Source organism: Caloenas nicobarica, chromosome 28 (genome assembly GCF_036013445.1).
Source record: "Caloenas nicobarica isolate bCalNic1 chromosome 28, bCalNic1.hap1, whole genome shotgun sequence".
Taxonomy (NCBI): domain Eukaryota; kingdom Metazoa; phylum Chordata; class Aves; order Columbiformes; family Columbidae; genus Caloenas; species Caloenas nicobarica.
In genome coordinates this window covers 1,417,165-1,487,304 of record NC_088272.1, presented here as the reverse complement: position 1 = coordinate 1,487,304, position 70,140 = coordinate 1,417,165, and the positions used below count along the sequence as shown (strand labels likewise).

General features: G+C 52.9%; 3 protein-coding genes across 3 annotated transcripts; 2 read left to right on the top strand and 1 right to left on the bottom strand.

Moving 5' to 3' along the window:
• Positions 1-7,873: 7,873 nt before the first annotated feature.
• On the top strand, positions 7,874-9,062 carry LOC135999341 (olfactory receptor 14C36-like; the record flags this gene model as incomplete). Its single annotated transcript, XM_065652900.1, has 2 exons — positions 7,874-8,335; positions 9,021-9,062. Coding segments are annotated over 2 exons (504 nt in total), but the record flags the coding sequence as incomplete, so codon positions are not given.
• Positions 9,063-19,393: 10,331 nt separating this feature from the next.
• On the bottom strand, positions 19,394-20,353 carry LOC135999507 (olfactory receptor 14J1-like). Its single transcript, XM_065653077.1, has one exon. It carries the CDS (start codon positions 20,351-20,353, stop codon positions 19,394-19,396), a length of 960 nt encoding a protein of 319 aa, XP_065509149.1.
• An 11,689-nt stretch (positions 20,354-32,042) lies between these two features.
• LOC135999340 (olfactory receptor 14A16-like) lies at positions 32,043-50,506 on the top strand. The gene is made up of 4 exons (XM_065652899.1): positions 32,043-32,963; positions 45,434-45,487; positions 45,545-45,721; positions 50,435-50,506. The coding sequence occupies exons 1-4, from the start codon at positions 32,043-32,045 to the stop codon at positions 50,504-50,506; spliced, it is 1,224 nt and encodes a 407-aa protein (XP_065508971.1).
• Positions 50,507-70,140: the final 19,634 nt, after the last annotated feature.

The window sequence follows — 70,140 nt, the reverse complement described above, 5'->3', positions numbered from 1 at the left end:
CGACATGCTGGCATCTGAGGGTAGTGCTAATGATGCCCTTCAGTCTGCCGAGCCAGTGCAATCAACGGCCCAGCTGAAGTGCATCTGTACGAATGCACGCAGCACAGGCAACAAACAGGAGGAGCTGGAAGCCCTTGTAAGGCAGAAAGACTATGATTTAATTGTCATCACAGAAACATGGTGGGATGACTCTCACAACTGGAGCGCTGCAATGCATGGCTATAAACACTTCAGAAGGGACAGGCGAGGAAGGAGAGGAGGTGGGGAAGTCATGTGTGTTAGGAACAGTTTTGATTGTTTGGAACTTGATGAGGGTGATGATAGGATTGAGTGTCTCTGGGTAAGAAACAAGGGGAAGGGCAACAAGGCGGACAACCTAGGGGATGGTCTGTTACAGACCACCCAACCAGGATGAACAGGCAGAAGAAATATTTTTCAGGCAGCTGGGAGAAGTCTCCCAGTCACCAGCGCTAGTTCTTATGGGGGACTTCAAGCTACCAGATGTCTGCTGGAAGTACAACCCAGCAGAGAGGAAGCAGTCTAGGAGGCTCCTGGAGCGTATGGAAGACAATTCCCGACACAGCTGGTCAGTGAGCCTGCCAGGGAAGGAGCCCCACTGCACCTGTTGTTTGTAAATAGAGAAGGACTCATTGGAGGTCGCCCTGGGTGTAGTGATCATGAAATGATTGAGTTTACTATCCTTGGAGAAGTTAGAAGGGTGGTCAGCAGAACTGCTACTTTGGCCTTCTAGGGCAGACTTGGATCTGTTTAGGAGGCTGGTTGGCAACTTGGATCTGTTTAGGAGGCTGGTTGGCAGAGTCCCTTGGGAGACAATCCTGAAGGACAAAGCAGTCCAGGAAGGCTGGTCTGTCTTGAAGAAGGTGATCTCAGAAGCACAGGAGCAGCTGTCCCCGTGTGCCAGAAGGTGAACTGTCGGGAAAGAAGGCCAGCCTGGCTGGAGAGAGAGAGACAACCAAGAGGTCAGGCCCAGTCAACATGGGTTTGTGAAAGGCAGGTCCTGATTGACCAACTTGATCTCCTCCTATGACAAGGTGACCCAACTAGTAGAGAAGGGAAAGGCTGTGGATGTTGTGCACTTAGACGTCAGTAAAGCCTTTGACACTGTATCCCACAGCATCTCCTGGTGAAGCTGCAGCTCAAGACCTGGATGGTGTATCTGCGATGGATAAAGAACTGGCTGGAGGGCCGGGCCCAAAGAGTTGTGGTGAACGGAACCAAACCCAGTTGGCGGCCGGTCACAAGTGGTGTCCCCAGGGCTCAGTACTGGGGCTAGTTCTGTTTAATCTCTTTTTCAATGATCTAGATGAGGGGATCGAGTGCACCCTCAGTAAGTTTGCAGGTGACACCAAGTTGGGTGGGAGTTTTGATCTGCAAGAGGGTAGGAAGGCTTTACAGAGGGTTCTGGAGCTGCTTGTTCATTTGGCTGAGGGCAATTGTCTGAGGTTTAACAAGGCCAAGTGCCAGGTCCTGCACTTCGGTCATAACAATCCCCTGCAACACTACAGGTCTGGGAAAGAGTGGCTGGAAAGGTGCTTGGTGGAAAAAGACCTGGGGGTGTTGATTGACAGCAGCTGAACATGAGCCAGCGTGTGTCCAGGTGGCCAAAAAGGCCCCCAGCATCCTGGCTTGTATCAGGAATAGTGTGGCCAGCAGGCCCAGGGCAGTGACCGTCCCCTGTACTGGGCACTGGTGAAGCCAAACCTCGAATCCTGGGGTCAGTTCTGGCCCCCTCACAACAAGAAAGACCTTGAGGTGCTGGAGTGAGTTCAGAGAAAGGCAACAAAGCTGGTGAGGGTCTGGATCACAAGTCTTATGAGGAGCGGCTGAGGGACATGAGGCTGTTTAGCCTGGAAAAAAAGAGACTGAGGGGAGACCTTATCGGTCTCTACAACTACCTGACAGGAGGTTGTAGCGTGGTGGGTGTTGGTCTCTTCTCCCAAGCAGCAAGTGATAGGACAGGAGGAAATGTTCTCTAGTTGTGCCAGGGAAGGTTCAGACTGGATATTAGGAGACATTTCTTCATGGAAAAAGTTGTGAAGCAGTGGAACAGGCTGCCCAGGGAAGTGGTGGAGTCACCATTCCTGGAGGTGTTTAGAAGACATTTAATTGGGTTTCTTAGGGACATAGTTTAGTACTAGAGTTGGGATATGGTTGGACTCGATGATCCTGAGGGTCTCTTCCAGCTGAAATTTTTCTATAATTCTATTGACAAATCAAATTCAGGGCGGTTATTCCTTTTAGTGCCAGTTACAGGCCTGCAGTGTTACGTGAGGTGCCAAGGCTCTCACACACCCCCACATGCATTGGGCAGGGACAGCGATGGTCCTGTCCAGGGCAGCCATCCCCATCCACAGCGAGTGTGGGACAGACACCCCAGACAGCACTGCAGACAGATTCGGTGCCTTTGTGCAAGAAACTCATTCCCACCTCTGAAGCATCGCAAGATCTGTCCCTTCTCTATCCAGTAGATGTAGGGCAGCCCATGAATAGGAAGCGCTTCACACCGCGGTGTCCATGCGTATAGCAACACTTCCAAATCTCCTTTTTTTCTTTTCACCAAACCTGTTCTCAGCTCCTTGATAACACAATCAAAAAACAGACAAACCATTGTCACATTGGGCCTGTCAGCAGCACCTTGTCATTCCTAGAGATCAGTGACACGTCTGCCCAAGTACCTCAGGGGCAGCAGAGACGCCACTGACAAAACACACGTTTCCTTCCAGGTCTGTCATTCCCAGCCCTGTTTCTCTCTGGCCTTGGGGACAGCAGGGCTTGCTCACTCTCCTGTTGCCCAATTTCAGCCCTAACTTTCCATCTGCCAACCACTGTGACATTGCTCTGCTCTGAAGTCAAACCTTTGCACACATGGGGACCTGGATTCTTGAGACCCACCAGATTTCCCTAAGCCTCTCAGAGCTTGGCCGGGTGCTACAGCTGAGCTGCCACAGCCCAACTGTGCACTGATGCCCTGAGCCAAGGGCACAGCCAGGACAAGCTGCAGCCTGTGCTGTTTGACACCCATGGAGTCACCGCCAGGCGTGGTGGGACAAGTCACACAGCTTGGGGTGCTGCAATGGCTGGGTACGGGCTTTTCAGGAGAGACGGGCTGGAAGGGTCAGCAGTGGGATTCCCTCAGAGTGAAGAAGTTGCGTGGATGTATGGAGCTCCTTTATGTGGAGAGTGACAAGATGGGTTTTCCCTTGTGAGTGAGGGCACCAATGACAAAGCCCTGGGGCTGTGGGGGCACATGGCCATGCCCCCCAACAATCTGGTGTCACTGAAAGTGGGGCACAGCAGTCAGGGAGAGGCACCAGCATAAGGAGGAGAAAGCAGCACTGAAAGACTGTGCTAGGGAAATTGGAAATTATTTCTTTTTGCTTGAATAAACTCTTGATGGAACCCTGCTACTGCTGCCATTTTAGTGGCCACTTTCTGGGCTCAGGAGAGTCTTGGAGGCTGAGGCCCCTTTTCTTTAGGGGGCACCGGGGGCTCCCCGGGCAAGCGGTCCCTGCCCTGGCTGGAATTGGAGGGACCGTGGCTGCAGCAGTCCAGGGAGTATCCAGACCTAGAGAAATTTGGGGTTCCACCACCAGGAATCTCATCAGTTTTAAAAGGAAAAATAACCAGTTCTTTATCAGGGCAGGAGAACAACCCCATCCATCAGGACAGAGCAGGACCTGACACGCTGAGCAGGGACCCTGAGGAGAAGGGCCTGGGCACTACAAGGGCCGCCACACAAGCCCGTGCTGCACGCTCACCATGAACAAGGCAGCTGCACACGGGGCTGCATGAGGAGGAGCGTGGGGACCCAGACACCTGGAGTTCTCATCCCATTCGGTTCAGCACTGGTGTGACCCCACACACACGGGTGTGTGCCAGTGTGCGGCTCCCAGTTTGGAGAAGCAGGGAGGAACTGGAGAGTGCAGGGCTCTGCCAAGGCAGGGGTCAGGACCTTGTGCACATGGTGTGGGATGCTGAGGGACCTGGGCTGCTCTGGCCCAGCAGCGCTGGGGAGGCTGCAGCAGTGTAGGAGTAGCCTGAGAGTGCTGGAAGGGTGGTTTCAGAGATGGTGGAGGTTTTCATCATAGTGGGAAAGAGCATGAGAAAGAAATAATGGCACACAGTGCAGGTGGGGAGGTCCAGGCTGGACATGAGCAGCAAGGAATGTGAGTGGAAGGGCAGTGCTGTGGTGGAGCAGGTCACCCAGAGGGAGTCTGCATCAGCCCAAGGCTTTGTGCTTCAAGGAACAGCTGGGGAGGATGGACAGAGATCAGCAAAGGAAGGAAGATGCTCAGACAAGAGCAAGGTGGGCAGCAGGGGGGATGTCTCCAGCCTGCAGGGAAAGAGGTGCAGGGGATGCCACAGCATAGGACAGGCTGTCGTGGAGAGGATCAAGGGATGTAAAGAGGTTTAAAGCCCCCAGCAGACATGAGCTCCTTCTCCCCTTGGCTGTGGCTGTTGTCTCCACCTCTGATGCCTGTGAGGAGACACCTTGTCCTTACAGCACAGGGGCCTCATGGCCTCCTTGTCCCCAGCCAGGAACCTGGGAGGTGTGGGACCATAGTCCTACCCTTGGCCTTGCACAGCCCCACATCACACTGTCCCAGGAAGGGCCCTGGGCAACGTGGGAGGGACAGGATCTGCCTTCCCAGGGCTGGGGGTCAGGGCTTGGCCCTTTGGTTAATGAAACACATCCAGGTTTACTCAGCATCAGAGAGACCTTCACCTTGCTTGTCCTGACCTGTCATCTCTGCCTCCAGTTTTCTTCTCTAACCAGACCCTGGGGTCAGTTCCTCAGTAGTGTTCCTCAGTGGGACCCATTAACATTACAAGAAACTTTGGAGTTTGAATATGATTTGGACTTCTTGACAGGTTTCTTCAATTGCCTCTCAGGGTCTGAAGTTCATGGACTCAGCACCAAACCCACCAGAGGGGTCATTAAAGCGCCTTGGGCTGCTCCTGTGCTGCTGAGCTGGGCTGGGCTCCTGGGACAGAGTGAGCTCCTGGCAAGCGGCAGCGCTGCAGAGAGACAGCTCTGCCCAGGAGCAGCTCCTCTGCAAAGCGCAGCAGGGCTGAGGGCTCTGCCTGGGGATCTCAGGGAGGCGAGCAAGGCAGAGAGAGATAAAAGGTGGTCAGGATGGGGAGGATGGCTGAGAGCTCACTGGAGGAGAAATCTTTGCAGCCCTTGCCATGGTAAGTCTGTGGGTGCAGGGCAATGCAGCTGCAGCTCCTGGAGGCATCTCCTCAAGTTAGCACAGGCACAGCTTGAGGGATCTGTAAGGAGGGGGCTCTTGTCAGGCAATTTTGAACAGCTGTGAAGCTGGGTGAGCAGCCAGGGGTGCCCAGGGCTGTCCTGCAGAGCAGGGTCCCTGCACCCCAGGGCTGTGCCGGGGCAGGGACTCTGCCGCCTGCCAGGGTCAGCGCTCAGCCTGCCCGGGGAGATCCCCACGGTGCTGTGGGGAGAAGCTGTGGGAGGAAGGAGCAACCCGTATCAAAGCAGGAAAGGTGCTTCTGCTGTTAAGTGGGTGCTGTGTGGGTCAGGGCTCTTTCACAGCTCCAGATCACCCTCAGGATTTTTCCAAGTGGATGCCTCAAGCAGAAGATCAATGCAAGGATTAGCAGACAGATAGGGAGCTTTCCTGAGCCTGTCTTTTCAATTTCCTATCCCAACGGTTGGGGGGTGAAGGAAAGAATAAAATGAAAATGAGCCCTCCTGCTTAAACAAGTCACTGATACTTCTGAACTGCAACTTTGAGTGATCAGTACATCTGCCAGAAGCCCCTTCACTACCTCTCTGCCTGTGGACAGCACCTGCACCACCTTTGCTGGACCATCATCCTTAGTCTGACCTGTCCTGTCCCTTCCTGCAAACAGGAAGATGCCCCCAGGCAGTGCCCTGTGAACAGGCAGGATCTGTAGGGCCAGGGTGAGGGCACAGAGGGTGGGATGGTCTGTGAGTGCTGACAGGGAAGAGACATGGGCAGGGAAACACCTCCCAGGGGGAGAATGTCCAGGCAGCAGGGAAATGATCAGAAAGGAGAGGAAACTAACCACGGAATTGTTAAGGGAGGGGGAACACAGAAAACTCCGTATGATCCCCGCAGTGCAGATCCCTCCTGTGAGCAGCCCCCTCGCCTCCTCTCCCACCCAGCAAAGCCTCTGCCCTCAGGGCCGGGGGCTCCAAGGCATGAAGCAGCTCCTGTGCAGCCAGAGCTCCAGTTCCCTCTGCAGAGCACAGGGGCTGAGAGCAGCTGCCCGGCAATGCTGGTGTGTGGGAGGTGGCTGCACAGCTGGGGAAGGGTGACGCTGTCTGAGTGCCCGGCTGCCTCTGCCCTGGCCTCTCTCACACCCACCCTCACCGCAGTTTCCTTCTTGCTCCACTGCTCTGGGTCACTGCTGGTGTGATCTGGTTCTTGCTGTCAGGCTCTCTGGGGATGGGAGTTTCAGCTGCAGAGTCACAGCCTGATCTTGTGGGTCCTTTCCTGCAGCTGTGTCCATGGGAACACGTGTCCCAGCTTTGCTCTGACCTGTGGGGCTGTGGGCAATGCAGTGTGTGGGGCTGGGGAATGAGCTGAGTCTCCCTGAATCAAATGCCATCATTAAGAACCTTGGCTGTCTCCTTGAGTTTTTCTTCCAAGCTGTGAGCTTCCCTCCAGGATGCAAACCTGTCCTATAGCACGTTAGCATTATCTGAATTACTCATGCAGAAGTGCAGAGATGCTATGATGGAAGAAATGCTGTTTGGTTTGTGAAATGAGCCGTGTGTGTCCTGGGATAGAAGTGAGGTGCTGAGACCTGAGGAAAGGGTGAGACATGTCATGGTCTGAGGTGGGTCCCTCTGCTCTCAGCAATGCCTGGTGGCTTTTCAGGGTAACATGGCAGTGTGATCACCATCTCAGAAAGGTGCCAGCCCAGGGCAGATGGAGGAAGACAGAGGGACAGACCAGCTGCCCTCACTCTGCACTGACCCACAGGCATCCTCTGGTCTCGCGGGACTCGCTCTGTTCTCCCTGAGTGCAGCAGAAATGCTGAGGATTTCTGATGTCCAAGAACACTGTCCAGGGGAGATGGTGGTGAAGCTGTAAGAAAACCTGTGACTTTTAAAATGCCTTTACAATTCCTTTTCTTTATCACTGGGAGTGCAGACAGGACAGACTGTATCAGCAGTGATTTCATCTGAAAAATTTGAACCTCAGGACTGACCCCTGCCCAAGCCAACTTCTGCAGAGTTGGGCTGACTTATTAAGAGTCCATGGGTAGAGACCCTTTTGTCTTGGTTGCACACTCGGCCAGCACCAAGCAGGGCTGCAGCCACAGTGCTGAAGGAAGGTCTTGTAGAAAAAGAAAAGTGTATCTATGTGTCACAGGGGAGGGAGTGTGGGACATGGCTTTGGTTTATGTCAGAGAAGTCTCCACTAAATTGTTACTGACTTTTTCCCCTACGAGAGCACCCTGTACCCAGAGACAGCAGATGTCCAACAGCAGCTCCATCACCCAGTTCCTCCTCCTGGCGTTCTCAGACACACGGGAGCTGCAGCTCTTGCACTTCTGGCTCTTCCTGGGCATCTACCTGGCTGCCCTCCTGGGCAACGGCCTCATCATCACCACCATAGCCTGTGACCAGCACCTCCACACCCCCATGTACTTCTTCCTGCTCAACCTCGCCCTCCTCGACCTGGGCTCCATCTCCACCATTGTCCCCAAGTCCATGGCCAATTCCCTCTGGGACACCAGGGCTATCTCATATATAGGATGTGCTGCACAGATGCTTTTGTTTCTCTTTTTCATTTCAGCAGAATATTTTCTTCTCACCGTCATGTCCTACGACCGCTACGTTGCCATCTGCAAACCCCTGCACTACGGGACCCTCCTGGGCAGCAGAGCTTGTGTCCACATGGCAGCAGCTGCCTGGGCCACTGGGTTTCTCCATGCTCTGCTGCACACGGCCAATACATTTTCACTGCCACTGTGCAAGGGCAATGCCCTGGACCAGTTCTTCTGTGAAATCCCCCAGATCCTCAAGCTCTCCTGCTCACAGTCCTACTCCAGGGAAGGTGGGCTCCTTGTGGTTAGTGTCTGTTTAGGATTTGGGTGTTTTGTGTTCATCGTGCTGTCCTATGTGCAGATCTTGAGGGCCGTGCTGAGGATCCCCTCTGAGCAGGGACGGCACAAAGCCTTTGCCACGTGCCTCCCTCACCTGGCCGTGGTCTCTCTGTTTGTCAGCACCATCATGTTTGCCCACCTGAAGCCCCCCTCCATCTCCTCCCCATCCCTGGACCTGGTGGTGTCTGTTCTGTACTCAGTGGTGCCTCCAGCAGTGAACCCCCTCATCTACAGCATGAGGAACCAGGAGCTCAAGGATGCCCTGTGGAAACTCATATCTCTGTGTTTTCTGAAGCAATAAACTGCTTCTCTCCTTCTACATAGCAGTTTTAATGTAACTAGTTACAGGTCCAGCCTCTCATTTGTATTTTCTGTTTTTATTGAAGTTGTTTTTTATTGTGATAACATTGTCATTCCCTTTCTAAATCACTGTCTGCTTTTCTTTTATAACCACTGGCTGTGTAAATGAGGAGCCATGATCTGTGCGTATTTAAACAAAATAAAGGGTCCCGTAGTGGTGTGTTTTTCACTATATCCTCCCTGCAAGGCCTGTTTGGAGCTGCAGGGACAGTTCCTGTGTGCATGGGAGGAGGGGAAAAGAGTCCAGCCTGGCAGCACTGCCAGGGAGCAGCAGCGCTTGGCCTTCCAGAGCTGTTCTCGTTCCACTCCCACACTCTCCTTCTCATCCCTTGTGTTGGTGCAAGGCCTGAGTGCTCTGGCAGCCTGGTCACCGTCCTGCTGTGTGTCAGTCCTGTGAGCGCAGGCAGGGACAGGCCATGGGCACTGCTGTGACAGAGGGGACAGTGAGGTCAGTTCTTTCTCTGGAGGTGACAGCCCAGCAGCAGGGACATGGCTGGGAAAGAACCTCTGCATAAGTACCCACAGGCCCTACCCAGAAAGAGGCCTTGGAGTCGGCTCGTTCTGGCTATTCTGCCTGAGAACATGACGGGACAGCAGCAGGGACATGCTCATGTCTATCAGAGCTGAAGGGCCAGCAGCAGTCATGGTGAGGTTACTTCTCTCTGGTCAAGTGAAAGACCACAAGAAGACTAACAGGTAGGTTTCCCTGCTTGATGGGCAGTGTCTGAGATAGTATAGCTTTCTCAAGTAGTGGGAACAACCAGGAGAGGAAAAAAAAGCTACCAAGTGCAGACTGGGAAGTGGAGACTGGATATCAGGAGGAGGAAAGGTCACTGGAAGTGCAGGGCTGTGGTGCAAGAGGTCACCCAGAGGGAGCTGGATCATCCTATGGCTTTGTGTTCCAAAGAACAGCCAGTGAGGGTGCAGACACATCAGTGAAGGGACAGAAATGCTGGGGTGAGAGCGGGTGGGGAAGCAGATGGGTGTGTGCAGCCTGCAGGGAAAGAGGCACAGGTGTAGGACCGTGTAGAACAGCCTGTGATGGAGATGGCAAAGGGCGCTGGTGAGGCTGGAAGGGACCAACAGAACCCAGGTCTCTGTCCCCTTGGCCATGGCAGTTGTCTCTGCCACTGAGGCCCAGGAGAAGACATGTCGTCCTCATGGCACTGGGGCCTCGTTGCCTCCTTGCAGCCCCATGGGGAAGCTGGAAGGTGCTGTACCAGTGTTGTCCTTCCCTCGGCCTTGCACACCCACATCCCACGGTCCCAGGAAGAGCCCTGAGCCGTGTGTGAGGGGCAGGATCCCCCTTCCCGTTGCCTGGAGGTCATGGCTTCTCCTTTCTGCTTCAGAAAGCAAGCCAAGGGGTTTCTCAGCATCAGAGCTGAAGAAAACACTAAAAGGAGACCTCATGGTGGCTACAGCTTCCTCACAAGGGGAGAAGGAAGGGTAGGTACTGAGCTCTTCTCTGTGGTGACCAGTGACAGAACCCAAGGGAATGGCAGGAAGATGTGCCAGGGGAGGGTCAGTTGGACATGAGGAAAAGGTTCTTCACCCAGAGGTGCTGGACACTGAACAGGCTCCCCAGGGAGGTGTCATGACCCCAACCTGACAGTGTTCAAGAAGACACTGGACACCATCCTCAGACACGTCGTGTGAACTGTGGGGTTTTCCTGTGCAAAGACAGGAGTTGGACTTGATGATCCTTGTGGGTCTCTTCCAATTCAGGACATTCTATGATTCTATGAAATACTAGGTCAATAGCCCATGTTTTCGTTGTACAGATGAGTTGTAAACATACACATCATGTGCATGTCCACTGCGTGCATGTGGTGAGATGAACCCAAGGGAGCGCAAATGCTATCAGCTCTTCCTTGGGGTGCCATAAATGTCAGTGGGACAGAGATGGTGTTCAGGGGTCTCTTCCAACCTGCGTTATTCTAGGATTCCATGAATCTTTTCCTTGGAGAGCTCTTTCAAGACAGAATAGACACAGGAAGAAGAAAAAAAAGAGACAGAAGCAGAGATATAAAATGCCCCAGTGTAAATACAGCAGCTCCTCTGAGGAACGTTTCTCCACTCAAACCCTTGATAGGAAATCTATTAGATACATTTGATGAAACCAGCTTAGTTTTACCTGCTCACACACTGGAGCACAAGGAGGGCGATGGCTGGGTCCGATGTCATGTGCTCAGCTGTGTCTCAGGAACTCATAGTCCAGTAGGAAGCCAATGGCTGTGGAGGGGACTGTGAGTCACTTGTGCCCCTGCAGGGGACAGGCCAACAGCAGGAACAGGGCTGGGAAAGGGACTGGGAGGTCACACATACGAGACGAGCAATCGGGCCCAATCAGCATGGCTTTATGAAAAGCAGGTCCTGCCTGACCAACCTGATCTCCTCCTGTGACAAGGTGACCGGCTTAGCAGATGAGGGAAAGTCTGTCGTGGGGGAGTGAATCCACCACACAGCCTGTGGATGTTGTGCACTTAAACTTCAGTAAAGCCTTTGACCCCGTATCCCACAGCATCTCCTGGAGAAGCTGCAGCTCATGGCCTGGATGGTGTATCTGCGATGGATAAAGAACTGGCTGGAGGGCCGGGCCCAAAGAGTTGTGGTGAATGGAAACAAACCCAGTTGGCGGCCGGTCACAAGTGGTGTCCCCAGGGCTCAGTATTGGGGCCAGTTCTGTTTAATCTCTTTACCAATGATCGGTATGAAGGGATCAAGTGCACCCTCAGTAAGTCTGCAGATGACACCAAACTGGGTGGGAGTGTTGATCTGCTGGAGGGTGGGAAGGCCACACAGAGGGACGTTGGCTGACTGAGGCCAATTATCTGAGATTCAACAAGGCCGAGTGCCGGGTCCTGCACTTGGTTTATAACAATCCCCTGCAACAATACGGGCTTGGGGAAGAGTGGCTGGAAAGCTGCCTGGTGGAAAAAGACCTGGGGGTGTTGATTGGCAGGTGCTGAACATGAGCCAGCGTGTGCCCAGGTGGCCAAAAAGGCCAATGGCCTCCTGGTGTGCATCAAGAATAGTGTAGTGGGCAGAACCGGGGCAGCGATCATCCCCTTGTACTTGGTGCTGTTGAGGCCACAACTTGAATCCTCTGTTCAGTTTTGGGCTTCTCACTATAGGAAAGACCTTGAGGTGCTGGAATGAGTGCAGAGGAGGGCGACGAGGCTGTTGAGAGTCTGGAGCAAAAGTCTTCTGAGGAGCAGCTTAGGGACCCATGGCTGTTTAGCCTGGAGAAAAATGAGACTGAGGGGAGACCATTTCACTCTCTACAACTGTCTAAGAAGAGGTTGTAGCATGGAGGGTGTTGGTCATCTCCTGAGTAGCAAGTGATAGGATGAGAGGAAATGGCCTCAGCTTGTACCAGAGAAGGTTCAGAATTGAAATTAGGAAACATTCCTCATGGAAAAGTTTGTGAAGCAGTGAGCAGGCTGCCCAGGAAAGTGGTTGAGTCACCATTCCTGGAGGTGTTTATGTATAGAGGAGGTTCTTAGGGACATGGTTTAGTGCTGGAGTTGGACTCAATGGTCTTAATGGTCTGCTCCATCTCAAATGATTCCATGATTCTATGATTCTATGCTTGAAGGGTTATCTCCCAGACTGTGGAAATTTCCTTTGTGGCAGGAATCATAGAATCATGAAGAGTGTTGGAAGGGAGCTTCAAAGGCCATCTAGTCCAACCCCCCTGCCATGAGCAGGGACATCTTCAACCAGATCAGGTTGCTCAGAGTCCCATCCAGCCTGGCCTGGGATGTCTCCAGGGATGGGGCACCCATCACCTCTCTTGGCAACCAGTGGTCATGTTTCATCACCCGCATTGTAAAAACTGTCTTCCACATGTCTGGCCTGAATTTCCCCTCTTCTAGTTCACAACCATCACCCCTTGTCCTGTCACGACAGGCCCTGTTAAAAAGTCTGTCCCCATCATTCTTATCAGTCTCTTTTAAGTACAGAAAGGTTGCAATAAGGTCTCCCTGGAGTCTTGTCTTCTCTAGGCTTAACAACCCCAACTCTCCCAGCCTGTCCTCCCAGCAGAGCTGTTCCAGCCCTCTGATCATCTTGGTGGCCCCGCTCTGGACCCTCTCCAACAGGTCCATGTCTGTCCTGTACTGAGGGCTCCAGAGCTGGATGCAGGACTCCAGCTGGGGTCTCAGCAGAGCGAGGCAGAGGGGCAGAATCTCCTCCCTTGACCTGCTGGTTATGCTCCTCTGGATGCAGCCCGAAATAAGATTGGCTTTCTGGGCTGCAAGCGCACATTGCCAACTTCTGTCCAGTCTTCAACCAGCAGTCCCCCCAAGTCCTCCTCGTCAGGGCTGCTCTCCATCCCCTCACGCCCCAGCCCATACTGACAGCGGGGGTTGCCCCAACCCAGGTGCAGGACCTTGCGTTTGGCCCCGTTGAACCTCTGGAGATTCACATGAATCCACTTCTTGAGCTTATCCAGGTCCCTCTGGATGGCCTTCTGTCCCTCAGGTGTGTCAGCAACACCATTCAGTTTGGTGACATCTGCAAACTTGCTGAGGGTGCACTTGATCCCACTATGCCATTGATGAAGATGTTAAACCGTACTGATCCCAGTATGGACCCCTGAGGGACACCACTTGTCACCAGTGGCCATCCAGACATTGTGCCATTGACCACCGCTATCTGGGTGCAGCCATTGAAACAGTTCCTCACCCACCAAACAGTCCAGCCATCCAATATATACCTTTCCAATGCAGAGAGAAGGATGTTGTGAGCGACCACGTCAAAGGCTTTACAGAAGTCCAGATAGATCTGACATCCATTGCCCTTCCTTTGTCCACTGACGTAGTTACTCCATCGTAGAAGGCCACTGGGTTAGTCAGGCAGGACTTGCCCTTGGTGAAGCCGTGCTGGCTCTCTCAAATCACCTCCCTGTCCTCCTTGTGCCTTAGCACAGCTTCTAGGAGGATCTGTTCCATGGTCTTCCCAGGCACAGGTCAGAGGCTGACAGGTCAGTAGTTTTCAGGATCCTCCTTTCTACAGCAGAGAGAAACAAACACTGCCACACAGCACAGCTTGGAATGGACATGAGGAGGAAGAAATGTCACTCAAAGGGTAGTGCTGTGGTACAAGAAATCATCCAGGAGCACGGGATCATTCCACCTCCTTGTGTTTCAAGGAACAGAGCAAGACAGTGGAGCCACATCAGTCAATGTATGGAAACACCAGGGTGAGAGCAAGGGGAGGGAGCGAGATGGGTGTCTACAGCGTGCAGGGAAACAGAAGCAGCTGTGGGACAGTGGAGGACAACCCGTGGTGGAGATGGCAAAGGGCACTGGCAAGGCTGGATGTCGCCAAGAGAACCCAAGACTTTGTCCCCTTGGCTATGGCAATCGTCTCTGCCACCAAGGCCTATGAGGAGCCATGTTGTCCTCAGGCACTGGGGCACCCCATGGCCTCCTTGCACACCCCAGTAAGGCTGGGAACTGTCACACCATTGTCCTTCACTCAGCATCACACAGCCCACATCCCCCTGCCCCAGGAGGAGCCCTGAGCAACGGGTGAGGGACAGGATCTGCCTTCCCAGGGGCTGGGGGTCAGGCCTTCGCCTCTCTGCTTCATCCAACAAAACCAGGGTTTTCTCAGCACCTCAGCTGCCTGCACATGACCCTTTGTTTATCTGCCAGCATGGCCTCCAATTCTCTGCTCTAACGAGTCCCTGGGGAGGCTTTGCTGGTACTTGCCCTCAGTGGAACTCATTAATACTTCAAGGGACTTAGTACTTTTTTCTTCTGACTTTGACTTCTGGAAAGGTTTGTGTGATCTCCTCTCATCACCTGAGGTTCAAGGATTTAGCACCAAATGCACCATGGGGCTCATCACACTGAAGAAAGCTCTAAGAAACCATGTCTCCTTGTAATTTCCTTCTAGTCTTGTACAGTTAATTAGAGACATTTCCTACTGTAGTTACGGAGAGTGATTTCAAAAACCTTCTAATAAAAAATGACTTTTTTTTTTTTTTTGGTAAAGTATATAGTTTATTTTTTTTCCGTGTGCAGAAGAGGTGATTGCAGCATTATCTGATATTGATCCAGGGTCTCTCCTAAGGAGGTCTGGACTGGTTGGAGAAGCTGTCCCTTGAGCTCTGACACCGTGTGGACAACCTTGCTCCTCACCTCCCCAACCCCATAATTTCTCTCATTGGCCACCTGGCACTTGCATCCCTTTTCCTTACCCCAGACTTCTCCACTGCAGCCTGCAGCTGGATGTTCCAGCTCCTTTGCACCAGCTCCCACCTGCTCTCCTTGGAGACCTGGCTGCACACAGGCAAAGAGGGACTTCTCCTTACTTTTGAACAAACAAAATAAACTGATAAGAATCATGGTTAAAAGAAAACACACTCCTCAACTGTATGCCAAGGACAAACTGCCACCAATGAGGTTCACTGTCTCCAAGGCATAACCATGCAAGAGATGATTTAGACAGAAAGAAAATTATAAAAGAAACACAATACAAGAGTTGTCTAAAGACAGAATAAAAAGACTACTGAAAGACATGGAAGCTTTTGACTCCGTGAAGCTGAAAGCAGCAACTGGATTGTTGACAAGTGTCTGAGTGATCAAAGAGTAAGAGGAAGGGAAATCCAGAGAGCAATTGCAAGTGCTTGTGTGCAGATCAGCTGCTGGAAATGGGACTTCAGACATGGTCAGTTTAGTTAGGGCAGGAGGAAATACCTGAAGGATGAGGGAGATCAGATGCACAGACTAACAGAGTGCTGACAAGGCCAATCTAGTGGAACATCAGTAGTTCTCCTCTTGCCCTTAATGCACATCTTGAAAAGCCTCATTTTGATGTCATGGGAAAACATTGGTATTTAAAGTATTCAAAACAAAGAAGGGAGAGTTACAACACCAACAACGATTGATGCTTAAAGTTGCAAGAAGACATTTCCTTCACTCTACATCTTTCACTTGGTTTCTTTTTCCCTCCATTTTTAGAAAATGTTCTCTAGATTTCTATCCTACCAAAGCCTACAGCATTAAGAAAGATAATCCTTGTGTCTTGCACAGAGTCAAAGGCACCAAAAAATCCACTGCCCTGGACTGTCAATGCCACTTTTTACTCTTGGCACAGAGTGAGTCATGCTCGAAGCCATTGGCCACTCTTACCTGATGGAGGAAAGAAGAATATAAAGGTTAATTGAACTGTTCTCTTTGTAGATGGTCATGTTGACAGTGATCTCAACAGACCTGTGTTATCTGTCTTTCTATGTGATCATAAGGAAAAAAATATATTTATGTGTAGGTAAATAAATAGTAAAATGTATAAGTGTGTCCAGTTACATTTCCTACCAGCAGTCTCAAAGGAAGAATCTTTCTTCTGAAAAATTGCTGTTTCGATACTGTCTTTGTCACTCCGTCCCCAGCCCCACTGGCCACTGGGACCAGGGTTCCCTCAGCTGCCTTCCTTGTGCTGACAATATCTTTGGAGAAGCCCTCCTGGGTGCGCTCCCCTTGCATGGCCATTTCAGCCACTGCTCAGCGCTGGCTTTGCTGGCTCCATCCCTGCACCCCCAGGCCAGGTGTCTGTCTGTCTGTCTGCTGGGCAGCCTGTTCCCCTCCAGCCTCCCTGCACGTCCTTCTGCTGTTTGATCTCCTAAGGCAGGGGGTCGCTGTGCACCCATGCTGACCTCTTGCCAGGCCCTGCTCGACTCCCTGACCATCAGATTGGCTTCTTCCTGGGCTTTGAGGATGTTGTCCCTGAATATCCAAGAGAGTTTAACAGCCCCTTTGTTCTCCAGGACAGCCCAAGGAGATCCTCAGCTAACTGAAATCAGCTCTCCTGCAGGACTGCACTGTTGTTCTGCAGTTGCCCTGCTTCTCCACCATCTCACGGTCACTGCAGCCATGGCCGCCCTCATCCTTAGCTCCCCAGCCTGATCCACCTTGTCTGTCAGTAAGAGACCAGCCCTAGTCAGCTCGTCCAGTGTTTGTCTCAAAATGCTGTCTTCCACACCCTGCAGGAACCTCCTGGGTTGCTTGTGCCCAGCCCTGCTGCCCTCCCAGCAGACCGAGAGATGGTCCAGCTTGCCATGTAACCCAGGACCTGTGACCATGAAGCTTCCTCCAAGGCAAGTGCTGTGCACGCCAGGCTCCTCTCTGCACAGAGCTCATCTCCACCTCCTCATCCACCCGCCTGCCTTCCTGAGGAGCCCTGCCCACCCATGGCTGCCCTCCCACCACCGAGCTGTCCCACCAGGGCTCTGCAGTCCCCATGGGGAGCACGTTGCTGCCTGCCCAGCAGAAACGACAGTGCTGGGTAGCAAAGAGGAGAGGCAGGTAAAGGGGCAGTGTGTGGGAGGTTGGCTGGGAGGTGACCCCTGGTGCCAGAAGAGGATGATGCAAGGTGAGGCATCATGGGAGGGAGGTGGATTTTGAAGTCACATCTTTGGAAACATCCCAACTGGGTACGTGGTGAGACAGGCCTGGTGATGTCACCTGGATGCTGGGAAACACCCCCAGCAGTGCTGAGAGCCTGGGAGATGGGAGATGCAGGAGAAGGGGAAGATGACACGGCTGGAGGTGGGTTGTGATGCCGCTTCTATTGCAGTTACCTGGGGTAGACGTAGGCAAAGCCAACATGGCCAGATTGTTACTTATGAGGTCACCTCATGACAGCAATGTGATTGGCCAGAGGTAGGCAGGTGTCATGAGGTCATCAAGGACACCAGACGGGAAGGCTGCAGAAAGATGAGTGAGCCCCTGGTGAGGCCCTGCCCTGGGCTGAAACCACCTGTACGTGCCACGGGAAACTGTGGGACATGCATGAGAAGCTGAGGGATGTGAGAAGGGACCAGCAGTATGGGCAGCTCCGTGTGTGCCAGCTGGGCCTCACAGGTGGCTGCAGATGTGACCAGGTTGGCCAGACTGCCCAGAGGGGAGCACTGGGGACTGTCTGGGCAGTCAAGTCTTGCAAGGCCATCAGTGCCTGGAGGAGCCACCAGTGATGCCACCGAAGTCCCAGAGGACCAAGGCAATGGAATCCAAACTATCAAATTTGAGTGCAAGTGGGGAAAACCTGAGCCCATTGGGGAAAAAGTAACTGATGATGGTTATGAATTGTGAGGAGATCGGGGCAGAGAAATTTGGATCGTGGAATTAGCCACCTGTGGAAGAGTGGGGAGGAGGGGGGTTCAAGAAACAAGCTGCCCGTGGGGAGGTGGCTGGTCACTGCTGTTCTGGCCAAACTCCCTGTCTGATCACTATGGCCTGTCCTGCTTATCATACTGGTTTCAGTTGGGATAGAGTTACTTATCTTCATAGCAACTTGTATGAGTTCGTTTTACATTTGTGATGGAAACAGTGTTGGTCCCACCCCAATGTTTCAGTCATTGCTGAGCAGTGCTTGCACAGTATCAAGGGTTTTTCTGCTTCTCACACCAACCCCACCAGCATGGGGGCTGTGGGTGCGCAAGAAATTGGGAGAGGACATGGCTGGGACACCTGAACCAAACTGACCAAAGGGGTGTTCCACAACATGTAATACCATGGTCAACAATAAAATCTGGGAGAAGAAGGTAGGGGAGGACATTGGGCGTGATGGTGTTTGTCTTCCCAAGTAACCATTACATGTGATGGAGCCTGGCTTTTCTGAAGATGGCTGAAAACCCTCCTGCCGATGATGCAGTGAATGAATTCCTTAGTTTTCTTTGGTTACATGCATAGATTTTGCTTTGCCTGTAAAACCGTCTTTATCTCAACCCACAAGTTTTCTTTTGTGTTTCCGATCCTCCGCCTCATCCTGCTGTGGGGCAGTGAGTGACAGACTATGTGGTGCTGAGCTGTCTGTCAGCGTGAAACTACAAAACTAATCAAACTCTGCTCCTGGCTCTTTGCTGTGTGAGTGGGCTCACTATTGTGTGTGCGTTTGGGTGTGATGGCACGTACACACCTTCTTGGTCAATTCTAAGTGAGGCTAGCAAGGAGGAGGAGGACACCAGAATCTGGAGAACCCCAGGGTTGGAATGTCCAAGTGGGTAATATCTCTGAGTCTGGGCTGACCCAAACCCCAGGTCCACATGGGAAGGACCACAGGGGTGTGTGAAACTGCAGATAGGTTCTACCCAGGATGTACAGACCACTCGTGCAACCTTCACACCAGATCAGTCTGAGAGGGGCAACAGGACAGGGTCAGTTGTGTTGCTCATGGTTGTGTAAGTGCTGCTGTTGGTGTGGTGGCTGTGAGGGTGCTGTTGCCTGTTGGAGTTGGTCTGTGTCAGATGGTCTGTGTCCATCTTTGTTTCCCTGCAGATACCTGCATTTAGTGCTTTCCCTTTGATGACTCCGCCGTGGGCCATGTCTCACTCTGTGGGGTCCTGTCACTGCCCACCTCAGGCACAGCCGGTCCGTGTGTATCTCACGGGCTCTCGGGCAGCTCCAGATTCCTCTCCTGGAGGATTGTCCTCTGCCCCATCATGCACTGGGACAGCCCAGTGTGGCTGTATCTCATGACCACTCCCCATCTCCACTGTCAACAGACAGCAAGGGTTGTGTCTTAAATCACAACTCTGTTGTGAATCAGCTTCCAAGGTGGCATCGAGCTTTTTCCTCAGGCCCTTTTGAGGGAAATTCCTGGGCCCATTGTTGAAAACAGCTTTGGAAGAGCAACCAAATCTTGAGGAACTGCACTCTGGAGATGTCATTTTATTACAGAGATGCTATGGGAGACTCAGCTCTGACACAGTGTTAGAAAAAGATTTATACAGGTTTCAGGTGTTTTAAAACTATTTATAATGGGTTCATTATTCAGGATAGTGAGCTAAACATGAACAGTTATGTACCAACATAATAACCATAAATAACAATAGTGGTAATGCTAACAAAGTAAAAGGGATAAAACAGGGTACAGGCCTGCATTGGGATACAATTAGACATCATTTGTGGACAGTGATGGAAAGATGATCAGTATTGACAAACGCCCATGAAATCACTTTCCTAATGGACTCCTTGAGCTTCTGGTTCCTCATGCTGTAGATGAGGGGGTTCACTGCTGGAGGCACCAATGCGTATAGAACAGACACCACCAGGTCCAGGGATGGGGAAGAGATGGAGGGGGGCTTCAGGTGGGCAAACATGCCAGTGCTGAGGAACAGGGAGACCACGGCCAGGTGAGGGAGGCACGTGGCAAAGGCTTTGTGCCGTCCCTGCTCAGAGGGGATCCTCAGCACGGCCCTCAAGATCTGCACATAGGACAGCACAATGAACACAAAACACCCAAATCCTAAACAGACAGTAACCACAAGAAGCCCAGCTTCCCTAAAGTAGGAGTGTGAGCAGGAGAGCTTGAGGATCTGGGGGATTTCACAGAAGAACTGGTCCAGGGCATTGCCCTTGCACAGTGGCAGTGAAAATGTATTGGCCGTGTGCAGCAGAGCACTGAGAAACCCAGTGGCCCAGGCAGCTGCTGCCATGTGGACACAAGCTCTGCTGCCCAGGAGGGTCCCGTAGTGCAGGGGTTTGCAGATGGCAACGTAGCGGTCGTAGGACATGATGGTGAGAAGAGAATACTCTGCACCAAACAAGAAACATACAAAGAAGACCTGGGCAGCACATCCTGCAAAGGAAATGACCCTGGTATCCCACAGAGAGTTGGCCATGGATTTGGGGACAGTGATGGAGATGGAGCCCAGGTCGAGGAGGGCGAGGTTGAGCAGGAAGAAGTACATGGGGGTGTGGAGGTGCTGGTCACAGGCTATGGTGGTGATGATGAGGCCGTTGCCCAGGAGGGCAGCCAGGTAGATGCCCAGGAAGAGCCAGAAGTGCAAGAGCTGCAGCTCCCGTGTGTCTGTGAACGCCAGGAGGAGGAACTGGGTGATGGAGCTGCTGTTGGACATTTGCTGCCTCTGGGCGTGGACACTGTCATACGCGAAAAGAAAATGAAAAGATAGGGGACACTTCTCTGAGCAGAATCAAAGCCATTTCTCACACACCCTCCCCTGCTCCACACCCCTTGTCCTTTTCCAGACCTTCCTTCGGGTCCGTGGCTGAGCCCTGGGTGGTGCTGGCTGGAGGTGCCGTGAGGAGCAGGGCCTGTGCCCGCTGGCTGCCCAGGAGTCAGCCCTGCTCTGCAGCAGGGGTCATGGGAATGGGGGACAGGGGACGGACCTGGGGTTCAAAGTTGTCATCTGAAACTGCTGCTGGTGCAGAAGGGCCTGTCAGCATCTGCACTGTCACAGGGAATGAAACAGGATGGTAAAATGAAGTTTGAAATGCTTGGGGTTTTGACAGCTTCACAGAATCACAGAAAATTAGGGATTGGAAGGGACCTCGAAAGATCATGTAGTCCAATCCTGCAACTCCCCTGGAGAGTGTTGTTGGGTGTTAGAAACCCTCAGCATTTCTGCTGCACTCAGGGAGAACAGAGCGAGTCCTGCAAGACCAGAGGATGCCTGTGGGTCAGTGCAGAGTGAGGGCAGCTGCTCTGTCCCTCTGTCTTGCTCCAGCTGCCCTGGGCTGGCACCTTTCTGAGATGGTGATCACACTGCCATGTTACCCTGAAAAGCCACCAGGCACTGCTGAGAGCAGAGGTTTGCAGGCTGCAAAAAAGGACAGGTGAACCTAAGGCTGATGTGTCCAGCCAAGGTGATGCTGCTGCTGTCCATGGGCAGAGGGGTGGCTGAAGGGATGTTACAAGGCCTCTGGCAGATCGGCTGATCACTCAGAGTTGCAGTTCAGGAGTCTCAGTGACTTGTTAAAATTGGAGAGCTCCTTTTGCATTTATCCCTTCCTCCATCTCCCCACCCTCCAAGTCTTGGAATAGGAGACTGAAAGGACAGACTCGGGAAAGCTCCTTATCTTTATAGTAATACCTGTATAGATCTTCTCCTTGAAACCTCCAATTGGAAGCAGTCTGGAGTGATCTGGAGCTGTGAGCAGCCCTGACCCACGGAGAACCCAGAGGCAGAATGACCCTGCCCTGCTGGGGGTCGCTCCTTCCCCCCACAGCTTCTCCCCTCAGTGTTGTTGGGATCTCCCCGGGCAGGCTGAGCGCTGACCCTGGCAAGCGGCAGAGTCCCTGCCCCGGCACAGCCCTGTGGTGCAGGGACCCTGCTCTGCAGGACAGCCCTGGCCACCCCTGCCTGCACATTTACATTTACACCCCACCGCCATCCTTGGCAGAACACAGCATTCATGTCCTGTCACTCTGACGGTGCAGAAGGCAATCCCTGCTCTGCAGCACATCCTCTTCCTTTGCATCAGAGAATCTCTGAGAGTTTTACTTACGTCTCTTGTAGGCTCTGCAATGTGACAGCTTTCTGAGATCCTACCATGATTTGCAGATGCAATGCCCTACAGCCACAGGCATCATATCTGCGAAGATTTCATTTCTAGTGATCTCTCAGCATCCTCCCACCCCAGACTGCGTTGCCCTTTCTCTCCCTGGCTCCTCTGTCCTTGGTGCTGCAGGCAGAGCCCTCAGCCCTGCTGCGCTTTGCAGAGGAGCTGCTCCTGGGCAGAGCTGTCTCTCTGCAGCGCTGCCGCTTGCCATGAGCTCCCTCTGTCCCAGGAGCCCAGCCCAGCTCAGCAGCACAGGAGCAGCCCACGATGTCCCTTTCTCTGTCCCCTCTGGGCTCCCTCCAGGTGTCCCTGGGGCTCCAGGGGCACATCCTTTGAGACAACCTGAAGTAATCAGACATGTTGATTCTCTCTCTTCAGGAGAGACACTTCTTGCCAGCATTGTGTTCTTTGTACTAAAAAATAAATTGATATGAGAATCATCTTTTCTTGTCCCATTATTAGGCAGGACAAAAAGAAAGTTACAGGAAAGGATCTAATTTCTAAAAACTGGAGGAGGAATATGTTCACCTGAATGAATTTAGGCATTATATTTTGGTTTTATACTCATAGGTCTAGAGAGATATCCAGCCATCTTTTGGCCACGTCATGTCTGTGCTCTGAGGCAAAGCCTTTGCACACATGGGCTCTTGGACACTTGGTACCAGGTTTCCATGGGGCGACTCAGAGGTTTCCTGGTGCCACAGCTGGGGTGGTTCAGCCCAGATGTGAGGCAATGTCCTCAGCCAGGGACCTGACTGGCTGAGCTGGAGCTGTCAGTGTTGCAGACAGAGCTGTGACACGGATGGAATAAACTGCCAAGGCAGAGTGGCAGAAGGTAGTTCATCTGGTCTTCAAGCACAGCAGCCTCCAAGTACAGCAACAGTCCAGAGCAAAACTCAGTCTAGACCTGTAAGGCAATTCAAGGGCCCCATAATGAGGTGTTCCTACTGCAGGAACAGTTAAAGGAGAAACAAAGACACCTTGTGGCCACTCATTGATTTAATAATGGAAAGAAGTGATATTCTCTGTGTCTCTAGTCCTCCATCTTCACCAGCAAGGTCTCCCAGGCCTCTGTCACTGGAGGCAGAACAACCAGCAGTGGATGGGGATCAAGTCAGGGGTCCCTGGAACTAACACAATCCTTTCCAGTCTATGGGGCAGGAGGGGCAGCATCCCAGGAGCTGAGACAGCAGGACCATGTCACAGTGAGGACACTCTCCACCTTCTTGGAAAGCTCATGGAGACTGGGGGGACTCCCTGACCACTGGCAGCTCTCACACAGTGTGCGCACTTTTCAAAAATGGCCAATGGGTGAGCAGGGGAACTAAGGGCTGTGCCCCAGAACATGTCCACTGGGACCCCATTTCTGGGTGTGTGAAAGAGAAGGTGACGGGGTTTACCCAGGGCAGGTTGTGTCTGTCCATCCTCTTTGCTTTCTGTGAGGAAAGGACAGGGTTGCTGGACGTGGGGAGAGCAGTGGTCGTCTGTTACCTGGCAGTCAGCAAGGCATTCAGCATCATCCCCCACAATATTCTTGTGTCCAAGGTAGGATATTATGGTTTGTGTCAGTGTGTAAGTAGACGGGTAAAAAATAATCTGGATGGTCAGGCTTGGAAAGCTGCTATAGAAAGGGAGAAACTTTCCAATCCTGAGGACAGTCAAGCACTGGAAGCTGTTTCCCAGGGGTGCGCATCCACTCTACCCCAGAAAGTGACCAAGATGTGTTTGGATAAAGCCCTGAGTAATCTGGTCCGACCCTGCTTTGAGCAGGAGGTCGGTCAAGACACCTCCCAAGGTCCCATCCAGCCTGAATGATGCTGTCCTTTCATTCCCTTCATGTTTTCAATTTAGGGACAGTTCTCTAGTTCTCCCTGGCCACAGGAATAATTCACATGAGGTGCAGGGCTGCTTTACAAGTGCCCCCAAACAGCTCTGACCACATCTTGTGCATCCCTTTTCATTTGCCTCCACCCAAGTTCTTCTGTTCTGCTGTCCTCATGCCCACCTTGTTCATCCTTTCAGAGCAGGTTGCTCAACAGGTGTCAGCATCCGTGTACAGAGTCTGCACACCAGCCAGGCAGCAAAGCCATCGTTACAGAAATGGAGACGGGGCTCTTGACGAGCTCCTTGCACCCAGGAATCGGCATTTCTTGTCTGCTGAGATTCCCGTGAACACCTGAACTTTAAGTGCAGAGCATGTGAGTCCTCGTTGGGTATCCTGGCTTGTCTCTTGACCCATGTGGGGCTTCAGGGGGTGAAGAGAATCAAAACCAACTCTTTGGCTGGGGTAGTTTCATTTTACATGTGTCACACAGGGCAGATGAAGGGAGCTCAGAACTCCAGACTCTGCTGCACTGTTGGGACTTGAGAGACTGGAAATGCAGGTGACGGTGTGTGTCAGTGCACACCACATAAACATTCTGGATTCCTTTTTGCTTTTGCACTGACCTGGGATCTGTTCCTTGTCATTCTTTGGTCAAAAAAGAAATAAAACTGCCCTATGTCACCTCCCCTCACACCAGAAAAAAAGGGGAAAAAGCATGAAAGAGGGGTGATTTCAGGGCAATTCTCTCCTAGGATGTACTTTTTAAATGATAAAACTAGTAGAAGTGAGAGAAAAAGCTCTTAAAAAGAACTCCATGCAAGAGGTCAGCTACTGAGACGTAGTAGCTCTTTTGAGAAGCAAGAATGACTGTTGGGAATGAAATTAAAAAACTTTAGTTCATCATCATCATCATCAAGAATAAGGAACTCCCTGTTATTCTTATTAGTGATTGTACCACTTTTCAAAAACATCCTTGAGATTGTCTCTATTTTTCGCTGGCTCCAAAACTGAGCCTGCTCAGATTTTGAAAGGACTGCTTGAAATCTCTGCAACTCAGATCTCTACATCTGTCTCTCATCGAAGATCTTTTACCCCAGAAAGGGGAAAAGTCCCAACGCAGGCACCAAACCAGTGCCCAGCCTGCCTGGAGAGCCAGGTGAGTGGTGCCACACAGCAGCCAACCTCAGGGGCAGCTGGAGGTGATGGGAATTGAAATGGTTTTAGCTCAAATCATAATTTAAGGTTGGAAAAGACCCTTAAGGTCCTGAAGTCCAGTAGTAAATACAACACTGCCAAGCCCACCCATTACACCATATCCCTAAGCGCCATGTCTACACATCTTTTCAATACCTTCAGGGATGGAAGCTCCAATCCTGAGCTGGCAGGACAACACTGTCTGCAGTTACACATAAGATACCTGTCATGGCTGTGACTTCAGAGTTTCTCACACCCTTCACTGGGCAGGGCAGGTGTTGGGAGATGGGCGCACACTTCAGTTTCCAGATGCCAGGACAGAGCCCAAGCCATCCTGCCCTTGTGCTCTGGCATCTCATTTCTTGAGATGCAAAGCTGCTGGGGCTTCTGTGGATAATCGTGGTAAAAGGCATCAATAATCATTCAAGTGTTTGTATAATTTCTCTAAGAGTGTCAATATTAAAAATAATAATTAAAAAAAATTTAAAAGGGTTCATCTGCCTACATATAAATATCTGTAACACAGCAGTCTGTATCTGTGGTAGCCCCACGGCCAGTGACAATCCAATAGGTATTTGCAGTATAAGGCATGACACCCCATCCATAAGTACATATCTAAGTGGTTCAGATGAAGGGTGGTCTGGCAAAAATCAACCTGTTCCTCCCCAGGTGCACGGACACTGCTCATGTGCCTCTCCAGAGAGTGGCAGAAGCTGGATGCCCTTCTTGGGACAGACTCCTTCCAGGAAAGACACAGCAATGGGAGTAACTCCTCAGGTCTTCATGGCATTTCACTTGGCATCAGTTTTTATGTATTTGTTTTTTTCCTGAGACTACTCTTTCTGCACAAATGCTCACAAAAAGACACCCATTTAGTAAAACATGGTCATAAAGGTGCTGTTATGGACAAGAAATCTCACCATGAGCTCTGGAGGGAGGGAGGAAGATGATAATAAGCACCAGGAAGAACCAAGAAGCTCAAGGCCTCTTCCGAAGAGAGAGAGGCCCTGAGCAGCAGTGAGCGGCCACGTGTGGTGTGGGAGGGTCAGGGGATGTGAGGTAGAGAAGGGTGATGGCTGATGAATTCAGCAAATCCTTACGACCATGTTTAACCCCGCAAGTGGAATGTGGTTGATGTTTGTGGGTGGAGGAGGAACAGAAGGAAGATTTTCAGGCGGTTATGGAAAGAAGGCAGCCTTCTTTTGGACTAATCATATATGGCAGTGACATTTGCATGCTGTGGGCATGGCTGTGCCTGGGAGATGGGAATGGCTGCTGCTGGGGGGGCTGTGCTCAGGCAGGGCCCATGAGCTGACCTTGCTCTGCTCCTCTCTTGCACTCCCCATGCTTGGATGGTCCTCAGGAATCATCCATGAACCTGGTGGATGCATGAACTTCCTGGCATGATGGGGTACAGATACAAATAGAGGATTCAAGCAAGTTTGGGACTGGGACATTGAGGTGATTGGTGACTATTGCCATGTGCATGAAAGAAGCTGGAGGAGTTGTGAGGAACTCACAGGCATTTCCAGCTCCACAGAAAACCAGAACCTTGCAGTTAGAGCAACAGCACTTGACATAAAACCCACCCCCAAAACACCAAACACTCACACTGACCACAGGCAAAGCCTTGAAAAACATTTGAGAAAAATATGCCACATCCCAGTGGTCAGGGCTCAGCCATTCTGGTGATAAACAAGCACCAAGGGCTGACAGGGCATCAGAGCCACCTCCACATTGCCCTCACCACCTGTAACCAGTGTCTTCAAGTCTTTCCTTCACCAGCCCCCAGGGACAGGGACCTCGACTGGTTGTTTCCTTTGCAGCTTTGTCAGTGATGGCCCTTCATGGGGTCCGCAGCACGCTCAGAACCTTGAGTTTTGCTTCGGCCTTTCACTTCATTAGAGCCTTGTTCATCCTTTCAGTAGCTGCAGTTCAGGATCACGGCAGCAGAGGGCTCATTAACAGCCAAAATGCCCTTACATGGCAAGGCTCTGTGCATCATTTTCCTAAATGCTTGAAGTCTGGTGTGGATGATTAGAGAGATTTCAGGAATAGCCAAACAGAGAGCATTTCCAAAATAAATAGCAATAAAACAGTATTTCTTCTATTTCCTTTCCTCCTCACCCTTCCCTGCCTTTCCACAATAGGTGGTATCAGCAGTCTCCTGTTCATATTGATGTGGAGCATCTCCTGATAAAGACTGAATATGACAGAAATGTGGGTGCCTAAATCACCAGAGCACCTCCAGAGGAATCACCCTCCTCTGGACCAAAAGGTGGGAGTTCCTGGGAATCTCAGGTGCCACAGCACAGCGATACTTGTGTTCAGGGAGATGGTCAAATGACTCATCTCCTTTTCTGTAATGGTGTCTGAGTTTGCTCAGGTAACCCCTGACTTGAGCCCCATCCACTCCTGGCTGTTCTCCAGATTCCTGCCTACAGGAACAAAGTACCAGGAGACCTTGCTGGTGGAGATGGAGGCAAAGAAGCCGTGAAGCACCTCAGTCCTGTCTTACGAAGTTCAGCCCTCTCTTACAAAGTTCAGCAGCAGGCCTGCATTCACCCTGTCTATTCTTTTACTGCAAATGAAGCAGTGTCAGCTTATCTTGCTGCCCTCAGCCTCTGCTGCAGGAGTCAAGTCCAGGGCAGCTTTGGCATCATCCCCACATCCATGGACAAGGTTTCTAAATTCTTCCTTTGCAGCTTCCCCTGCTTCCACCTCCTGTGTGCTGCCTTTTTGCCCTGGAGCTTCACCAGCTCAGAGGAGCAGCTTCATGAGATAAATGCTTCTTTTCATGGGTACTTGGAGAGATCATTCTTGTGCTTGGAGCAGGCTGTCCTGTAAGGCTTCCCAGGTTTCCTGAGCTCCTTCACCCTTCAGACCTACTTCCATGTCACCACCTTTATTGGCCGCCATCCTCCAGTATGTCTGTGTCTTCTCCTCTGGAGCCCACCAGCCTGTGCTCTGCTGCTGGCCTTCCACCCTCCCCTCTGTAAAGCAGTTGGCCCAAGATCCTCTGGAGTGTTGGCACCTGCTGCTTTGCCTGGCCAGTGAATGTCAGGGCAATTACAGTTCCCCATAGGAACCTGCTGATTGACTGGTGACTTCCTCAGGTTGCTGACAGAAGATCTTTTCCACTTCTTCTCCATGATCAAGTAGTTTGCAACACCCAACACATTGTCACCATCTACCGGGTTTACATGGCAAAGTCTTGGAACTGGGGTGAGTGTGAGTGTGCTACAGTTGTCACCTCTCTGAGAAGACAACAGGAGTTTGATGTCAGACAGAGCCGATATGAGCTGGCTCCAAGATGGACCCACTCCTTGCCAAACCTGAGCCACTCAGGGATGCTGGCAGCACCTCTGTGATATTGTATTTGAGAAAGGGTAAAAAACACTGCACAACAGCAGGTGGGAGAGAGCAGGGAGGAAATGTGAGAGAAAAATCCCTGCAAACACCAAGGTCATATCCCATAGGACCCAAGTAGGTCCCTCAGCTGGCCAAAGCCTGCTCTCCTGAAATCCTGCTCTTTGCCTTGTTAGCATCTTCCAGGAGCCTCAACTCCACTTCCCCATCCCTGACTGTTCCATCCCTGACCAACCCTTTCTGGTTTGTAAGTGTGAAGTCCCACAGGGCACCTCACCTCACTGACTCCTCAGCCACCCGTGTCAGGAAGATGTTGTCCATGAGCTCCAAAACCCTCCTGGACGGCTGGTACCTTGCAGATATTGGGATATCTTAGGTCTGTCATGAGGACACGGCCCTGGAAACATGAGGCTTCTTTCCTTTGTCTGAAGGAGGCCTCATCTAATTCCTCTTCCTCATCAGTGAGTCAGTAGCTGATGTCCAGTCACTACAACATTGCCCATGTTGTTCTGCCCTCTCACGCTGACTCCTCAGCCTTCAGCTGACATTGTCTGTCCCCAGACAGAGCTCCACACCTTCCTGATGTTCTCCCACATGAAGGGAAACTTCCCCTCTAAGTCCAGAGCTCTGGCATTATGAGTACCAGACCCCCAAGATGCCACAGTTTCCTCAGGAGGGGCTATTTGTAGTGTCCTGTAACTCCTCCTGCTGTTTTCTTGGGAGAGACACCTTTATCAGGTTAAACCATCTGCATGCAAAGATTAACAGCTGAGCTAATTGTGCTTGAGAAACTTTGGAATTCACCCATCAAAGAGCTCTGAAGTTTCAAAAGGAGAAGCGGCCAGTCCTGTACCGGGGCAGGAGAATAACCCCATCCATCAGGACAGAGCAGGACCTGACACGCTGAGCAGGGACCCTGAGGAGAAGGGCCTGGGCACTACAAGGGCCGCCACACAAGCCCGTGCTGCACGCTCACCATGAACACGGCAGCTGCACCCGGGGCTGCATGAGGAGGAGCATGGGGACCCAGACACCTGGAGTTCTCATCCCATTCGGTTCAGCACTGGTGTGACCCCACACACACGGGTGTGTGCCAATGTGCGGCTCCCAGTTTGGAGAAGCAGGGAGGAACTGGAGAGTGCAGGGCTGTGCCAAGGCAGGGTTCAGGACCTTGTGCACATGGTGTGGGATGCTGAGGGACCTGGGCTGCTCTGGCCCAGCAGCGCTGGGGAGGCTGCAGCAGTGTAGGAGTAGCCTGAGAGTGCTGGAAGGGTGGTTTCAGAGAGGGTGGAGGTTTTCTTCATAGTGGGAAACAGCATGAGAAAGAAATAATGGCACAAAGTGCAGCTGGGGAGGTCCAGGCTGGACATGAGCAGCAAGGAATGTGAGTGGAAGGGCAGTGCTGTGGTGGAGCAGGTCACCCAGAGGGAGTCTGCATCAGCCCAAGGCTTTGTGCTTCAAGGAACAGCTGGGGAGGATGGAGAGAGATCAGCAAAGGAAGGAAGATGCTCAGACAAGAGCAAGGTGGGGCAGCAGGGGGGATGTCTCCAGCCTGCAGGGAAAGAGGTGCAGGGGATGCCACAGCATAGGACAGGCTGTCGTGGAGATGACCAAGGGATGTAAAGAGGCTGAAAGCCCCAACAGACATGAGCCCCTTCTCCCCTTGGCTGTGGCTGTTGTCTCCAGCTCTGATGCCTGTGAGGAGACACCTTGTCCTTACAGCACAGGGGCCTCATGGCCTCCTTGTCCCCAGCCAGGAACCTGGGAGGTGTGGGACCATAGTCCTGCCCTTGGCCTTGCACAGCCCCACATCACACTGTCCCAGGAAGGGCCCTGGGCAACGTGGGAGGGACAGGATCTGCCTTCCCAGGGCTGGGGGTCAGGGCTTGGCCCTTTGATTAATGAAACACATCCAGGTGTACTGATCATCAGAGAGACCTTCACCTTGCTTGTCCTGACCTGCCATCTCTGCCTCCAGTTTTCTTCTCTAACGAGATCCTGGAGTCATTTCCTCAATAGTGTTCCTCAGTGGGACCCATTAACATTACAAGAAACTTTGGAGTTTGAATCTGACTTGGGCTTCTTGAGAGGTTTTATTGAACTTCCCCTCAGGGTTGATGTTCATGGTGTCAGCACCAAAGCCACCAGAGGGGTCATTAAAGCGCCTTGGGCTGCTCCTGTGCTGCTGAGCTGGGCTGGGCTCCTGGGACAGAGGGAGCTCATGGCAAGCGGCAGCGCTGCAGAGAGACAGCTCTGCCCAGGAGCAGCTCCTCTGCAAAGCGCAGCAGGGCTGAGGGCTCTGCCTGCAGCACCGAGGGGAGACGAGCAAGGCAGAGACAGGGCAACGTAGTCTGGGGTGGGAGGATGCTGAGAGATCACTGGAAATGAAATCTTCGCAGATATGATGCCTGTGGCTGCAGGGCATTGCATCTGCAAATCATGGTAGGATCTCAGAAAGCTGTCACATTGCAGAGCCTGCAAGAGACGTAAGTAAAACTCTCAGAGATTCTCTGATGCAAAGGAAGAGGATGTGCTGCAGAGCAGGGATTGCCTTCTGCACCGTCAGAGAGACAAGACATGAATGCTGTGTTCTGCCAAGGATGGCTGTGGGGTGTAAATGTAAATGTGCAGGCAGGAGTGCCCAGGGCTGTCCTGCAGAGCAGGGTCCCTGCACCCCAGGGCTGTGCCGGGGCAGGGACTCTGCCGCCTGCCAGGGTCAGCGCTCAGCCTGCCCGGGGAGATCCCAACAACACTGAGGGGAGAAGCTGTGGGGGGAAGGAGCGACCCCCAGCAGGGCAGGGTCATTCTGCTGCTGGCTTCTCCGTGGGTCAGGGCTGCTCTTCCAATAGGAGGTTTCTAGGAGAAGATCTACACAGGTATTACTACAAAGATAAGGAGTTTTCCCAAGTCTGTCCTTTCAGTTTCCTATTCCAAGACTTGGGGAGTGGGGGGATGGAGGAAAGGATAAATGAAAATGGAGCTCTCCAGTTTTAACAAGTCACTGAGACTCCTGAACTGCAAGTCTGAGTGATCAGCCGATCTGCCAGAAGCCTTATAACATCCCTTCACCACCCCTCTGCCCATGGACAGCAGCAGCATCACCTTGGCTGGACACATCTGACTTAGTCTGACCCGTCCTTTTTTGCAGCCTGCAAACCTCTGCTCTCAGCAGTCCCGGTGGCTTTTCAGGGTAACATGGCAGTGTGATCAGCCTCCATCTCAGAAAGGTGCCAGCCCAGGGCAGCTGGAGCAAGACAGAGGGACAGAGCAGCTGCCCTCACTCTGCACTGACCCACAGGCATCCTCTGGTCTCGCAGGACTCGCTCTGTTCTCTCTGAGTGCAGCAGAAATGCTGAGGGTTTCTGACACATGAGAACACTCCCCAGGGGGGTTGCAGGATTGGATTAGATGATCTTTCAAGGTCCCTTCCAATCCCTAACATTCTGTGATGCTGTGATTCTCTGAAGCTGTAAAAAAACCTTTCAAATTTCATTTTACCATCCTGTTTCATTCTCTGTCACTGTGCAGATGCTGACAGGTCCTTCTTCACCAGCAGCAGTTTCAGATGACAACTTTGAACCCCAGGTCCGTCCCCTGCCCCCCGTTCCATGACCCCTGCTGCAGAGCAGGGCTGACTCCTGGGCAGCCAGCGGGCACAGGCCCTGCTCCTCACGGCACCTCCAGCCAGCACCACCCAGGGCTCAGCCACGGACCCGAAGGGAGGTCTGGAAAAGGACAAGGGGTGTGGAGCAGGGGAGGGTGTATGAGACATGGCTTTGATTTTGCTCAGATAAATTTCTCCTAAATTGTCACTTTCTTTTGCTCCTGTAACAGTGCCCCACGCTCATCAGCAGCAAATGTGCAACAGCAGCTCCATCACCCAGTTCCTCCTCCTGGCATTCACAGACACACGGGACCTGCAGCTCTTGCACTTCTGGCTCTTCCTGGGCATCTACCTGGCTGCCCTCCTGGGCAACGGCCTCATCATCACCACCATAGCCTGTGACCAGCACCTCCACACCCCCATGTACTTCTTCCTCCTCAACCTCTCCCTCCTCGACCTGGGCTGCATCTCCATCACTGTCCCCAAATCCATGGCCCACTCCCTGTGGGATACCAGGGTCATTTCCTTTGCAGGTTGTGCTGCCCAGGTCTTCTTTTTAGGTTTCTTGTTAGGTGCAGAGCATTCTCTTCTCACCATCATGTCCTACGACCGCTACGTTGCCATCTGCAAACCCCTGCACTACGGGGCCCTCCTGGGCAGCAGAGCTTGTGTCCACATGGCAGCAGCTGCCTGGGCCACTGGGTTTCTCAATGCTCTGCTGCACACGGCCAATACATTTTCACTGCCACTGTGCAAGGGCAATGCCCTGGACCAGTTCTTCTGTGAAATCCCCCAGATCCTCAAGCTCTCCTGCTCAGATGCCTCCCTCAGGGAACTTGGGCTTCTTGTAGGTACTGTCTGTTTAACTTTTGGCTGCTTTGTGTTCACTGTGCTGTCCTATGTGCAGATCTTGAGGGCCGTGCTGAGGATCCCCTCTGAGCAGGGATGGCACAAAGCCTTTTCCACATGCCTCCCTCACCTGGCCGTGGTCTCCCTGTTTGTCAGCACTGTTATGATTGCCTATCTGAAGTCCCCCTCCATCTCCTCCCCAAGCCTGGACCTGGTGGTATCTTTTCTGTATTCGGTGGTGCCTCCAGCAGTGAACCCCCTCATCTACAGCATGAGGAACCAGGAGCTCAAGGATGCCCTGTGGAAACTCGTATCTAAGTGTTTTCTGAAACAATAAACCGCACATCTGCTTCTACATAGCAGTTTTAATGTAACTACTTACAGGTCCAGCCTCTCATCTGTTTTTTATGTTGTTATTGGCATTTTTTTTAATTGTGATAATGTTGTCATCCCCTTTCTTATTCACTATCTGCTTTTCTTTTATAACCACTGGCTGTGTAAATGAGGAGCCATGATCTGTGTGTATTTAAACAAAGTACAGGATCCTGTAGCAAATTGATTTTCACTATATCCTTCCTGCAAGGCCTTTTGGAGCTGCAGGGACAGTTCCTGTGTGCATGGGAGGAGGGGAAAAGAGTCCAGCCTGGCAGCCCTGCCAGGGAGCACCAGCGCTTGGCCTTCCAGAGCTGTTCTCGTTCCACTCCCACACTCTCCTTCTCATCCCTTGTGTTGGTGCAAGGCCTGAGTGCTCTGGCAGCCTGGTCACCGTCCTGCTGTGTGTGAGTCCTGTGAGCGCAGGCAGGGACAGGCAATGGGCACTGCTGTGACAGAGCTGGCCTCCATAACACTACTTCTATAATGGAAAGTGATGTTCATAGGGCAGTGCCTGAAGGCTTAGGTCTTCTTCAAGATCATCTTCAGGACATGCCCAAGAAAGCAGCCTGCAGGTGGAAACAGCAGTGTAGAGATAAACAGTGTGTGTGTGCAGGGCTGGGCACACAGCAGTGTCCTCTCACAGCCAGGCCTCCTGCCAGAGACCTGCAGGACCAGCAGAGCAGGGGCTGGGCTGTGCCCCTGTGCACTGGACACCCCGCGGAAGCTGCCCCAGGGCATCGTCATGGACTGGCCCCTCACAACCACCATTTCCAGCCCTGGCCTCTCTCCCCAGCTCACAGAGGTTGTTCTTCCCTCCATGGAGGGGCACTGAATGAGTAGCTCAGCAGTCCAAGTTTGTATTGTACAGATGCGATGTAAGCACGCACATCATGTACGTGAGGTGACATGAACGCGAGTGAGCACAAACACCATCAACTATTTCTTGGGGTTCCCTGAAGGCGTGTGGCACAGACAAGGTCTTGAGGTCACTTCATATTGGGAGGAACATCCCGTGGGAAACCACCTGAATGCAGCACTGGGATGTGCTTCCTTGAACTGAGGTTCCCATGTCCATTCCTCATGACATGACACATCTCAGATGAGTGCAGAGCAGGGTGACACACCACAGGGCTGAGGTGCCTCCCGTCCTTTGGGAGTGGCAACAGGAGGCCTGAGAGACACTGCCTCTGTGTGTAAAAGGGACAGACTCTGTCTCTGAACATCCCTGGGTGCAGAAGGAGCCCATGAGGCCAGCTCAGATGTCAATGCTTGACGGAACCCTGGTATTTCTGTGTGTGACTTCAGGAACAAACCCCAGTGGCCCAGTGAGATTGATCTCAGCTGCCTTGGACAGGCTCATTGCAAGTGCCCCAGTCTGCTATGTTGCCCTTGCCCGTGATTCTGGATTGTGCTCTCAAAAGTGCCGTAGACACCAGAATGGTTCTGGGGTCCTTAGGAAACGCAGACCTCAAAGCCATCTTCAAGAAGAGCTGGACTAAGAACTGGGAGAATAACAGGCTGGCCACCCTACCTCCCTCCCTGGGAAGGGGATGGGACATGTCCTCCTGCAGCCATTTCCAGGAACGTGAAGGACAAGGAAGGGATTGCTGAACCCCAATGGAGAGGGGCAAGAAAGGCATGTTGTGTGCAGGGCGTTTGCAAGGCCTCAGACATGGTGTGCTTCTGGGCAGAGTGGTGCTGATGGGGCTCAAGAAGTGGATGCCGGGTGGGAAATTGGCTGAACCATCAAGCCCAAATATCATGAGTGGTACAAAGTCCTCCGTGCAGCCAGTTACCAGTGTCATCTCTCAGTGACCGGCACTTGGGCCAACACTGTTGAACATCTTTATTCTTCCCTTCTATGATGTAACAGAGTGCACTTTCAGCTCCTTTGTGGATGATGCAAACTTGGGTGGGCGCCGTGAGCAACCTCCCCTGGTTCACCCTGCCCTGAGCAGGAGAGTGAGACAAGATGAGTGAGACAAGGGCTCTCTTCAAACCTGAGGTATTCTGTGATTTGAAATAATAATTGCTTTGGAGAGGTTTCTGGAGAGAGAATAGGTAGAGGAATCGTAAAAAAAAAAAAAAGGCAGAAGAGGAGATATAGAAGGTGTTAACATAAATACAGCAGTTCCAGTGAGGAGTGCTTTTCACTTCACATTGTTACTAAAAAAGATATTTGACAAATTTGAACAAGGAGAGGAAGCAGATGGGTGTCTGCAGCCTGCAGGGAAAGAGGCACAGGTGTAGGACCGTGCAGAACAGCCTGTGATGGAGATGGCAAAGGGCACTGGTGAGGCTGGAAGGGACCAACAGGACCCAGGTCTCTGTCCCCTTGGCCATGGCAGTTGTCTCTGCCACTGAGGCCCAGGAGAAGACACGTTGTCCTCATGGCACTGGGGCCTCGTTGCCTCCTTGCAGCCCCATGGGGAAGCTGGAAGTTGCTGTACCAGCGTTGTCCTTCCCTCGGCCTTGCACACCCACATCCCACAGTCCCAGGAAGAGCCTTGAGCTGTGTGTGAGGGGCAGCCCCATTGCCTGGGGCTCATGGCTTCTCCTTTCTGCTTCAGAAAGCAAACCAAGGGGTTTCTCAGCATCAGAGCTGAGGAAAACACTAAAAGGAGACCTCACGGTGGCTACAGCTTCCTCACAAGGGGAGAAGGAAGGGTAGGTACTGAGCTCTTCTCTGTGGTGACCAATGACAGAACCCAAGGGAATGTAAGAAAGATGTGCCAGGGGAGGTTCAGTTGGACATGAGGAAAAGGTTCTTCGCCCAGAGGTGCTGGACACTGAACAGGCTGCCCAGGGAGGTGTCACGGCCCCAATTCTGACAGTGTTCAAGAAGAGACTGGACAAAGCCCTCAGACACACGGTGTGGACTGTGTGGTTCTCCTGTGCAGAGACAGGAATTGGACTCCATGATTCTGGTGGGTCCCTTCCAACTCAGGACATTCTATGATTCCATGTTTTCATTGTACAGATGAGTTGTAAGCATACACATCATGTGCCTGTCCACTGTGTGCATGTGGTAAGATGAACCCAAGGGAGCACAAATGCTATCAGCTCTTCCTTCAGGTGCCATAAAGGTCAGTGGGACAGAGATGGTGTTCAGGGGTCTCTTCCAACCTGCGTTATTGTAGGATTCCATGAATCTTCTCTTGGAGAGCTCTTTCATGTCAGAATAGACAGAGGAAGAAGAAAGAAAAAGAGGCAGAAGCAGAGACATAAAATGCCCCAGTGTAAATACAGCAGCTCCTCTGAGGAACGTTTCTCCACTCAAACCCTGGATAGGAAATCTATTAGATACATTTGATGAAACCAGCTTAGTTTTACCTGCTCACACACTGGAGCACAAGGAGGGCGATGGCTGGGTACGATGCCATGTGCTCAGCTGTGTCTCAGGAACTCATAGTCCAGTAGGAAGCCAATGGCTGTGGAGGGGACTGTGAGTCACTTGTGCCCCTGCAGGGGACAGGCCAACAGCAGGAACAGGGCTGGGAAAGGGACTGGGAGGTCACACATACGAGACGAGCAATCGGGCCCAATCAGCATGGCTTTATGAAAGGCAGGTCCTGCCTGACCAACCTGATCTCCTCCTGTGACAAGGTGACCAGCTTAGCAGATGAGGGAAAGTCTGTCGTGGGGGAGTGAATCCACCACACAGGCTGTGTATGTTGTGCACTTAGACTTCAGTAAAGCCTTTGACACCGTATCCCACAGCATCTCCTGGAGAAGCTGCAGCTCATGGCCTGGATGGTGTATCTGCGATGGATAAAGAACTGGCTGGAGGGCCGGGCCCAAAGAGTTGTGGTGAACGGAGCCAAACCCAGTTGGCGGCCGGTCACGAGTGGTGTCCCCAGGGCTCAGTATTGGGGCCAGTTCTGTTTAATCTCTTTACCAATGATCGGTATGAAGGGATCAAGTGCACCCTCAGTAAGTTTGCAGATGACACCAAACTGGGTGGGAGTGCTGATCTGCTGGAAGGTGGGAAGGCCACACAGAGGGACGTTGGCTGACTGAGGCCAATTGTCTGAGATTCAACAAGGCCAAGTGCCGGGTCCTGCACTTGGTTTATAACAATCCCCTGCAACAATACAGGCTTGGGGAAGAGTGGCTGGAAAGCTGCCTGGTGGAAAAAGACTCGGGGGTGTTGATGGACAGCAGTTGAACATGAGCCAGCGTGTGCCCAGGTGGCCAAAAAGGCCAATGGCCTCCTGGTGTGCATCAAGAATAGTGTAGTGGGCAGAACCAGGGCAGCGATCATCCCCTTGTACTTGGTGCTGGTGAGGCCACAACTCGAATCCTCAGTTCGGTTTTGGGTTCCTCACTGTAGGAAAGACCTTGAGGTGCTGGAGTGAGTGCAGAGGAGGGGACAAGGCTGTTGAGGGTCTGGAGCACAAGTCTTCTGAGGAGATTCTGAGGGACCCCGGGGTGTTTAGCCTGGAGAAAAGGAGACGGAGGGGAGACCTTTTTGCTCTCTACAACTACCTGAAAGGAGGTTGCAGCATGGAGGGTGTTGGTCTTCTCCTGGGTAGCAAGTGATAGGATGAGAGGAAATGGCCTCAGCTTGTGCCAGAGAAGGTTCAGAATTGATATTGGGAAACATTTCTTCATGGAAAAGGTTGTGAAGCAGTGGAACAGGCTGTCTGGGGAAGTGGTTGAGTCACCATTGCTGGAGGTGTCTAAAAGATGTATAGATGCGGTTCTTAGGGTTTAGTGCAAGAGTCGGGTTATGGTTGGACTCGATGATCTCAATGGACTCTTCCACCGGAAATGATTCTATGATTCTATGATCCTTTCTGGAATATTAATAGCTGATAGTTCAGCTCATGACTTGTTTCTGGGATGTGTGCTTTTAAGCTCACAACTTCCAGTGTCTCTGACAGGGCAGCGGAAGGCACCTAACTGGAACCCTAACTGTGAGATTCCCTCTGCTGAAGGACCTTTTTGGGTTTTGATTTCGCCACCTGGAAGCCCCTGGGAGCCCCTGCGAGAGTGGCAGACGTGGCGTGGGCGTTACCACAGTGATGGCGATCACACTCCCACCCCTCACCTTGAAAAAGCCTCAGGGACAGCAGTTCCTGTGTGAGGAAAGGCAGAGGGAGCTGGGGCTCTTGAGCTTGGAGAAGAGGAGACTGAGGGGTGACCTCATTCATGGGGATCAATATGTGAAGGGTGAGTGTCATGAAGATGGAGCCAGGCTCTTCTGGGTGACAACCAGTGATAGGACAAGGGGCAATGGGTGCAAACTGGAACACAGGAGGTTCCACTTCAATACGAGAAGAAACTTCTTCTCAGTGATGGTAACAGAGCCTGGACCAGGCGTCCCCCGGGAGGTTGTGGAGTCTCCTTCTCTGCAGACATTCCAACCCGCCTGGACACCTTCCTGTGTAACCTCATCTGGGTGCTCCTGCTCTGGCGGGAGGATTGGACTGGATGAACTTTCAAGGTCCCATCTGTCACAGTCCATCCGGTGATACACTCGTGATGGTTCATTTACCCTGATCTCGAAGCGCAAAATTAAGGCAACCAAAATGCCAAGCCGTTATAATTCAATCAAACAGTGTTACTTTATTATTTTGATTGTAAAGCGGCACACGATAGAGAGAGTGGAGAAAAAGGAAAGGAAAGAAAGGGGGAAAAAAAAGGGTTGGCTACCACTACAAGATGCAAAGGCGTCCCTATGGTCTTGGGTGTCGTGAGAAGAGTCCTGCCGGTTCTCCGTTGTGATCCGTGATCCTTTGGTGGGGAGAGCTCAGCGATGTCCCGTCGGGAATCGTCTTTCATGCTTCTTCACCCCGCTTTGCTCCCATGGATTGAGGCCAATCTCTGCCTTTGTTTCGCAATCCATGCTGAACTGCGCAGGCCTGAAGAGTCCCCGCTTCGCTTGCCAGAACCTGTAGAACAGACCTGTAGAACACAATTCCTTTTAGGAGGTGGGGGCAAGGCTGGCTGCGGCAGCAGGTGGAATCCGTACAGCAGCCATTATTACCTGTAGCCCCCAGGTTGGAGAGACCTGTACAACACAATGTTTTTCGTCAGGCCTCTCTCCAAGTCGTTGTCCAATTCTTTCTATCAGGACATCTGTTCTCCAAGTCCCTGATGGCGATGTTCAGGCAAGTACTGTTCTTCGGACCGACTCTTATACCTTCCAATCCCTGATTTCTGTGATTCTGTGAGATGGAGGGGCCAGGAGAGGGAGATGTGAGGAGATGGATGGGTGAGGAGATAGACACACCAAGAGAGGGAGGGTCGGGTGGGTGGTGTGTGGAGAGCTCGGGATGGACAGATGGACAGAGACACGAGGTGATGGAGACACCAAGAGATGGAGATGGAGGGACCAGGAGGTGGGTGAGAAGATGGGGATGGACAGATGGACAGATGAGGGTGGAGACACCAGGAGATGGAGAATGAGGGTCAGGTGGGTGGTGGGATGAGGAGATGGAGGGATGGCCATGTGGAGGGATGGACAGATGGACAGATGGATGATGGACAGGTAGACGCCGGCCAACTAGATGCCCCCTGCTGGGCCCTCCGCTCACTCACACGTCTTGTTGGGTGACACCAACTTCCTGGTGGCCCCAAAATGGATCCAGATGAACTTCCCGCGGAGAGCAGCAGTGGCCACTGCCCCTGGCAGGCCCTGCCCACAGATCCCACCCACAGGCCCCACCCCCTCCACTCACCAATCAGGAGTTCGCGGGAGATGTTAAGGTCTTGTGTTTTCCATCCTCCAGATGAGGTTGGATGAAGTTGGGGAGATGTTTGGGGGTCTCAGTTGGGGTTCAACATCCTCCAGGTGGGACAAAGTTGGGGAGATCTTGGAGTCTTGGAGTTCAATGTTGTCAGCGTGAGGTGGGACAACACTGGGGGAGATGGTTCATGTCTTGGGTTCTCCATCCTTCCAGGGGAAGAGGGATGAATTTGGGGAGATGTTTGCGGGTTTTGGTTGGGGTTCAACATCCTCTGGGTGGGACAACACTGGGGGAGATGTTGGGGGTCTTGGAGATCTCCACCGGCTAGATGAGGAGAGATGAAGTTGGGGAAGATGGTTGGGTCTTGGGTACTCCATCCCCCAGGTGGGACAACACTGCGGGAGATGTTTTGGAGTCCTGGGTTCTCCACATTCCAGATGAGGTAGGACAAAGTTGGCAAAGATGTTTGGAGTCTTGGTTGGGGTTCAACATCCTCCAGGTGAAGAAGGCATGAAGTTGGGGAGGTGTTTGGGGTCTTGGGGTTCCATATCCTCCAGATGGGACAAAATTGGGTGAGATCACAGAATCACAGAATCACAGAATCACAGAATGTTAGGGATTGGAAGGGACCTCGAAAGATCATCTAGTCCAATCCCCCTGCCAGAGCAGGAACACCTCGGTGAGGTTACACAGGAAGGCGTCCAGATGGGTTTTGAATGTCTCCAGAGAAGGAGAATCCACAACCCCCCTGGGCAGCCTGCTCCAGTGTTCCGTCACCCTCACTGAGAAGAAGTTTCTTCTCACATTTAAGTGGAACTTCTTGTGTTCCAGCTTGAACCCATTACCCCTTGTCTTACTGTTGGTTGTCACCGAGAAGAGCCTGGCTCCATCCTCGTGACATCCACCCTTTATATATTTATAAACATTGATGAGGTCACCCTCAGTCTCCTCTTCTCCAAGCTAAAGAGACCCAGCTCCCTCAGCCTTTCCTCATAAGGGAGATGCTCCACTCCCTTCATCATCTTTGTGGCCCTGCACTGGACTCTCTCCAGTAGTTCCCTGTCCTTCTTGAACTGAGGGGCCCAGAACTGGACACAATATTCCAGATGAGGTCTCACCAGGGCAGAGTAGAGGGAAAGGAGAACCTCTCTCGACCTACTAAACATCCCCCGTCTAATACACCCCAGGATGCCATTGGCCTTCTTGGCCACAAGGGCCCAGTGCTGGCTCATGGTCATCCTGCTGTCCACCAGGACCCCCAGGTCCCTTTCCCCTACACTGCTCTCTAATAGGTCATTCCCCAACCTGTACTGGAACCTGGGGTTGTTCCTGCCCAGATGCAAGACTCTACATTTCCCCTTGTTATATTTCATTAAATTTTTCCCCGCCCAACTCTCTAGCCTGTCCAGATCTCGCTGGATGGCAGCACAGCCCTCTGGCGTGTCAGCCACTCCTCCCAGCTTGGTGTCATCAGCAAACTTGCTGATAATACACTCAATTCCCTCGTCCAAGTCGTCGATGAATATATTGAACAGTATTGGTCCCAGAACTGACCCTTGAGGCACTCCACTAGATACAGGCCTCCAACCAGACTCTGCCCCATTGATCACAACTCTCTGGCTTCTCTCCTTCAGCCAGTTTGCAGTCCACCTCACTACCCAATCATCCAGTCCACACTTCCTCAGTTTTGCCGTGAGGATGCTGTGGGAGACGGTGTCAAATGCTTTGCTGAAGTCAAGGTAGACCACATCCACTGCTCTGCCATCGTCAATCCACCTTGTTACGTCTTCATAAAAGTCTATGAGGTTGGTCAAGCACGACTTCCCCTTGATGAAGCCATGTTGACTGTCCCTGATGACCCTCTTACCCTTGATATGTCTTAAGATGGCACCAAGGATAAGGTGTTCCATCACTTTCCCAGGGATGGAGGTGAGGCTGACCTGTCTATGGTTGCCCGGGTCCTCCTTCTTGCCCTTTTTGAAGACCGGAGTGACATTTGCTTTCCTCCAGTCCTCAGGTACCTCTCCCGTTTCCCAAGACTTGGCAAAGATGATGGAGAGCGGTCCAGCAATGACTTCAGCCAGCTCCCTCAGCACCCGCGGGTGCATCCCATCTAGACCCATGGATTTATGGATGTCCAGATTGCTTAACTGGTCCCTAACCCAGTCCTCATCAACTGAGGCAGACTCCTCCATTGCCCTGCCTTCCTCTGGGGCCTCAGGGGCACGGGGCTCCTCAGGACAGCCTCCGGCAGAGTAGACAGAGACAAAGAAGGCATTCAGTAACTCTGCCTTCTCTGTATCTTCTGTCACCAGGGCACCCACCCCGTTCATCAGTGGGCCTACATTGCCTCTGGTGTTAGTTTTATCTGCCATGTATTTGAAGAAGCTCTTCCTGTTGTCCTTGACCCCTCTCGCCAGGTTTAACTCTAAGGAGGCCTTAGCTTTCCTAGTTGCCTCCCTACATCCTCTGACAACAGCCTTATATTCTTCCCAAGTGGCCAGCCCCTCCCATGATCTGTAAACCCTCCTGTTCCACTTGAGTTTGCCCAGCAGTTCCCTGTTTAACCACGCAGGTCTCCTGGCTCCTCTCCTTGACTTCCTGCACATCGGGATGCACTGATCTTGAGCTTGGTAGAAGCAGTCCCTGAAAGTTAACCAACTATCTTGGGCCCCTTTACCTTCCAGCAGCCTTGCCCATGGGATTTCCTCCAGCAATTGTTTGAACAGGCCAAAGTTGGCCCTGCTGAAGTCCAGGGTTGCAATTCTGCTCGGTATTCTGCTCCCACCACAGGAGATTCTGAACTCCACCATCTCATGGTCACTGCAACCAAGGCAGCCCCCCACCTTTACTGCTTCGACCAGACCCTCCTTGTTAGCGAGGACGAGATCCAGCAGCGCACCTCTCCTAGTCGGCTCCTCCACCATTTGCGTCAGAAAGTTATCGTCAATGCACTGGAGGAACCTCCTAGACTGAGGCTGGCTGGCTGAGTAGTCCTTCCAGCAAACATCAGGGTAGTTAAAATCCCCCATAACAACCAGAGCCTGTGACTGTGAGGCCGCGCTCAGCTGCCCGTAGAGGCCTCATCACCATCCTCACCCTGATCTGGTGGCCTGTAATAGACTCCCACAACAGTGTCACCCCTGCCAGCCTGCCCCTTAATTCTCACCCACAGACTCTCAACTTGCTCCTCAACCGCACCTGGACAGTACTCTATACATTGTAGTTGCTCTCTCACATAAAGAGCAACTCCACCACCACGCTTGGCTGGCCTGTCTTTCCTGAAAAGGGCATAGCCATCCATGACCACATTCCAGTCATGTGAGCTGTCCCACCATGTCTCTGTTAATGCCACCAGATCATAATCTCCTGACCGAACGCAGGTTTCTAACTCCTCCTGCTTATTCCCCATGCTGCGCGCATTGGTGTACAGGCACTTCAGGGAGCGAGCCGAGTACACCGATTTCACCCTAGGGGCCTGAGGGGCCTCCCGGTCTTTATGGATTCCAGCATGCTGCCCCACTGATGCAAGCCCAGCTACAACCCCATCCCCTTCAAATCTAGTTTAAAGCCCTGCAAATGAGCCCTGCTAATTCCTGTCCCAGCATCTTTTTACCCCTGTGGGATAAACCTTTCCCACATATCACTGACTGGAAGGGCAGTGCTGTGGTGGAGCAGGTCACCCAGAGGCAGTCTGCATCAGCCCAAGGCTTTGTGCTTCAAGGAACAGCTGGGGAGGATGGAGAGAGATCAGCAAAGGAAGGAAGATGCTCAGACAAGAGCAAGGTGGGCAGCAGGGGGGATGTCTCCAGCCTGCAGGGAAAGAGGTGCAGGGGATGCCACAGCATAGGACAGGCTGTCGTGGAGATGATCAAGGGATGTAAAGAGGCTGAAAGCCCCCAACAGACATGAGCTCCTTCTCCCCTTGGCTATGGCTGTTGTCTCCACCTCTGCTGCCTGTGAGGAGACACCTTGTCCTTACAGCACAGAGGCCTCATGGCCTCCTTGTCCCCAGCCAGGAACCTGGGAGGTGTGGGACCATAGTCCTGCCCTTGGCCTTGCACAGCCCCACATCACACTGTCCCAGGAAGGGCCCTGGGCAACGTGGGAGGGACAGGATCTGCCTTCCCAGGGCTGGGGGTCAGGGCTTGACCCTTTGGTTAATGAAACACATCCAGGTTTACTCAGCATCAGAGAGACCTTCACCTTGCTTGTCCTGACCTGTCATCTCTGCCTCCAGTTTTCTTCTCTAACCAGACCCTGGGGTCAGTTCCTCAATAGTGTTGCTCAGTGGGACCCATTAACATTACAAGAAACTTTGGAGTTTGAATCTGACTTGGACTTCTTGAGAGGTTTCTTCTACTGCGTCTCAGAGACTGAGGTTCATGGCCTCAGCACCAAACCCACCAGGGGGGTCATTAAAGCGCCTTGGGCTGCTCCTGTGCTGCTGAGCTGGGCTGGGCTCCTGGGACACAGGGAGCTCATGGCAAGCGGCAGCGCTGCAGAGAGACAGCTCTGCCCAGGAGCAGCTCCTCTGCAAAGCGCAGCAGGGCTGAGGGCTCTGCCTGCAGCACCGAGGGGAGAGGAGCCAGGGAGAGACAGGGCAACGCAGTCTGGCGTGGGAGGATGCTGAGAGATCACTGGAAATGAAATCTTCACAGATATGATGTTGTGGCTGCAGGGCATTGCATCTGCAGATCATGGTAGGATCTCAGAAAGCTGTCACATTGCAGAGTCTGCAAGAGACGTAAGTAAAACTCTCAGAGATTCTCTGATGCAAAGGAAGAGGATGTGCTGCAGAGCAGGGATTGCCTTCTGCACCGTCAGAGTGACAGGACATGAATGCTGTGTTCTGGCAAGGATGGCTGTGGGATGTAAATGTAAATGTGCAGGCAGGGGTGAACCCCAGGTCCGTCACCTGCCCCTGTTCCATGACCCCTGCTGCAGAGCGGGGCTGACTCCTGGGCAGCCAGCGGGCACAGGCCCTGCTCCTCACGGCACCTCCAGCCAGCACCACCCAGGGCTCAGCCACGGACCCGAAGGAAGGTCTGGAAAAGGACAAGGGGTGTGGAGCAGGGGAGGGGGTATGTGAAATGGCTTTGATTTTGTGCAGAGAAATCTACATTAACTTGTCACTCTATTTTCCTTCTATGACAGGTCCTCGTGTTCACAGGCAGAGCAAATGTCCAACAGCAGCTCCATCACCCAGTTCCTCCTCCTGGCGTTCACAGACACACGGGAGCTGCAGCTCTTGCACTTCTGGCTCTTCCTGGGCATCTACCTGGCTGCCCTCCTGGGCAACGGCCTCATCATCACCACCATAGCCTGTGACCAGCACCTCCACACCCCCATGTACTTCTTCCTCCTCAACCTCTCCCTCCTCGACCTGGGCTCCATCTTTACCACTGTCCCCAAATCCATGGCCAGCTCTCTCTGGGATACCAGGGTCATTTCCTTTGCAGGATGTGCTGCCCAGGTCTTCTTTGTAGGTTTCTTATTTGGTGCAGAGTATTCTCTTCTCACCGTCATGTCCTACGACCGCTACGTTGCCATCTGCAAACCCCTGCACTATGGGACCCTCCTGGGCAGCAGAGCTTGTGTCCGCATGGCAGCAGCTGCCTGGGCCACTGGGTTTCTCAATGCTCTGCTGCACACGGCCAATACATTTTCACTGCCACTGTGCAAGGGCAATGCCCTGCACCAGTTCTTCTGTGAAATCCCCCAGATCCTCAAGCTCTCCTGCTCAGATGCCTACCTCACGGAAGTTTGGCTTTCTGTGGTTAGTCTCTTAGTAATATTTGGGTGGTTTATTTTCATTCTTGTCTCCTATGTGCAGATCTTCAAGGCCGTGCTGAGGATCCCCTCTGAGCAGGGACGGCACAAAGCCTTTTCCACGTGCCTCCCTCACCTGGCCGTGGTCTCCCTGTTTGCCAGCACTGGCATATTTGCCCACCTGAAGCCGCCCTCCATCTCCTTCCCATCCCTGGACCTGGTGGTGTCTGTTCTGTACTCGGTGGTGCCTCCAGCAGTGAACCCCCTCATCTACAGCATGAGGAACCAGGAGCTCAAGGATGCCCTGTGGAAACTCATATCTAAGTGTTTTCTGAAGCAATAAACTGTCCATCTCCTTCTACATAGCAGTTTTAATGTAACAAGTTACAGGCCCAGCCTCTCATCTCTATTTTCTGTTGTTATTGATGGTTTTTTTTGTTGTGATAACATTGTCATCCCCTTTCTAATCACTTTCTGCTTTTCTTTTATAACCAGTGGCTGTGTAAATGAGGAGCCATGATCTCTGTGTATTTAAACAAAATAAAGGGTCCTGTAGTGACTTGTTTTTCATTATATCCTTCCTGCAAGGCCTTTTGGAGCTGCAGGGACAGTTCCTGTGTGCATGGGAGGAGGGGAAAAGAGTCCAGCCTGGCAGCCCTGCCAGGGAGCACCAGCGCTTGGCCTTCCAGAGCTGTTCTCGTTCCACTCCCACACTCTCCTTCTCATCCCTTGTGTTGGTGCAAGGCCTGAGTGCTCTGGCAGCCTGGTCACCGTCCTGCTGTGTGTCAGTCCTGTGAGCGCAGGCAGGGACAGGCCATGGGCACTGCTGTGACAGAGCTGGCCTCAGAACAGCCTTTCAAGAAAGAAAGGTGATCTCCTACGGTCTGGGCCTGAAGGTTTAGCTCTTCTTACAAAGATACTCTCAAGAACATGCCCAAAAAAGTGGCCACAGATGCAAACAGCAGGGTGCAGCTTCACAGTGTGTGTGTGCAGGGCTGGGCACACAGCAGTGTCCTCTCACAGCCAGGCCTCCTGCCAGAGACCTGCAGGACCAGCAGAGCAGGGGCTGAGCTGTGCCCCTGTGCACTGGACACCCCACGGAAGCTGCCTCAGGACATCGTCATGGACTGGCCCCTCACAAACACCATTTCCAGCACTGGGCTGTCACACCAGATTGAGAATTTTTTCCTGAATGAGTAGGTCAGAAGTCCATGTTTGCATTGTTCAGATGAGATATGAGCATGCACATCATGTACATGAGGTGAGCTGAACCCGAGTGAGGACAAACACCATCAGCTATTCCTGGGGGTTCCATGAATGCCTGTGGGACAGACAGTGTCTCAAGGTCACTTCACATTGAGAGTAACAGCCCATGGGAAACCACCCACTGGGACCTTCTTCCTTGGACTGAGGTCCCCGTGTCCATTCCTCATGACGTGGGACATCTCAGATGAGTGCAGAGCAGGGTGACACACCACAGGGCTGAGGTGCCTCCCGTCCCTTTGGAGTGGCAGCAGGAGGCCAGAGAGACATTGTGACTCCTTCCTCTGTGAGTAAAAGGGACAGACTCTGTCTCTGAACATCCCTGGGTGCATAAGCAGTCCTGAGACCAGCTCAGACACGGATGCCTGATGGAATCCTGGCATTTCTGTGTGTGACTCCAGGAATAAACCTCACTGGCCCAGTGAGATTCATCTCAGCTGCTGGGACAGGCTCATTGCAAGTGCTCCTGTCTTCTACATCACCCTTGCCCATGATTCTGGATTGTGCTTTCAAAAGTGACAGCAGAATCAGAGAAGTTCTGAGTTCCTTGGGAAAGGAAGATGTCAAACCCATCTTCAAGAAGGGCAGGAAGGACAATTTGAATAATTACAGGCTGGTCAGCCTACCTCCGTCCCTGGGAACAGGACAGGGCGCATCTTCCTGCACCAATCTCCAGGCACCTGAAGGACAAGGAAGAGATTGCTGAACTGAAATGAGCAGAAAACCCAATGAGTCCCAAGAAATGCTCTGAACCCATTCCGGAGCTTTAGACCCCCAGGAAAGAGCTCAGGGACAGTGCAGCCCATGCAGTTGCATCTGTGTCCCTCACTGAGCAGCACAACCAGTGTGGAGTCACCACATGGTCCTGCAGCCAACCTGCTCTGTGGAGCATCAGTGCCAGGTTGGGGCCCTGTGGGGAGCACAGGGAAGGGGCCAGGAGCACCAGACCAGATCAGAGGAGGGATGGGGGGAGATCAGACAGGAGCTGACCGGGGCTGGAAATTGCCTTGGAGAGAAAAATGCTGGTGTTCAGCTGCCCCAAGATAATACCCAGAGTTCAGGGTGCAGGGCCAGAAGTCCTTGCTGTCCTGGTGCTTCACCAGGCCCGGGAAGTAGCTGGAGAAGGATTGGTGTCCCCCACTTGCCATCTTTTAGTGCATCATCCCTCATGAAGGGTGGCGTGGAAAGCAAGTCTGGGACTCTGTTTCAGGATTTGCACCGAAGAAAGTATTCACCCAGAAGCCACATCATTTTGCTCTGGTACTTCAGTCCTGGTGCTCATCACATGTCCTTAAGACAAACTTATGCACCCCTCTTGTCAACCCTACCCCAAAAGTCACCCCTAGACAAGGCTCCTGAGCTGGGGCCGAGCTGGAGAACTGGGGTCCATCCGTGACCAGAGGAAGGACAAGGCCTGTCCTGGGTCCTCTAAAGGGCCAGCAGCCTCTGATCTCCACCAGAAAAGGCAGCATGCAGGAAACTGTAGACCATCCCCAAGCCCATTGGAGGCCCTTAGGAAGAGTTCCTCTCTCCAACTATCCAGCCCAGCTTGTTGCTGCACGAACAACCAGGAGAAACTGCCCCAGGACCCTCATTCCAGACCCCATCTCCTCCACCCCATACAGGCAGTGCTCTCCCCCTTGTCACTGAGGTGGTTCCAGGGACCCAAGAGACACCTGTGGGGAGGAGATGTTGGGTAGGGATGTGGTGTCCTTCAGTGCTCCTCATGGTAGCTCCTGCTGGGCTTTGTGCCGCTGGTCACAACCCTCCGAGCCTGGCTGTTCAGTCAGTTCTCAGTGGTGCTAAACAGGAATATGCCCATGAGCACGTTGGGCTGCACTGGGAGGAGCGTGGCCACCCAGCCAAGGGCAGTTATTGTCCATCTTGACTCCGCACTGGTGTGGTCACATCTGCAGCGGGGTGTCCCAGTGGGAGGCTCCCCACACTGGAGGGAGCTGTCCGATCCCTCAATCCAAGATGTCTCCTGCCTAGAGCCCCCATCTCCTCCCCTGGATTTCACTTTTCTCAGTTCAGGATTCTCCTCTCCTGACAATTGCATTGCAGTCAGGTACTTAACAGTTTGCAATTAATTCTCTTTCCATCCTTCCTGTGACTCTTGAGCATAGTGAGCTCTTCTACCACAGCTTGCCAATCACGGCAATTACCACAAGCTCTTTCCTCTGACAATGTGTAACTCTAACTCAGCCTGTGCCTTCATGAGTAATCAGTGACAGCACCTGCCAATCTGCCAACATCAGTTGCTGTCAGGTGAGTGACTCCCAGCACCCCTAGCTGAGCACAGTTTTAGATCACTTACAGTGCAATGTTAGTGTGGTGGCAAGGGTGACTATTGCTACATGGACAAAATATGCCAGGCCTAATCAGAGTGATTTCTACATGGACAGGAAATGCCAAAGGCTAAAGGGAGGCCCTCCCATTGAGTCAAAGTTCAGAATGGACCCCCTTGCTTTCTGAACTCCTCCTCAGAGAAGAGTCTAGGCGCAGCTGGATCCAACAACATGGTCACCTACAGAGAAAAAACTTAATTAAAACAGTCTGTGAAACAACAGCATGCTAGTCAACAATCATCTTGGGTATCCACTGTAAAACACCAGTGAAGGGACGGTCCACTCCCCCTGCCCATGGCTACTCCATCCCGGATGATGGTACAGCCTTTGCCTATGGAACTGAATAAGTCAAGAAATTAACCACGGACTCCTAGGGCTCAGTCCACCCACACCTGACTCTACACCTCCGGGTAGAGCAGCTCCAAGACAAACACACACATGCAAAGACTGACGCTCCACAGAATGCTACAAACACCGCCACTCCAACAGCACCAAAAACATTCAACAAGGAGAACAACAACAGATGGCACTAAAACAAACTACAGGGAGGCAGTGGTGAGGCGAGAGGCCTCTACTGCAACCCCAAAACAAAAAGGAGCCAAACATCACGGCTCCTTACGCGATGGCGGCACTGGCACCACAAACCAAGACAGCAGCACAGGCACCACAAGCTGCTGCAAGACCTAAAGACTTCAAGATGCTGCGATGAAGTGCCAGTCCATTAGACTGGATGGGTAGATAGCAGAGCTGCCAATGCAGCCCAGAACAACACTATAAACCACAACTGACCAGAAATGTCTGAGGCGCAAGAACCATCTATGCTTTTGGCTGCTGATACAAGAAAACCGGCACCCAACTGGCAATAGGCCAATTGGCACCGGCATTCCAGACCCCAGGATGGCACCTGAGATGCCTGTGGTGCCCCTCGGGCACAACAAGACCCCAGGATCATCTAAAAGGTGCAAGACAGGCTTCCCAACGTACACAACACAGACACAGGCTGGAGCTGCCCTGCCCAAGCTGGCATCGCACTGTAAGGTTCCCTGCGCCCTTTAGCCACCCAAAGGGGACTGTTCCTGGACGGCCCTTTTCCCTCTGAGAACTTTAACCCCACCCGTGCAACTCCCAGCCCCTGCGCCTCCACTTAGCTTTCAGAGGGCCAAGGGACTGAATCCATCCACAGAGGAAACCACCACATGGGCTCACGGGGATCTTCCTGCAGTTGCTGCATTCCCCTCCATCCCCTGCAATAAGAACAGAAAACACACACTCACTAAGCAGTGCCAGCACAAAGTATTGTGAGGTCAATGCCGACCCCTTCCACAACACCCACCTCCTCCTAGGTTCCCAAGCATTCCATTCAGCCTCTCATGCCATTGGCGCGGGCAGAAACTCTCATCACTCGTGGCACCTAAGACAGCAGGAAACAAAAGAAGTCTAGCGCTTGGCACAAGTCCCCAGCCCCACACTGCTCCTCGCCCCTACCCCTGCTCAACACAAACAGTCCTCTGAGTCCAAAGGGGTCCACAAAGCGCCTGCAAAACAAGAAGGAAACGCTGAACCAAATCACCAGGCACTACTGTGCTCCTGAACACCAACCACCGTCTCACCTTCGTGGCTGCTGGTCGGCATGCAGCTTCGCCCCTCCGAGCTTGCCTGTAGCACCTGCTAAAACAAAGGCACGTGCTCAGATGCTGCCCAAAAGCACAGCCTGCCTGCAGACAGTCCCATCTCCCACTCCTTTACCTTGGCTGCTGGCCCACCTGGCCTCCGTCACCTTCAACTGCCACACTGCTGACCACATTGAGGTTCAGCTACCACCTGTAAAACACAAGCAAAGGATGCTCAGACCTGCACCACAAACACAAGGCCTAAAATGAGATTGTTGCTTCAGCCCAGCACTCCTTGCTCACCTTGCCCAAGGAGCTGCGGTGCCGATACCCAGCTTTCCTCTTGGCTTCACACCTATAAAATAGAGAAACAACCAAACTTACATAGAGGCACATGGCACACCTTCCCTCTGAGACCACACACCGGCCCACCTGCTTACAGCACTTTGCTTGCCTCTTCTGTCCCTCTTTTGGGCCAAGCAATCCCTCTGCATCTGAAATCAAGTGATTTAACAGGTCACCCAGGTGCTGATCAACAGCTTGACCATTCCATAGGTCTGCTTTCTATTCACAAGTAACACCTGAAGCTCTAATCGAGTCCCTAAAACACTGGTGAAGGGACCATCCATTCCCCTGCCCACAGCTGCTCCATCCTAGATGACTGTACAACCTTTGCCTACAGAATTTAATGTGTCAAGAAATTAACCATGGACTCCTAGAGCTCAGTCCACCCACCCCTGACTCTACGCCTCCAGCCAGAGCAGCTCCCAGACAAACGCGCACATGCAAAGACTGACACTCCACAGAATGCTGCAAACAACACAACTGCAACAGCACCAAAAACGCACAACAATGAGAACGACTCCAAGACCAGAGACGGCATCGATCAAAACAACTGGTGGGAGGCAGTGGTGAGGTGAGTAGCCTCTACTGCAACCCCAAAACAAAAAGGAGCCGAACATCACAGCTCCTTATGAGACAGCAGCACTGGCACAAGAAGGTCCTGCAAGACCTAAGAACTTCTTCCCAGCATCCTGAAGTGCCAGTCCATTAGACTGGATGGGTAGACAGCAGAGCTGCCGACACAGCCCGGAACAACACTATAAAACACAACTGACCAGAAATGTCTGAGGCGCAAGAACCATCTACGCTTTCGGCTGCTGATACAAGAAAACCAGCACCCAACTGGCACTAGGCCAATCGGCACCAGCATTCCACACCCTGGGACAGCACCCGAGATGCCTGTGGTGCCCCTCGGGCACAACAAGACCAAGATCATCTGAAAGGTGCAAGACAGGCTTCCCAACGTACACAACACAGACACAGGCTGGAGCTGCCCTGCCCAAGCTGGCATCGCACTGTAAGGTTCCCTGCGCCCTTTACCCACCCAAAGGGGACTGTTCCTGGACAGCCCTTTCCCCTCTGAGAACTTTAGCTTCCCCCGCTGCAATTCTCAGCCCCCGTGCCTCCACTTATCTTTCAGAGGGCCAAGGGACTGAATTCATCTTCAACATACGAAAACACCACATGGGCTAACGGGGATCTTCCTGCAGTTGCCACTTTCCCCTTCATCACCTGCAATAAGAAAAAAAAAAATCACAAGCACACTATTGAGCACCAGGATAATATTTACCAGTACTAGTCCACTAGCCATTGCTCACCTTGGCTGAGTTCTGGGAAAGACATTTAAATGATCCACCAGGGGCCACCGCACACTGCAAGGGTTCTGGGGACAACACCGTGTTCTGTGGGTGATCAGGGAGGCCATGAGCCACCCCAGAGCCAGAAAGACACTCTGCCTTATGGCCCCGCTGCTTCCTTCAGAAATGCTAGAACTCCATCTACAGATACAAGACGCTCACTCTGACCCCCGCTAGATAACCTGAGCATCAGTCCTAGGAGAAGAGATTATATCAGCAGCTTGGTATACAGCAGTAAAACCAAAAAACAACACTGCATTTTCATCGCAGTCAGAAGTTCAGGGAAAATGCAAAGCTCCTAAAATTAAACCAATAAATTAAGCATAGTTACAAACATACTTTCTAGTACAGCTGCTGTTGAACCTTTGCTGCTCCTGAAGCTCTTACCTCAAGCAGACACCTCCACTTCTCCAAACACATCTGTCCATGCTGATTAAACAGCTCAAAAGCTGCCAACTGCTGAAGGAGCAGCAGAGAACCAGCACCAAAGCAGCCCTGGAGCAGAATGAGTTCTCTGCCCAGGGGCTGGGGCTCAAATACCCCGGGCCCTGCCCACCCCCTTCCCACAATCCCCTGGGGCAGGGGCGGGGAGAATCATCCTGGACCCCGCCCACCATCCTTACCAAATCACCTGGGGAAGGGGCGGGGTCAATCACCCAGGCCCCACCCACCACCCTCACCAAACCACCTGGGGAAGGGGCGGGGTCAATCGCCCCAGGCCCCGCCCACCACCCTCACCAAAACACCTGGGGAAGGGGCGGGGTCAATCACCCAGGCCTCACCCACCACCTTTACCAAACCACCTGGGGAAGGGGCGGGGTCAATCACCCCAGGCCCCACCCACCACCCTCACCAAACCACCTGGGGAAGGGGCGGGGTCAATCACCCCAGGCCCCGCCCACCACCCTTACCAAAACACCTGGGGAAGGGGCGGGGTCAATCACCCTAGGCCCCGCCCACCATCCTTACCAAATCACCTGGGGAAGGGGCGGGGTCAATTGCCCCAGGCCCCGCCCACCACCCTCACCAAACCACCTGGGGAAGGGGCGGGGTCAATTGCCCCAGGCCCCGCCCACCATCCTTACCAAACCACCTGGGGAAGGGGCGGGGTCAATCACCCCAGGCCCCGCCCACCATCCTTACGAAATCACCTGGGGAAGGGGCGGGGTCAATTGCCCCAGGCCCCGCCCACCACCCTCACCAAACCACCTGGGGAAGGGGCGGGGTCAATCACCCCAGGCCCCGCCCACCATCCTTACCAAACCACCCGGGGAAGGGGCGGGGTCAATCACCCAGGCCCCACCCACCACCTTTACCAAATCACCCGGGAAGGGGCAGGGTCAATCACCCAGGCCCCACCCACCACCTTTACCAAACCACCTGGGGAAGGGGCGGGGTCAATCACCCCAGGCCCCGCCCACCAAGGGACCAAAGCACCTGGACCCTCACTGGCAATGACAGCACCTGCACTTTTCTACCTCTATGCAACCGCAATGGGACTGAGTACAGATTTCAACTTAGTTTGTTTAGGATGTAGATAGAAAATTAAATACAATAACTATATTATTAATAAAATTGTGTCTTGAAATTTCCAATAAAAAAATTAGGATGCTATTGTGTTACACTAAATTTCTAGCAAGACCACAGATACTACCTGACTTGTACCAGGTGTACATTCTGGGTAGGACTGAATGACAAAGCACAATTAGATTCCACAAAAATCTCTTCTAAAAAATAACCCGGGGCTTGCTTTGCCTCCCCAGGACCCCCCTCATCTTCCAGGGCTCCCCGGACCCTCCCCAGCTATCGCCTCATCTCCCTGGGGCTCCCCTGAGATCCACCGTCCTCCCCAGGGTTCACATCGATTCCCCGAGGCTGCCAAGTTCTCCCCAGGGCTCGCCTTGGTTCCTAAGGGCTCCCCAAAACGTGTCTTGGTTCCTCAGGGCTCCCCATTCCTCCCCAGGGCTCCCCAAAACATGTCTTGGTTCCCCAGGGCTCCCCATTCCTCCCCAGGGCTCCCCCACAGGCCTCCGTCAGACTCTGTCAGACTCGGCCGGGCGCTGTCAGGCCCTGCCGAACCCTGCCAGGCGCTGTCAAGCCCTTGAAGGCTCCGTCGGGCTGTGTCAGGCCTTGGCAGGCTCTGTCACTCTTTGTCGGGCTGTGTCAGGCCCTGTGGTGCTTTCCTGGGCTCTGTTCAGCTCTGTCGGGCTCTCTCAGGTTTCTTGGGCTGTGCCAAGAACGGTCGGGCTTTGTCAGGCCCTGTCGCGCCTTGTTGGGATCTGTCAGGCCCTGCCGGGCTCTGTCGGGCCCTGTCGACCTCTGTCGGTCTTTATCGGGCTTTGACAGGCTCTGTCAGGCTCTGTTGGACGTTCTCGGGCTCTGTCAGATTTTGTCGGGCTTTGACAGACTCTGTCAAGCTCTATTGGACTTTGTTGGGCTCTGTCGGGCTTTATCGGGCTTTGTCGGGCCCTGTCAGGCTCTGTTGGCCCTTATTGGGCTCTGTCATGCTCTATTGGGCTTTGCCGGTTTCTGTCGGTTTCTCTCGGGATCTGTTGGGCTCAGGGCCGTGGTCTCCAAATCGGGGCTCGGTCCGGGTTCCCCTTTGGGTCCTAGAGCCCCCCCAGCCCCGGGGACCAGGACAACCCTTGGGGGATGGGAGGCGGGAACCCCCTTACTCCCATTTGGGGGTGCACAAAAAGGGGGGGCAGGTGATGGCCTGACACCAGCCCGGGGGCATTGGGGGCTCCTTGGGGGGGTCACGGCAGCTTGTGGGTGCTGGGGAAGGGGCCGGGGGGATCCCCACGGCATCTGGGGGACTCTGGAGGTGATGCCCCCACTCGGATCCAGGCGCCTTCGTGATTCTCAGGGCGGTCCCCTCGGTGTCCTGGGGGAGGATCTCTGGAGGTCCCCTCAGTGTCCCCGGGGGGTCCCCGCTGTGTCCTTGGCTCCCATGGAGAGGGGTCCCCCAGCCCCGATAGACTCTGCCCATAGCCCCCCCGAGCCCCCGCATTCAGCACTGGGGGTGGCGCTGTGTCCCCAAACGGCACCCCGTCCCCAACCCCTCCCAGAGAGCAGAGATAGCGGTAAAATCCATCATTTTAACGCAATGGGAGGCCCAAGGGGTGACCCCACCAAGACAAAACCCAGGGCCCCACGGTCCCCCCAGTCCCACACACCCCAGGGGGGCAACAGGAAATAAATTACGGAGGAGGGGCTGAAGGGCCAAGGGGCGCAGGGGGGTTGGGGGTCACCAAGCACAGGGTGCCGGAGGGGGTCAGGGGTCCCCAAGGTGCTGGGGGGGGGCTCAGGGGAGCTCATGGAGGCTCTTGAGTGTGTGGAACTCGAGGCACTGGGGGGCACAGAAGCAGCGGGGGCAGGGCAGGGGTGGCCCCATATTTCTTTCCTTTTTCTCCACTCTCTCTATCGAGTGCCACTTTATGGGCAAAACAATAAAGTAACACTGATGATTGAATTGCAACCCCTTGCCATTTTGGTTGCCTTAATTTTGCGCTTCGAGATCAAGGTAAACGAACCATCATAAGCCCATCACCAAATGGACCGTGACAGGCCTGGAGCACAAGTCTTATGAGGAGCAGCCGAGGGACATGAGGGTCTTTACCTGCAAGAAAAGAGACTGAGGGGAGACCTTATCGGTCTCAACCACTACCTGAAAGGAGGTTGTAGCATGGAGGGTGTTGGTCTCTTCTCCCAAGCAGCAAGTGATAGGACGAGAGGAAATGGTCTCAAGTTGTGCCAGGGAAGGTTCACATTGGATATTAGGAGACATTTCTTCATGGAAAAAGTTGTGAAGCAGTGGAACAGGCTGCCCAGGGAAGTGCTGGAGTCACCATTCCTGGAGGTGTTTAAAAGACATTTAATTGGGTTTCTTAGGGACATGGTTTAGTGCTAGAGTTAGGTTAGGTTATGATTAGACTCGATGATTCTGAGGGTCTCTTACAGCTGAAATTATTCTATAATTCTATTGACAAATCAAATTCAGGGCGGTTATTCCCTTTAATGCCAGTTACAGGTCTGCAGTGTTACGTGAGGTTCCAAGGCTCTCACACACCCCTACATGCATTGGGCAGGGACAGCGATGGTCCTGTCCAGGGCAGCCATCCCCATCCACAGTGAGTGTGGGACAGACACCCCAGACAGCACTGCAGACAGGTTCGGTGCCTTTGTGCAAGAAACTCATTCCCACCTCTGAAGCATCACAAGATCTGTCCCTTCTCTATCCAGGAGATGTAGGGCAGCCCTTGAATAGGAAGCGCTTCACACCGTGGTATCCATGCGTATAGCAACACTTCTAAATCTCCTTTTTTTCTTTTCACCAAACCTGTTCTCAACGCCTTGATAACATAATCAAGGGACAGACAAACCATTGTCACCTTGGGCCTGTCAGCAGCACCTTGTCATTCCTAGAGATCAGTGACACGTCTGCCCAAGTACCTCAGGGGCAGCAGAGACACCACTGACAAAACACACGTTTCCTTCCAGGTCTGTCATTGCCAGCCCTGTTTCTCTCTGGCCTTGGGGACAGCAGGGCTTGCTCACTCTCCTGTTGCCCAATTTCAACCCTAACTTTCCATCTGCCAAGCACTGTGACATTGCTCTGCTCTGAAGTCAAACCTTTGCACACATGGGGACCTGGATTCTTGAGACCCACCAGATTTCCCTAAGACTCTCAGAGCTTGGCCGGGTGCTACAGCTGAGGTGCCACAGCCCAACTGTGCACTGATGCCCTCAGCCAAGGGCACAGCCAGGACAAGCTGCAGCCTGTGCTGTTTGACATCCATGGAGTCACCGCCAGGCGTGGTGGGACAAGTCACACAGCTTGGGGTGCTGCAATGGCTGGGTACAGGCTTTTCAGGAGAGACGGGCTGGAAGGGTCAGCAGTGGGATTCCCTCAGAGTGAAGAAGTTGCTGGGATGTATGGAGCTCCTTTATGTGGAGAGTGACCAGATGGGTTTTCCCTTGTGAGTGAGGGCACCAATGACAAAGCCCTGGGGCTGTGGGGGCACATGGCCATGCCCCCCAACAATCTGGTGCCACTGAAAGTGGGGCACGGCAGTCAGGGAGAGGCACCAGCATAAGGAGGAGAAAGCAGCACTGAAAGACTGTGCTAGGGAAATTGGAAATTATTTCCTTTTTCTTGAATAAACTCTTGATGGAACCCTGCTACTGCTGCCATTTTAGTGGCCTCTTCCTGGGCTCAGGAGAGTTCTAGGGGCCAGGGGCCCCTTTTATTTAGGGGGCACCGGGGGCTCCCCAGGCGAGTGGTTCCACCACTCAGGAATCTCTGAAGTTTTAAAAGGAGAAGCGGCCAGTCCTGTATCGGGGCAGGAGAATAACCCCATCCACCAGGACAGAGCAGGACCTGACACGCTGAGCAGTGACCCTGAGGAGAAGGGCCTGGGCACTACAAGGGCCGCCACACAAGCCCGTGCTGCACGCTCACCATGAACAAGGCAGCTGCACACGGGGCTGCATGAGGAGGAGCGTGGGCACCCAGACACCTGGAGTTCTCATCCCATTCGGTTCAGCACTGGTGGGACCCCACACACACGGGTGTGTGCCAGTGTGCGGCTCCCAGTTTGGAGAAGCAGGGAGGAACTGGAGAGTGCAGGGCTGTGCCAAGGCAGGGGTCAGGACCTTGTGCACATGGTGTGGGATGCTGAGGGACCTGGGCTGCTCTGGCCCAGCAGCGCTGGGGAGGCTGCAGCAGTGTAGGAGTAGCCTGAGAGTGCTGGAAGGGTGGTTTCCGAGATGGTGGAAGTTTTCTTCATAGTGGGAAAGAGCACGAAAAAGAAATAATCGCACAAAGTGCAGGTGGGGAGGTCCAGGCTGGACATGAGCAGCAAGGAATGTGAGTGGAAGGGCAGTGCTGTGGTGGAGCAGGTCACCCAGAGGCAGTCTGCATCAGCCCAAGGCTTTGTGCTTCAAGGAACAGCTGGGGAGGATGGAGAGAGATCAGCAAAGGAAGGAAGATGCTCAGACAAGAGCAAGGTGGGGCAGCAGGGGGGATGTCTCCAGCCTGCAGGGAAAGAGGTGCAGGGGATGCCACAGCATAGGACAGGCTGTCGTGGAGATGATCAAGGGATGTAAAGAGGCTGAAAGCCCCCAACAGACATGAGCTTCTTCTCCCCTTGGTTATGGCTGTTGTCTCCAGCTCTGCTGCCTGTGAGGAGACACCTTGTCCTTACAGCACAGGGGCCTCATGGCCTCCTTGTCCCCAGCCAGGAACCTGGGAGGTGTGGGACCATAGTCCTGCCCTTGGCCTTGCACAGCCCCACATCACACTGTCCCAGGAAGGGCCCTGGGCAACGTGGGAGGGACAGGATCTGCCTTCCCAGGGCTGGGGGTCAGCGCTTGGCCCTTTGGTTAATGAAACACATCCAGGTTTACTCAGCATCAGAGAGACCTTCACCTTGCTTGTCCTGACCTGTCATCTCTGCCTCCAGTTTTCTTCTCTAACCAGACCCTGGGGTCAGTTCATCACTAGTGTTCCTCAGTGGGACCCATTAACACCAGAAGGAACTTTGGAGTTTAAATCTGACTTGGACTTCTTCAGAGGTTTCTTCAGCTTCCTCCAGGGTCTGAGGTTCATGGACTCAGCACCAAACCCACCAGAGGGGTCATTAAAGCGCCTTGGGCTGCTCCTGTGCTGCTGAGCTGGGCTGGGCTCCTGGGACAGAGGGAGCTCATGGCAAGCGGCAGCGCTGCAGAGAGACAGCTCTGCCCAGGAGCAGCTCCTCTGCAAAGCGCAGCAGGGCTGAGGGCTCTGCCTGGGGATCTCAGGGAGACCAGCAAGGCAGAGAGAGATTAAAGGTGGTCAGGATGGGGAGGATGACTGAGAGCTCACTGGAGCAGAAACCTTTGCAGCCCTTGCCATGGTAAGTCTCTGGGTGCAGGGCAATGCAGCTGTAGCTCCTGGAGGCATCTCCTAAAGTTAGCACAGGCACAGCTTGAGGGATCTGTGAGGAGGGGGCTCTTGTCAGGCAATTTTGAACAGTTGTGAAGCTGGGTGAGCAGCCAGGGGTGCCCAGGGCTGTCCTGCAGAGCAGGGTCCCTGCACCCCAGGGTTGTGCCGGGGCAGGGACTCTGCCGTCTGCCAGGGTCAGCACTCAGCCTGCCCGGGGAGATCCCGACGGTGCTGTGGGGAGAAGCTGTGCGGGGAAGGAGCCACCCCTATCAGGGCAGGAAAGGTGCTTCTGCTGTGGAGTGGATGCTGCGTGGGTCAGGGCTGAACACAGCTCCAGATCACCCCCAGGATTTTTCCAAGTGAATGCCTCAAAGAGAAGATCAATGCAAGGATTACCAGACAGATAGGGAGCTTTTCTGAGCCTTTCTTTTCAATTTCCTATCGGAAGCGGTGAGGGGTACAGGAAAAGAGAGAAGGAAAATGAGCCCTCTTGCTTAAAAAAGCAACTGAGACTCCTGAACTGCAACTTTAAGTGATCGGTATGTCTGCCAGAAGCCTCATAACATCCCTTCAGCTGCTGCTCTGCCTCTGCACAGCACCAGCATCACATCTGCTGAACCCATCAGCCTTAGTCTGACCTGTCCTGTTTTCCAGCCTGCAAACAGGAAGATGCCCCCAGGCAGTGCCCTGTGAACAGGCAGGATCTGTAGGGCCAGGGTGAGGGCACAGAAGGTGGGATGGTCTCTGAGTGCTGACAGGGAAAAGACATGGACAGGGAAACACCTCCCAGGAGGAGAATATCCAGGCAGCAGGGAAATGATCAGAAATGAGAGGAAACTAAACTCAGAATTGTTATGGAGGGAGAACAGAGAAAACTCCGTATGATCCCCGCAGTGCAGATCCCTCCTGTGAGCAGCCCCCTCGCCTCCTCTCCCACCCAGCAAAGCCTCTGCCCTCAGGGCCGGGGGCTCCAAGGCATGAAGCAGCTCCTGTGCAGCCAGAGCTCCAGTTCCCTCTGCAGAGCACAGGGGCTGAGAGCAGCTGCCCGGCAATGCTGGTGTGTGGGAGGTGGCTGCACAGCTGGGGAAGGGTGACGCTGTCTGAGTGCCCGGCTGCCTCTGCCCTGGCCTCTCTCACACCCACCCTCACCGCAGTTTCCTTCTTGCTCCACTGCTCTGGGTCACTGTTGGTGTGATCTGGTTCTTGCTGTCAGGCTCTCTGGGGATGGGAGTTTCAGCTGCAGAGTCACAGCCTGATCTTGTGGGTCCTTTCCTGCAGCTGTGTCCATGGGAACACGTGTCCCAGCTTTGCTCTGAGCTGTGGGGCTGTGGGCAATGCAGTCTGTGGGTCTGGGGAATGAGCTGAATCTGCCTGAATCAAATGGCATCATTAGGAGTCTTGGGTGTCTCTTTGAGTTTTTCTTCCAAGCTGTGAGCTTCCCTCCAGGATGCAAACCTGTCCTGTAGCACTTTAGCATTATCTGAATTCCCCATGCAGAAGTGCAGAGATGCTATGATGGAAGAAATGCAGTTCGGTTTGTGAAATGAGCCGTGTGTGTCCTGGGATAGAAGTGGGGTGCTGAGACCTTAGAAAACGGTGAGACATGTCGAGGTCTGAGGTGGGTCCCTCTGCTTTCAGCAGTGCCTGGTGGTTTTTCAGGGTAACATGGCAGTGTGATCACCATCTCAGAAAGGTGCCAGCCCAGGGCAGCTGGAGCAAGACAGAGGGACAGAGCAGCTGCCCTCACTCTGCACTGACCCACAGGCATCCTCTGGTCTCGCAGGACTCGCTCTGTTCTCCCTGAGTGCAGCAGAAATGCTGAGGGTTTCTGACACCCAACAACACTCCTCAGGCTGTGAGAGGAGAAGGAGCTGTAGAAACGCCATACTTCTCAAAGTCAGTTTCTCAGCCCTGCGGGTACAGATGCTGACAGTCCCTTCTGCAGCAGGAGCGGTTCCATCTGACAAAGCTGAACCCCAGGACTGGCCCCTGCCCCACCCATCACACAGGGTCAGGCTGACTCCTCAAGAGCCCCTGGGCAGAGACCCTGCTCTTCATTGCACACTCATCAAGCACCGACGAGGGCTCCAGCCAGGACGTTCTCCTGGAAAAAGAAAAGGGTCTCTTTGTGGGAGGGTCTGTGGGAAATGGCTTTGGTTTTTCCCAGAGAAGTCTCATCTAAACTGTCACTGTCTTTTCCTCCTTGCACAGGTCCTCATGTCCACAGGCAGCAAATGTCCAACAGCAGCTCCCTCACCCAGTTCCTCCTCCTGGCGTTCCCAGACACACGGGAGCTGCAGCTCTTGCACTTCTGGCTCTTCCTGGGCATCTACCTGGCTGCCCTCCTGGGCAACGGCCTCATCATCACCACCATAGCCTGTGACCAGCACCTCCACACCCCCATGTACTTCTTCCTGCTCAACCTCGCCCTCCTCGACCTGGGCTCCATCTCCATCACTGTCCCCAAATCCATGGCCAGCTCCCTCTGGGATACCAGGGTCATTTCCTTTGCAGGATGTGCTGCCCAGGTCTTCTTTGCAGGTTTCTTATTTGGTGCAGAGTATTCTCTTCTCACCGTCATGTCCTACGACCGCTACATTGCCATCTGCAAACCCCTGCACTACGGGACCCTCCTGGGCAGCAGAGCTTGTGTCCACATGGCAGCAGCTGCCTGGGCCACTGGGTTTCTCGATGCTCTGCTGCACACGGCCAATACATTTTCACTGCCACTGTGCAAGGGCAATGCCCTGGACCAGTTCTTCTGTGAAATCTCCCAGATCCTCAAGCTCTCCTGCTCAAACTCCTACCTCAGGGAACTTGGGCTTCTTGTGGTTACCCTCTCAGTAATATTTGGGTGTTTTATTTTCATTCTTTTCTCCTATGTGCAGATCTTGAGGGCTGTGCTGAGGATCCCCTCTGAGCAGGGACGGCACAAAGCCTTTTCCACGTGCCTCCCTCACCTGGCCGTGGTCTCCCTGTTTGTCAGCACCATCATGTTTGCCCACCTGAAGCCCCCCTCCATCTCCTCCCCATCCCTGGACCTGGTGGTGTCTGTTCTGTACTCAGTGGTGCCTCCAGCAGTGAACCCCCTCATCTACAGCATGAGGAACCAGGAGCTCAAAGATGCCCTGTGGAAACTCATATCTTAGTGTTTTCTGAAACAATAAACTGCTTCTCTCCTTCTACATAGTAGTTTTAATGTAACTAGTTACAGGTCCAGCCTCTCATTTGTATTTTCTGTTTTTATTGAAGTTGTTTTTTATTGTGATAACATTGTCATTCCCTTTCTAAATCACTGTCTGCTTTTCTTTTATAACCCCTGGCTGTGTAAATGAGGAGCCATGGTCTGTGCGTATTTAAACAAAATCAAGGGTCCCGTAGTGATGTGTTTTTCACTATATCCTCCCTGCAAGGCCTGTTTGGAGCTGCAGGGACATTTCCTGTGTGCATGGGAGGAGGGGAAAAGAGTCCAGCCTGGCAGCACTGCCAGGGAGCACCAGCGCTTGGCCTTCCAGAGCTGTTCTCGTTCCACTCCCACACTCTCCTTCTCATCCCTTGTGCTGGTGCAAGGCCTGAGTGCTCTGGCAGCCTGGTCACTGTCCTGCTGTGTGTCAGTCCTGTGAGCGCAGGCAGGGACAGGCCATGGGCACTGCTGTGACAGAGCTGGCCTCACAACAGCCTTTCCAGAAAGAAAGGTGATCTCCTATGGGCAGGCCCTCAAGGTTTAGGTCTTTTTACAAATATTCTCTCAAAAACTTGCCCACGAAAGTGGCCACAGATGAAACACCAGAGTACAGCTGCACAGTGTGTGTGTGCAGGGCTGGGCACACAGCAGTGTCCTCTCACAGCCAGGCCTCCTGCCAGAGACCTGCAGGACCAGCAGAGCAGGGGCTGGGCTGTGACATGTGCACTGGACACCCCGCCAAAGTTGCCCCAGGGCATCGTCATTGACTGGCCCCTCACAACCACCATTGCCAGCCCTGTCCTCTCTCCCCAGCTCACAGAGGTTGTCTTCCCTCCATGGAGGGACACTGAATGAGTAGCTCAGCAGTCCAAGTTTGCATTGTACAGATGAGATGTGAGCATGCACATCATGTACACGAGTTGACATGAACCCAAGTGAGCACAAACGCCATCAGTTATTCCAGGGGGTTCCATGAAGGCCCATGGGACAGACAGTGTCTCGAGGTCACTTCATGTTGAGAGTAACATCCCATGGGAAACCACCAGAATGCAGCACTGGGATGTGCTTCCTTGAACTGAGATCCCTCCCTGTGTCCATTCCACGTGACATGGGACATCTCAGACGAATACAGAGCAGGGGGACACACCTTAGGGCTGAGGTACCTCCCATCCCTTCGGAGTGGCAACAGGAGGTTTTCATCGAACAGATGAGCTGTGAGCATGCACGTCATGTATGTGAGGTGAGAGGAACCTCAGGTGAGATGAGCCCAGGTGAAAACAAACAGCCATTCCTTGAGGTTCCATGAAGGCCTGTGGGGCAGACAGTGTCTAGAGCTCGCTTCATGTTGGATGTTACATACCAGAGAAATCAGCCTAGATGCAGCACTGGGATATTTCCCCACTTAAATCGTTAGTAGGAAATATATTTGATAAGTTTAATAGAAGAGACATACATTCATCTGGTCAGGTCCTGGGCCATAGGCGTTTTATGGATGGGTATGGTGTGTTATGACATCAGCTGTGCCTCAGACACTCATAATCCAGTAAGCAGTATGTGACTGTGAAGGGGACAGTGAGGTTAGTTCTGTCTCTGGAGGTGACAGCCCAGCAGCAGGAACGTGGCTGGGAAAGAACCTCTGCATAAGTACCCACAGCCCCTACCCAGGAAGAGGCCTTGGAGACAGGTTGTCATGTCCATCCCACCTGAGAACATGATGGGACAGAAACAGGGACATGCTCATGTCTATCAGAGAAGCTGAAGGTCCAGCAGCAGTCATGGTGAGGTTACTTCTCTCTGGTCTAGTGGAAGACCACAAGAAGACTAACAGGTAGGGTTCCCTGCTTGATGGGCAGTTTCTGAGGTGGCTGAGCTTTCCCAAGTAGTGGGAACAACCAGGAGAGGAAAAAAAAGCTACCAAGTGCAGATTGGGAAGTGGAGACTGGATATCAGGAGGAAGAAATGTGACTGGAAGGGCAGTGCTGTGGTGCAAGAGGCCACCCAGAGGGAGCTGGATCAGCCCATGGTTTGTGTTCCAAAGAACAGCCAGTGAGGGTGCAGACACATCAGTGAAGGGACAGAAATGCTGGGGTGAGAGCAGGTGGGGAAGCAGATGGGTGTGTGCAGCCTGCAGGGAAAGAGGGGCAGGTGTAGGACTGTACAGAACAGTCTGCAATGAAGATGACAAAGGCCACTGTTGAGGCTGGAAGGGACCAACAGGACCCAGGTCTCTGTCCCCTTGGCCATGGCAGTTGTCTCTGCCACTGAGGTCCATGAGAAGACATGTTGTCCTCATGGCACTGGGGCCTCGTTGCCTCCTTGCAGCCCCATGGGGAAGCTGGAAGGTGTTGTACCAGTGTTGTCCTTCCCTCGGCCTTGCACACCCACATCCCACGGTCCCAGGAAGAGCCCTGAGCCGTGTGTGAGGGGCAGGATCCCCCTTCCCATTGCCTGGAGGTCGTGGCTTCTCCTTTCTGCTTCAGAAAGCAAACCAAGGGGTTTCTCAGCATCAGAGCTGAGGAAAACACTAAAAGGAGACCTCATGGTGGCTACAGCTTCCTCACAAGGGGAGAAGGAAGGGTAGGTACTAAGCTCTTCTCTCTGGTGACCAGTGACAGAACCCAAGGGAATGGCAGGAAGATGTGCCAGGGGAGGGTGAATTGGACATGAGGAAAAGGTTCTTCACCCAGAGGTGCTGGACACTGAACAGGCTCCCCAGGGAGGTGTCATGGCCCCAACCTGACAGTGATCAAGAAGAAACGGGGCAACATCCTCAGACACATGGTGTGAACTGTGAGGTTGTCCTGTGGAAGGACAGGAGTTGGACTCAATGATCCTGGAACACAAGAGGTTCCACTTCAATATGAGAAGAAACTTTTTCAGAATGAGGGTGACAGGGCCTGGAACAGGCTGCCCAGGGAGGTTGTGGAGTCTCCTTCTCTGCAGACATTCAAAACCCGCCTGGTTCCTCTGTAACCTCACGTGGGTGTTCCTGCTCCAGCACGGGGATTGGACTAGATGATCTTTTGAGGTCCCTTTAAATCCCCAGCATTCTGTGATTCTGTGATTCTGTGATCCTTGTGGGTCCCTTCCCACTCAGGACATTCTATCATTCTATGAAATACTAGGTCAAAAGCCCATGTTTTCATTGTACAGATGAGTTGCAAACATACACATCATGTGCATGTCCACTGTGTGCATGTGGTGAGATGAACCCAAGTGAGCGCAAATGCTTTCAGATATTCATTAGGGATCCATAAAGGTCAGTGGGACAGAGATGGTGTTCAGGGGTCTCTTCCAAGCTGCGTTATTCTAGGATTCCATGAATCTTTTCCTTGGAGAGCTCTTTCATGTCAGAATAGACAGAGGAAGAAGAAAAAAAAGAGACAGAAGCAGAGATAAAAAATGCCCCAGTGTAAATACAGCAGCTCCTCTGAGGAACGTTTCTCCACTCAAACCCTTGATAGGAAATCTATTAGATACATTTGATGAAACCAGCTTAGTTTTACCTGCTCACACACTGGAGCACAAGGAGGGCGATGGCTGGGTCCGATGTCATGTGCTCAGCTGTGTCTCAGGAACTCATAGTCCAGTAGGAAGCCAATGGCTGTGGAGGGGACTGTGAGTCACTTGTGCCCCTGCAGGGGACAGGCCAACAGCAGGAACAGGGCTGGGAAAGGGACTGGGAGGTCACACATACGAGACGAGCAATCGGGCCCAGTCAGCATGGCTTTATGAAAGGCAGGTCCTGCCTGACCAACCTGATCTCCTCCTGTGACAAGGTGACCAGCTTAGCAGATGAGGGAAAGTCTGTCATGGGGGAGTGAATCCACCACACAGGCTGTGGATGTTGTGCACTTAGACTTCAGTAAAGCCTTTGACACCGTATCCCACAGCATCTCCTGGAGAAGCTGCAGCTCATGGCCTGGATGGTGTATCTGCGATGGATAAAGAACCGGCTGGAGGGCCGGGCCCAAAGAGTTGTGGTGAACGGAGCCAAACCCAGTTGGCGGCCGGTCACGAGTGGTGTCCCAGGGCTCAGTATTTGGGCCAGTTCTGTTTAATCTCTTTACCAATGATCGGTATGAAGGGATCAAGTGCACCCTCAGTAAGTCTGCAGATGACACCAAATTGGGTGGGAGTGTTGATCTGCTGGAGGGTGGGAAGGCCACACAGAGGGACGTTGGCTGACTGAGGCCAATTGTCTGAGATTCAACAAGGCCAAGTGCTGGGTCCTGCACTTGGTTTATAACAATCCCCTGCAACAATACAGGCTTGGGGAAGAGTGGCTGGAAAGCTGCCTGGCGGAAAAAGACCTGGGGGTGTTGATCGACAGCAACTGAACGTGAGCCAGTGTGTTCCCAGGTGGCCAGAAAGGCCAATGGCCTCCTGGTGTGCATCAAGAATAGTGTAGTGGGCAGAACTGGGGCAGCGATCATCCCCTTGTACTTGGTGTTGTTGAGGCCACAACTTGAATTCTCTGTTCAGTTTTGGGCTTCTCACTATAGGAAAGACCTTGAGGTGCTGGAGTGAGTGCAGAGGATGGCGACGAGGCTGTTGAGAGTCTGGAGCAAAAGTCTTCTGAGGAGCAGCTTAGGGACCCATGGCTGTTTAGCCTGGAGAAAAATGAGACTGAGGGGAGACCATTTCACTCTCTACAACTGTCTAAGAAGAGGTTGTAGCATGGAGGGTGTTGGTCATCTCCTGAGTAGCAAGTGATAGGATGAGAGGAAATGGCCTCAGCTTGTACCAGAGAAGGTTCAGAATTGAAATTAGGAAACATTCTTCATGGAAAAGTTTGTGAAGCAGTGAGCAGGCTGCCCAGGAAAGTGGTTGAGTCATCATTCCTGGAGGTGTTTATGTATAGAGGAGGTTCTTAGGGACATGGTTTAGTGCTGGAGTTGGACTCAGTGGTCTTAATGGTCTGCTCCATCTCAAATGATTCCATGATTCTATGATTCTATGCTTGAAGGGTTATTTCCCAGACTGTGGAAATTTCCTCTGAGGCAGGAATCATAAAGTGTTGGAAGGGAGCTTCAAAGGTCATCTGGTCCAACCCCCCTGCCATGAGCAGGGACATCTTCAACCAGATCAGGTTGCTCAGAGTCCCATCCAGCCTGGCCTGGGATGTCTCCAGGGATGGGGCACCCATCACCTCTCTCGGCAACCAGTGGTCATGTTTCATCACCCGCATTGTAAAAACTGTCTTCCACATGTCTGGCCTGAATTTCCCCTCTTCTAGTTCACAACCATCACCCCTTGTCCTGTCACAACAGGCCCTGTTAAAAAGTCTGTCCCCATCATTCTTATCAGTCTCTTTTAAGTACAGAAAGGTTGCGATAAGGTCTCCCTGGAGCCTTGTCTTCTCCAGGCTTAACAACCCCAACTCTCCCAGCCTGTCCTCCCAGCAGAGCTGTCCCAGCCTTCTGATCATCTTGGTGGCCCCGCTCTGGACCCTCTCCAACAGGTCCATGTCTGTCCCGTACTGAGGGCTCCAGAGCTGGATGCAGGACTCCAGCTGGGGTCTCAGCAGAGCGAGGCAGAGGGGCAGAATCTCCTCCCTTGACCTGCTGGTTATGCTCCTCTGGATGCAGCCCGAAATAAGATTGGCTTTCTGGGCTGCAAGCGCACATTGCCAACTTCTGTCCAGTCTTCAACCAGCAGTCCCCCCAAGTCCTCCTCGTCAGGGCTGCTCTCCATCCCCTCACGCCCCAGCCCATACTGACAGCGGGGGTTGCCCCAACCCAGGTGCAGGACCTTGCGTTTGGCCCCGTTGAACCTCTGGAGATTCACATGAATCCACTTCTTGAGCTTATCCAGGTCCCCCTGGATGGCCTTCTGTCCCTCAGGCGTGTCAGCAACACCACTCAGTTTGGTGACATCTGCAAACTTGCGGAGGGTGCACTTGATCCCACTATGCCATTGATGAATATATTAAACCGTACTGATCCCAGTATGGACCCCTGAGGGACACTACTTGTCACCAGCGGCCATCCAGACATTGTGTCATTGACCACCGCTATCTGGGTGCAGCCATTGAAACAGTTCCTCACCCACCAAACAGTCCAGCCATCCAATATATACCTTTCCAATGTAGAGAGAAGGATGTTGTGAGCGACCACGTCAAAGGCTTTACAGAAGTCCAGATAGATCTGACATCCATTGCCCTTCCTTTGTCCACTGACGTAGTTACTCCATCGTAGAAGGCCACTGGGTTAGTCAGGCAGGACTTGCCCTTGGTGAAGCCGTGCTGACTGTCTCAAATCACCTCCCTGTCCTCCTTGTGCCTTAGCACAGCTTCTAGGAGGATCTGTTCCATGGTCTTCCCAGGCACAGGTCAGAGGCTGACATGTCAGTAGTTTTCAGGGTCCTCCTTTCTACAGCAGAGAGAAACACTGCCACACAGCGCAGCTTGGAATGGACATGAGGAGGAAGAAATGTCACTCAAAGGGTAGTGCTGTGGTACAAGAAATCATCCAGGAGCATGGGATCAGTCCACCTCCTTGTGTTTCAAGGAACAGAGCAAGACAGTGGAGCCACATCAGTCAATGTATGGAAACACCAGGGTGAGAGCAAGGGGAGGGAGCGAGATGGGTGTCTACAGCCTGCAGGGAAACAGAAGCAGCTGTGGGACAGTGGAGGACAACCCGTGGTGGAGATGGCAAAGGGCACTGGCAAGGCTGGATGTCGCCAAGAGAACCCAAGTCTTTGTCCCCTTGGCTATGGCAATCGTCTCTGCCACCAAGGCCTATGAGGAGCCATGTTGTCCTCAGGCACTGGGGCACCCCATGGCCTCCTTGCACACCCCAGTAAGGCTGGGAACTGTCACACCATTGTCCTTCACTCAGCATCACACAGCCCACATCCCCCTGCCCCAGGAGGAGCCCTGAGCAACGGGTGAGGGACAGGATCTGCCTTCCCAGGGGCTGGGGGTCAGGCCTTGGCCTCTCTGCTTCGTCCAACAAAACCAGGGTTTTCTCAGCACCTCAGCTGCCTGCACATGACCCTTTGTTTATCTGCCAGCATGGCCTCCAATTCTCTGCTCTAACAAGTGCCTGGGGAGGCTTTGCTGGTACTTGCCCTCAGTGGAACTCATTAATACTTCAAGGGACTTTGTACTTTTTTCCTCTGACTTCTAGAAAGGTTTGTGCAATCTCCTCTCAGCACCTGAGGTTCAGGGACTCAGCACCAAATGCACCATGGGGCTCATCACACTGAAGAAAGCTCTAAGAAACCATGTCTCTTCTTGTAATTTCCTTTTAGTCTTGTAAAGTTAATCAGAGAGGTTTCCTACTGCAGTTACAGAGAGTGATTTCAAAAACCTTCTAATAAAAATGGCTTTTTTTTTTAATTTCATAAAGGATATAGTTTATTATTTTTCAGTGCGGAGAAGAGGTGATTGCAGCATTATGTGATATTGACCCAGGGTCTCTCCTAAGGAGGTCTGGACTGGCTGGAGAAGCTGTCCCTTGAGCTCTGACACCGTGTGGACAACCTTGCTCCTCACCTCCCCAACCCCATCATTTCTCTCATTGGCCACCTGGCACTTGCATCCCTTTTCCTTACCCCAGACTTCTCCACTGCAGCCTGCAGCTGGATGTTCCAGCTCCTTTGCACCAGCTCCCACCTGCTC

What these genes read in the sequence shown, in the direction of transcription:
- LOC135999507 (XM_065653077.1), bottom strand. Translation starts at nt 20,353, where the DNA reads ATGTCCAACAGCAGCTCCATCACCCAGTTCCTCCTCCTGGCGTTCACA.
- LOC135999340 (XM_065652899.1), top strand. Translation starts at nt 32,043, where the DNA reads ATGTGCAACAGCAGCTCCATCACCCAGTTCCTCCTCCTGGCATTCACA. An exon ending in CGGAAGTTTGGCTTTCTGTG is followed by an intron (nt 45,488 to 45,544) that starts GTTAGTCTCTTA and finishes TCCTATGTGCAG; the next exon opens with ATCTTCAAGGCCGTGCTGAG. An exon ending in TGGTGTCTGTTCTGTACTCG is followed by an intron (nt 45,722 to 50,434) that starts GTGGTGCCTCCA and finishes ACCTCCTCCTAG; the next exon opens with GTTCCCAAGCATTCCATTCA.